This window comes from Tyto alba, unplaced genomic scaffold, assembly GCF_018691265.1.
Source record: "Tyto alba isolate M040663 unplaced genomic scaffold, T.alba_DEE_v4.0 Super-Scaffold_6, whole genome shotgun sequence".
Taxonomy (NCBI): domain Eukaryota; kingdom Metazoa; phylum Chordata; class Aves; order Strigiformes; family Tytonidae; genus Tyto; species Tyto alba.
The window spans coordinates 49,130,088-49,184,832 of NW_024881327.1; the positions used below are offsets into that span (position 1 = coordinate 49,130,088).

General features: G+C 43.1%; 1 protein-coding gene across 6 annotated transcripts; it reads right to left on the reverse strand.

The window, feature by feature from the left end:
- Positions 1 to 23,821: 23,821 nt before the first annotated feature.
- On the reverse strand, positions 23,822 to 52,054 carry ST3GAL5 (ST3 beta-galactoside alpha-2,3-sialyltransferase 5). Of its 6 annotated transcripts, none has more exons than XM_042808337.1 (8): positions 51,952 to 52,048; positions 36,841 to 36,962; positions 35,178 to 35,245; positions 34,923 to 35,037; positions 32,155 to 32,498; positions 30,552 to 30,738; positions 27,794 to 27,952; positions 23,822 to 26,533 (listed from the first exon to the last, which is right to left on the reverse strand). In XM_042808337.1, the coding sequence occupies exons 1-8, from the start codon at positions 51,986 to 51,988 to the stop codon at positions 26,270 to 26,272; spliced, it is 1,296 nt and encodes a 431-aa protein (XP_042664271.1). In that variant the 5' UTR covers positions 51,989 to 52,048; the 3' UTR covers positions 23,822 to 26,269. The 6 variants fall into 6 exon arrangements, with proteins under 6 accessions (XP_042664271.1, XP_042664270.1, XP_042664269.1 ...); XM_042808336.1 differs by having other exon boundaries at positions 34,929 to 35,037; positions 51,913 to 52,043; XM_042808335.1 differs by having other exon boundaries at positions 51,913 to 52,043.
- Between the last annotated feature and the right edge of the window lie 2,691 nt (positions 52,055 to 54,745).

Consider the following 54,745-nt stretch of genomic DNA (forward strand, 5'->3'; position numbering starts at 1 on the left):
CACCACACGATGTCATGTGGACTCGATCTCTTGGCATCATCACACTCATGGGCTGCCACCTAGGACATGCCAGCAGGGACATCGGCTGCCCAGGTTGCCCTGTGGCTCTTTGATGGGACTGCACAGCCCACTATGCCCCAACACTCCAGTGTTGCCATGGGTGTCAGCCACCATCTGGCCAACGGAGATGTGTCTACATATCTCTGCTCCCTAGGTAGTCATCTCCTAAAAAAGCTCATTTAAGGCACAGAATGAAAGCTGAGAGGAGACACGGTTGCTGTCTATAAATACATCAGGGGCAAGCACCAGAGAGGCAGTTGAGCTATTGAAGCTAACAGACAATGTTGGCACAGGAACAAAGGGGCATGAAGAGGCCAGGAATAAATTAGGCGAGAAATTAGAGAGAGAAGACAACCCTCTGAGAAGCTCTCACTTGGAACAGGCTTCCAATAAGGACTACAAGACACAAAGCACTTTTCTGTCAGATGGATCTGACTAAATTAATGACGATGTGGGGTGGGCATAGGGTGGCTGTATGCCACTTCTTCCTGAAACACAAAAGGTCACAGCATGAATCCAGGTGATCCTTCCTAGTCCCACATCCCATGTTCTTATGAATGGGTGGGTGCCACTATGCTAGACACGTAGGCAAATACAGAGATATAGCTATAAATGCTAGATTGACTTAAGCTGCCCCAATGTCCCATCAAAATGTCCATGTTTGGAAATACAGCTAAGAGTAAAAAGCCCACTATAACTTTTTCCATGAGTTTTGTCATTTTTCTTACCTGTTTTGTGCTAGTGCCCGCCAGGACTCTACTGCAAAATGTGCTGATGGGGAACCACTGTCCCTGCTCCACAGAGCTAGTGCAGGTCTTCTCCAAAGTCCAAATTGGAATCCACCCTCGCTGACAAGGAAGGGATAGGACTAGACTGCTCATCCTCTAGAAAGAAGTAAGGAAATGGCCTGATCCATCCAGAAGACCAGATGGGGAAAACCTGTAAGACTTGCATTTCCTGCTGTTAAAAGCCACTAAGTTAACACATCCTGCCATCAGTAGTTGCCATCACCTCATCATGCCCCCAGCCCTCCACAGTCAAAGGTGTCAGTGAAACAAAGCCCTAACGTGGAACATAGAGCTCCTTCCCTTTGCACTGAGAGAGGAAGGAAAGCCACAGCAAAGCCCCGACCACAAAGCAGCGCTGGACATGGCCATGGTGCTGGCAGCCTGCACCCCATCTCACCCCCAGCATGGATACTGCTAGCTGGAGGGATGCAACAACCCTGAAACATCACTTCCCACCACAGAGTCTGATTTCCCCCTCATCAGGAGCGGCATGCTGGTATCCTCAGGGCTTTCAACAGATTTACAAGGTCCAGCCTGAACAGATGGAGTCTCCCTCAATGCCGTGCCCACCGCAGGGCTCCCCAAGGAGCCTTTTCACCCCATGTGCTGCAAACCAAGGGTGGGCAAGGAAGTGGGCAGGGATAGTTGCAGTTTGTTCCCTTGTTTATGCTTACAAATTGGGGATTTATGACAGCTGAAAGGGAGAACCCAGCTTTCCCAAGGAGCTCTGAGCACTTCCCACCAGCATCAATACCAATATTAGACTGAGTAATAGCATCTACTGGAGGGAAATTGTGGGTGCTCCAAAAACCATATTAATTACAAAATATTTTCTCCTCTTTATGCCATAAAGCAAGTTCTGATTTAGAAGCTGGAGATTTGCCAAAAGCCAGCCCCCATTATAAAATCACACTTTGGAAAAGATTGCAGAAATAAGTTTGTGCTTAAATATGTATGATACATAAAAGTATATGATAGAGGGGTTCACTGACATCCCTGAAATTACCTGAGTGTAGTTTAGATAACTCAGGTACTGTAGCTCAGATTCATTCTGTAAAGGGTTCTAGGCTAGAACTAGGATCTTTCACATCTATTTTTCTCATGCTATATTAACCCAGTCATCCCAAACGAGAGCCAATAAACCCTTCCTACCAACCCCATATCATATGTTCCTTATATACTTCATACTTAACAGACAAAGTTCACTAGGGATATTTTAATCTGATTGTTTTTAAAAAATACATCTAGAAAGCCAGTTCAGTACAGATGAATAGGTGAAAGGCTTAATTACTGAACTTATAATTCATTTATAGCTCTCAATTCCTCCCCATGTTTAGGTTCAATTCTGGGAACACTGCTACTGAGCATAGCACCCATTGCATATACTTTTTCAATAAAAATCAATGGCTGTTCTCACAGGCACAGAATCAGCTTACATAAAACCCCACAAACTCTTCCTCTGGCCCACAGTCTTCAAGTATTTTTAGGATCTTTCTGATCATTGGAGACTTTGAAAACATGAGCAATCATATCAGGTTTAAGAGATGTTGGAAGATAGACTATCAGGAGAGGAAACGTTTCATATAATTCTCCTGATTCCCAGAGAACCACAAAAGGCTCCACCACATCTACAAGTGCATCTAGAGAAAAACAACTGAATTTAATTCACATTAACAATGAAGAGAAATGCACTCTTGCAGCTGTGCGATAATCAACTGTGCAATAGCCTGTGTATTACAAGTTTAACGTTTACTCCAAGAACATTTTCACCTCAGATCCACTTTATTTGCAGACTTCAGGGATATGTTGCAGCTCCTCTTAAGGGAGATGAAGACAGGGGATGTTTGAAAGTCCTCTCCATTCTGCATTGCCCAAAGACATTCTCCCCTCTCGCCACATGCCCTGAAGGAGCATAGCATGAGCCCAGGAGCTAACCCCACACTTGTGAATTGAGACCATCTTCCCATTCCAGAACATGGCTCTTGCACATTTTTTGTTTCAAAATGAAATGGTGTTAAGAAGGCCTTTGGGAAATGAAACAAAAATGGCGTTTTATTTCGTCCTTTTTTTTTTTTTTTTTTTTTTTTTCCTATCCATCACTTCTCAAGACCTCAAGTCCCAGGACATCCTGCCTGACACAATCCAGAGCTGGCCCTTTCAGGCTCTAAATGAAGTCTCAGCTTCAGGGTTTACAGGCGGAAAGTTCACTGGAAGGGCCATGGGAGGGGTTTTGTCGTTCCTAAGGAGGATGAGAAGTTGAAAGAGAAACCTGGATACTGGTTGCAAAGGTAGGAACCCAACTCTTTGAGGAACAGGACAAACCTCTGAAGAATTTTTCTTCTTTTGCCCATATTGATGGTGTTTTAATAAGGTAAATCTTAATTCAAAGATGTTCACAGCAGCTCACAATTGTGACAAGAATAAATGAGCCATGACATTTCACTCCAAGAGCAGTAGATGGAGAATTCACAGATGGGGATTTGTGAAACCTATGAATTCCCTGCAGCCCCCTCCTCCCTCTGTATTCATCTGAAAGACTCATTTTTCAGTTCCCTGTTAGAACACAGAATGGCCTCCCCTTACTCACGAGGGAGCCACGAGAACATGAGATCCTTAAATATTCTTGCATGGAAACATCCCCTATGTACATGAAGAACATCCCTCTCTCCATACCCTCCCACAGAGGATAACGAGCCCCAGCTCTGCCTAAGTAACAGCCTCAAGAAGCAGGAAAAGAGGTGATCTCTTCATGCTTTTTGTACACCATAAGTGAAGGAGCATAGCAGGGGCACATGCTGCAGCTAAATGTACTTCTATTTCTGGAGATATTTGTCCTCTTTATGATCATGCGTCACTTCACTGTCATCGTGCAGGGAACTCACTAGATGTATCTGCTGTGTCTTTAAGCATAACTCTGGGGAACTATGTGAAGACTCACAAGTCCCTAAATTTCAACCTCCATTTCCTTGTTTTGCTTATCTTTCAGATGCAGTAAGAAAAAGGTATCCACCTTGAAACACAATGACAGCCCGTTTCACCCCCACTCAGAGCAGGCAGGAACATGCAATCTGGAAATCGTCATTGCCTTGTAAATGTGGCCACTTATTCTGAGGACCCAGTAAGTCAGATTTAGCTTCATATGTGAAGCTTGGCACAGCTTTCCTCCCAACTTTCCTATATGAAGTTTTAGGCTTAACACCTTTTTTTCTACTAAATGTGCTTTTGAGCATTCAACAATTTTCCTGCTGAAGTTTGCCTCATGCTGAGATATGAAAAGCACATATTTTGGCTAAAAATTAATCACTGAGGTCAGAAAGTTTCTACAGACCTCATAAACTCCATAGCCCTACAAGATTTAAGGCCAGAACCTAGGGTTTCTTTTGGGCCAGCCTTTGACAGAACTGAGAATTTGGTCAACCACAGTTCTGTTCCCAGTGGAGACTGTCACTTTGGGAGATATTTTACAATTTGACATTGATTTCAAGATGGTGACTCCAACAGAAACATCTGTTGTGTTGCATGGACCATTAAGACAAAGGTTGTTGCAGCAACAGAGCTCTGACTGCCTTCCACACTATGAAGCAGTACAAGAAGGGAGGAGTGATCCCTCCACAGGCCCCTCTTCATGCTCTCTGGTCCTCAGCATTATAGGCTACTGGCTTCCCATGCCACACTCATATTGCTCCATTCCAAAGCATCGCAAGCTCATTTTTATAAATCTTTCATCATTTCCCTCTAAAACCCCCTCCTTGTCCCACTGAAAGGTGGCTTCTTCACCACCCACGTTGGGATGCAGAGGGGGCACCCACCCCAGCGCAGCCACCTGGGAGCCAGCAGACACGCAGGATGCCAGGGATGTGGTTTTCAGCACAACAAAAATAACATCAAGACTATCAACCTATTTCAGGACCGTTCCCTCATGCAGGGCTACCCAGCCAAACTATTCCAAGCTGCTACTGTACTTGCTGATGGACGCTGCCTGCATGTGCCCAGCATACTGTACATTCCCTTGTAAGGGCTTGCCCCATTCCCTGCTATGATCCGAGTTGTCATCTGGCTGTTTGCCCCACACCTGCTGATGGGAAGGTCCCCACAACACCCACTCTTGAAAACCCACTCCTGAGGCTCTCCTGGGAGCTCCCTGGAAGGCTACAAGGGCTTTGAATGGAAGGAGGTGCTCCCAGGGCAGAGCTGAGATGGTGTATCATGGTCCTGCAGTGCAGGGTCATGGATTTCCAGTCGTGCAGCATCCCATGCAGCAGACACATGCTTTTCATTAGAAAACTGTCCTAAAAATTACTCCTACATTTATTAGTTCTTCTGCAGTCAGCTAGAACCTGGGACTAGGGCACAGGAGGAGGGAGGTGGATGTGAGAGCTGGGTCCAACACAAGATCCCCTCCTCAGGTCTACATCAGAGATCATAGAGTTGGAGCTTCACTCAGGTTTTATCATTGCTTACGTCAGCAATTTATAACAGCAAACCCAAACTTTTACAAGGTTCACAGGGGTGCTTCAATCATCACTTAGGAATAGGATGGTAGCAGGCTGTGTTGGTGTAACACCTTGTTAAATGGGATTCTGGGCCACACCAAGGTCTGCAGGGATGAATAATATTAATGAGGCAAACATGGAAGAGAAATAGGTAAAAGTCAGTGAATATGATGCCTCCCAGAAGTCAAAATATTTCAGATCTCAACTCAGAGTGCTAAGGACTGGGGCCTGAATTCATCCTATCCCACTGTATTTTTAATAAGATGTTTCGCTGCTCTGTGTTTTCTTTACAACCTGTGAAGACAATTCAAACTCTGGGTCTAGTGCAACTCGTCTCCCTCTCTTGACCTTAGATAGAACTTGGCCCAGATGTCACTTCAGAGTTAAAGACCTGAGTTAGTGGATGAACCTAAGCTGAAAATTCCAGTTTACCACTAAAGCAAACAGCTCCTACACAAACATCCCCGTAACACATTGAACCTGATGCCTGCCAACACTGGCCTGTGGGAAACCCCTTGAGAGCAGGGAGGAGCGGGTGGCCTCTATGGCCAACTGGCTGCTGAGATGGATGGTCATACCCAAAATTACTGCCATGGAGGGGGTGACTTCTTGATTTCGAGAGCTCTCCACCAGCAGCTTGATTGAAAATGTCCAGAGACAAGCGAGTCCCTGGTGGAGGTCAGCTTGCAAGCCAACAGGTTGGCTCTGAATTTTCTTTGGGGAATGAAGCAGCCCCTTTTGAAGTTACATACTTAACCTCAGTAATACAAAAGTGGTTTTATTTTCCCATCTGCCTTTTTTCCCCATTGAAAACACAGAAAACACAGTCCTTAAATAGCATTTCATCTGTTTTCCACTTCCACACCACGTTCCCTTCAAAATCTGCCCTGTATACAAGCTCTTGAGCTTTTCAGGGGTACATATCCTCCAGCAGCCTGCATCCACCAAAGATAATGGGCACCTAAAAGACACATAACAGGGATTGCCAACTCTTAACTCAAAATTCACATCCCTAAAATTCACACATCTGCTTCTTACTCCTGCAGATGCCTGACATTGGTAGGGACAATGGTTCTCAAGGTGCCTACCTGCCTGTTTGTGGGCACTGCCTCTCTTCTGTAACATTGTTTTTTCCTTCTGTTTTAAGGCTTCTCCTTACAAGAAAATGTTTAAATAACTAATCTAAAAATGACCATGCAACACACATCAAGTTAAAGAGCAGCATGAGTATAGTGACAGCCCCAGTTCTTGCAAAAGACTCAAGACGCATTTTGGCACTGGCCATTTCTCACACCACACACAAAGACAAGCACAGCGCTGTCAAATGCTTGAGTTTTGCTCTGGAAGTGGATCCCTCCTCAGTACAAAGTACAGCGGCTGTGACAACTCATGTCACAGGAAGCACTGAACACGTGCCAAGAGCAACAGGAGCATTCAGGGCCATGCACGAAGGCAACCTTGCAGCAGGAGATGCTGCCTGCTGCTCCGGTGACTGGCAGCCATCTCACACTCCTATCTGGGGAGCTGATAATGTGACTAACTGACACTTAAGCATGAGATTTTGCATTTAAGGAGTCTCTCCCTTTCATTTGCTACAGATCCTCCTTCCCATTTGCCACCTGTGGGGGTAAGACAATCAGGATAGGTAAGCTTTCAAAAGCAACAGAAGCTCTGTGGGTTTTGGCAGCGATGTGTTCCTGCTGTCTCTGCAATAGCGCTTTCAAACATACACAATCTTCAGTTGAAAGCACTGCTCAACACTGGGCACCTTCAAAAATTCACCCAGTGATCCCAAATCAGCTCACTGCCCCCTCACTCCGTGTGCAGGCGAACTGCTTTGCAAAGTCTGCAAGACGTTCCCTTGACCCATCAGATAAGGCTGCTGCAGGAGCCAATTTCTCAGCAACACTCCTGGCCTGCAGCTGAAGCAATTGCTGCAGTAGCCCAGCCTGATAAAACTGCTGCTAGATTCCTCCCTTTTTGGCTGAAGATTTAATTTGAGATCTAGTATCCCACTGTGCACTCCCCCAGACTTCCAAAATGTTCTTCTCTAAACAGCCTTCCCGTCTCGTGCTGCCAGGCTTTGCACATCTGGAGTCCAGACTCCATTGTCACTGACCCAGGACTCGCCATAGTTCTCCTCCAGCTCAAAATTAAACACATACAGTCATCCTGATCCGAGCACAACCCTTCTGCCAGGTGGTGTCAGCGTCCCACAGCGCCAGGTCCAACAGCTCACATTCACTTTTAAAACAAAACAGCCCTGGCTCAAGGAGCCCACGCTGAATTTCTAGGAACCCCAGAAAACCTCCACTGTGTTCTTAGTAATCACAACAGCCTCTCCACCCACATCAGTCTGAGTTTTAAATCAGGGAAAACCTATTATCAGGCTTCTTATTTCTCCCTGAGGTGGAAAAAACCCAAAATATCCTGTGGAAACGGACTGCAATGGTACCCTCGCAGAAGCATTGGCAGCCACTGGTTAAGTCCCCACTATGGGAAGTCTCTGCAGGTGAACACACTAGTGGGGGTAATTTTTGTCCCCTACCACATAAGCCCATGCACCATTTGGAGTCACGGAGTGGTTAGGATGAGGCCAGGAGGGCCAGGCTCTCCCCAGCCCTGTAGGAAGTGCAAGAACCACTTTCTCATCTGCCTTATTTATTTCTGAAAAAGTTACCCAGCTCCATGCCTGCCTTCTGTGGGGTGACTCCTGCCTGCGTGTCACCCTGTCCAGAGACATCGTGTAGACCTCCTGCAGCTGTAGAACTTTATGGTGGCACAGGACCACAGGAAGCAAAAAAAGATCTGCATTATATAGCTGCTTTGCTCTAACATAAAAACCTTCCTCTTCTCCATATCCTACCGTGCAACCAGTTTTGAATTTGTCTGCAGCTTCCTGTAACTTTCAGGGTGTCACTGGAAACATTCAGGAGAATAAACTTCTGGCAAATGAAACTCTTTGCCTCACCAAGATGAATCCCTTCATTTATGGAGCTTGTCCCCATCCAGACATCCAGCTTACTGAAGCAAAGAAACTCTCCAGGTGCAGTTTCTCCTGCTCCTGATTGAGGAGAACGTCCTCATCTCCTCCATCTTCTGCTCTGAATCATCAGGTATAAATTAGCAGTAACACTGTCCACAAAGAAGAGTCTGGAGGAAACACAGACTGGACAGATGCTCTGCTTTCAGAAGATATCAAGTGATAAATTCACAGGAGCAACAAGGACTGTGAGTGGAGTGAGACTTATCCAGCAACCCTTGGAGGAAAGAGTCAGGACCGGCTACTGCCAGCTTGATGTTATCAAGCAAAAGAGAAGCAAAGGGAGATCTGAATCCCTCCTTCAAAAACTCCTTCCTCTAGCAACATCTAAAATAACCCTTGCTATATTAAAATTACAATTTTTGCTCAATACTTGAATATTAAAGTCACATCCATCATTGGACACTATGATGGGTGGCAGGGCCATGTCCTGTGCATGTGTGTCTCCTCCTCAGCAAGCACCCAGGGTATCTCAGTGCATCTGATGTTGGCAAGATGGGCTTTAACTCCGGAGAGCTTTTGGGTGCCAGAATGACAGCGCTGAAGAATGAGGTTTGCTGCTGCTGGAATGGGCGCTTGTTCAACACTGACTCAGGAGAGGAAAATGCCACTTACTGAACCTCCAAAACTTGTTTCTCAACAACGCAAAGCTCTTGGAGGTCTCCCATCTAAATTCTAACCAGGCCTGTTGCTGAGTAGCTTTTGAGACCTCACAAGAACAGGCACAGTATAAGGAGACACTGTGCTATTCGGGGCAAACTAAGAGACAATTAATTTATAGAAAGATCCTCCTGGATTTTTAATAGGCTAATATTGAAGATTTTCTTTGATCTGTGCTGCTTCAAATTTCACTGATCGGTGGGTCTGTGCCTAAAACATGCAGGTTTTGTTTGTGTGCATTGGTATCCGAGTGTGACACTGAGCCAGAGGGTCTATGACCAGCAGTGAAACAAAATGGAGGAGGAGGAGACAGCTGGTTAAAGAAAAAGATATTATTACCTTTAGGTAAGATATTATGACCTTTAGGTAATATATTTTGCACATTTTAGGGTGGTAGTTTTGTCCTGGCATCACTTCCCAAGGTCTCCATCTGCAATCTGCTCTCAGTGTACTTGTTCAGGCAAAAATCTATGGTCAGAATATGGAATTTCATCTGTGTTCCCCCCACAACCCACCCTGAAACACTCACTCAAAATAAATTATATCAAAGAGAAATCCTCCCTAAGAATTGTGCAAGAATTAGCATGCTGCAGGGACCTCTCTAACCCACCCCCATCCTACCAAAGACCCACACCGAGCTCAGGTTTTATGGGCCAGAGCCGCAGGCACTATCATCAGCTGGGGAAACAGGAGACCGAGCCTTGATCCTACCAGCTTCTGAGCAGCCTGGCCTCATCCAGCAAAGCAGTTAAGCATGCAGCTTATGCTACAGCTTAACTGGCTCGAGATCCCTGGCTAAAGGGCCCCAGAGAAGAGCAAAATAGCACTTGGTGTACGTTGTGCATCCGTCCGTCTGTCTGTCACTGCCCTCTGCCGGGGAGCGCAGCGGCTTCCAGATCCCACGTGTCCACCGTGGACACACAGGGCTGGGACACGAGGGTTTTCAGTGTCAGGCAGCGATGCTGAGGATAGAGAGGGGAGGATGCAAATCTGCACTTGTTTTCAGGCAAACTTTAGTTCCCTCCTGCACCACGCAGAGATGAAACTCAAACCTGAGCAGAGACCACTGCCACGATGCTGATGCACCCACGCCTGAGAGCCCACCTTGCCAATGCAGACACCTATGACATCCATAAATTATAAACACAGACCAGTGTAAAATTAATATTAACTTGCCTTGAACCACAGTGTAAGCTTACTAAAATAACGTAGCTAGCAAGAGCACGCAAGTGCTTTCTAACACTGATGGCACAGCCAGACACATACATAAGTCAGCACCATGCTCACCAAAGAGGCAGATAGAAATGGTGTGGATGTACCCTGGTAACAAACGTTACCAGAGGGAGGCCAAGATAAACACAAGGCGCTGCAAAAAGGCAGAGCATCCCTCAATGCACAAGGAAGGTGGCTGGCAAAACAAAGAAAAAAAAGGTGCACAGCATCAGGGGCAGAGAAACACACCACCACTACCACCCCTCCCCTTTTGAGATTGGGCAGGAACATAAAAACCATCAGGCATAAATGAGAGAAACTGAATTAAAAAGAAAACAAGCAGTTTGGTTCTAACTTGCTTTCACCTTGACCTGGAGACCAGGAGCCACTGAGACTGCAACAACCAGCAGTCGCTGCACAGCATTCAACAGTTGTGCATTTTTATAGCTAATGTATATACAGGGTTGCTGAAGACTGAGTCTTATATATACAGTGACACTGATTAACACTGTGGAAGAAGTGACCGTTGGTAAGAAGCCTGTTGCAAATTTAGCAAAGTTTAGTTCTACAGTTTAAAACTGGCCTGAGGTACCACCCTTCTAAATACTCCCATCACAGCCACCTCTAATTCTGCCACGGATGGATGAATGGATGGACAGACTGATTCATATGTAACACAGGGATCTTCTGGAGAAGGACTACACGCTCAGTAGTGTTCCACTCCATTCTTGCTTATTTAGGTACAAAACATCATCTCCCCTCTCCTCAGGGCAAAGCAACCACCCCAGGACCCGGGTAGAGGACAGCACTTGGGAGCTGCACTCTCAACCATTGTTTGTGTTGTCTGAAAACACCTCCTGTCCCCTTCGGTGGCTTTATTTGTACCAGAGACTGAGGAGCACAACCAGTGACCTAGTGACAGGGGGTCAAAATTACATGGCAGCCACTGGAGGTAGTTGTCCCTTACCTATCTTGTGGGGCAGGGAACCATGAGCCCTGCACAGGTACCTTATTCTGCTCCTTGTTCACGAGGGGTTTGGACCCGCACATATTCTTTTGAGACCTGTAATACAAGTTAGGGAGAGAGAATGAGAATTGCCTCCCAAATGACACGAGAAGATGCCCTACGTAATCCCAGCATCCAGCCTGTGCTGGCACCTCCTCCACCCTGAGAGTTGGGACAAGCACATTTGTTAGGATCTTGCTTACCGTTCTTCAGCTAGTCTATACACACTGCAAATGGATAGCCACAGCCAAAGAAACAGAGATCAGAGCCGTGCTTTCTCCAGCATACAGTGATGAGAAGGTGCAAGAAGACAGCAGGGAGGCAGATATTTGGGAATCTCTCAAACATGAGGGTCTCCTCCTAAGGTCTAAGCACTAGAGAACAGCTAAGGCCTGAAAGCACTATTCAGATCCGCTCCAAAACCTGTTAGCATAATCCCTTAGGGGTCTGGACTAGTGTTGTGATTTATACAAATATCTGACCTCCTTTTGAATTTTGCTAAGTGCCTGGATTCAGCAATACTCCACAGTAACACATTCCAGAAATTGCACTTTCCATGAGAAAACAGTGTTCAGATGCCCCTTGAATGAGGTGTGTGACATAAAAAAAAAAATACAATACAATCACATAAAACAGTGGGAGATCCTTACTTTGGAGAGTGCAACAATTGTTAGCTCTTCTCAGAAAGGAAATCCTTGATGTTGAGAGGCCAGGTCCTCAGCCTGGATTATTCCTGAGCTGTGCACATAGCCTAGGAAGCACTGTAATTGATAAAGTGAAACCCACTGCTTTTTAGCTTCTCATCCCTCCTTTTCATCTGGAAGGAGGCTATTTCAGTGCTGAGCTCCAGGATCTAAAGGTCACAGAATTGGGCAGCAATCAATGGAAAGTCTATCTGGGGGTGTAAAGGAAAAAAAACTTCATTCACACAGGGAAATCTGGCATCGGTAGAAGCGGCAAATGAGAGAGAAAAAAAGGTTTCCTCTCTCTCATGGGAAAAGCACAAGAGCTATCCTAGCAACTTTTATGGACTACAGTTTTGCAGCCAAACCTGGAATCTCCTGGCTGCTGCAAAGGACTTTATGAGATTCCCCCAATACCCACACTGAAGTAGCCTGTTTCATACTCCCCACTTGTCCCTTTTGATTTATATTTCTCAAGCTTTGTCTGCTGGAAGAAAAACAGAGCCAACAGCAAGCAAGGTACTTCAAGGAGAGTGTGACTGTCAGCAGGACTACCTTTTTGAAAGGGCTTTGGAGGAGCAGCAGCATAAATTGTATAATCACAGCAGCAAGACCACGAGAGAACATCCAATCACTTCTGCTACGGAGCAAATGCAACGTGCAAGACACCAGAAGGTAAGTGTGGTCTTTCCATTCCCTTTCAGCCCAACCTAGTGATGAGGCTGGGTTGCGTTTCCTGACCCTAGCATGATTCCCTGCTCATTGCTAGCAAGGAAGCCATTGAATCCATCAGTTCCCTCTGATGAAGATGAAACTCTTGCCTGCAAAGATTGATTCCCTGTTGTAATTTCAAGCATCATCTTTTCAAGCAAAATGAAAAACACCATGGATTATGCTTCTGCTTCCCTAAACCCGCTCTCCTAAAATTGCACCCGCAAAAGCCAAAGTTAGAAGGTCTATGAGCAGCAGGATTAAGCAAGCCTGGATTCCCACCAAGTATCACAACCAGAGCTGGCTGGCCGAAACAGGGTGGGAAATTACCTACCTTTTTCCTCCCCTATCCAGGCACAATTTTTTACATTATTTATGAACTTGTAATACCTTTAACAACTCATCCCATATGTAAAGTTTATTTAAAATCAGCCATGATTTGGGGGGTCCAACAGGAAGAGATCACACTGCATAATCATTACTTCTTCAGTAAACCTAAAGAAAAAAAAAAATACTTGTCATTCAACATACCAATGACTTGTTCAATAGCAAAGTGAAAGCCAAATGCAGGCTACAACACAGGCAACATTCTGAGTAGCAGCCACATTCCCTCTTACCTGCCCTGCCTGCCTGCCGTCGGCATGCCTGCCCAAAAGCACATCAGCAAAAAGCAAACTGCTCTCATATTGAAATTGGAATCCAACCTAAAGGGCTCATAGAGATCATGCAAAAAAAAAAAAAAAAAAAAAAAAAAAAATTCTGACCTGCTAAAAGATCCATCGGTTTAAAACTTCCCCTAGTGATCTCCAAAGGCAGCTGGAGGTATTCCATGGTTCTACATAAACCAGCTGACAGACCTGCAGATCCTCCTGGAGCAACATCTGTACACACACGCTGGCTGAGGGACCTCAATACCCAGTTGCCTCCTTGTTTCTGTTTAAGAAAACACCTGCATGTCCTCTCCAGAGAGCTGGTAACACAAGGGATAACTGCAGGCTTTGGGTGATACCACAGGCTCGGTGTTTCAGCTGCTGTTAGCAGGGGTAACCACGTGCCAAGGACAGCATGTTACACCTCCTCTGATGTTCATATTCCTTTCTCTCATGCCTTTGATGAGATGATTTCTCTCATTTGTTTGATGAGATGATGAATTGAGCCTCATTTAGTTCTGGCCTAACAGCTAGTGCAGACAGGAAGAAAAGTCAGAGCCAGAATAAAACCGCTCCAGGTGTATTTGCTTCATTTCTGCGTTTTGCAGCAGTATTCCTAGTACCACTGGTTAAGAAATTATATGGTTTTGGCTTACACTTTTCATGACAGCTTTGCACTGGGAAACATCTCTGTTAAAGGATTGAAAGCTGCACAGGAATGTATTTTATTTGGAGCTCTGCATGTTGATGATTGCCAGCTGCTAGGTTGAACATCAGGATCTCTTCATAGGTACATCAGGAAGCTGTTGTACTACCAGGTGTGATCATTATATGGCAACTCTGTCTTTTGTGGACTGCAGAGAGAAATGACAGCAAAGCTCTGATCTGGGAAGCACTGTTTGGAAGGAGAGCGGCGGGATTCTCCCTGTCTGGCTCACATATGCTCAGAAATCAGCTTAGGGGTAAAAAGGGTGAGACCTCCAAGCAATGTCAGCTGGTGCAAGGGCACAAAAGATATCATCGCATTGCCATATCACCACAGTCATCACCAGCAGCAAGCAAACCAGTCCAGAATGGGGGAGGAGACTTAACTGTAACGTGCTGGATCAGGGACAGGCTGCATCCCCTAGTAAGAGTCACACCAGGCTCATGAGACTAGCTAAGGGGAAGCACATACACCAAGAACAAATAAGAGGTTATGCTTGCAAATGTATCCCGGAACAAGAACAGAAGTGGTATGCATGAAATCCCTTTAGAGTCAAGGATTCGGCTGAGGGTCAGAGATAAGCGGAGCTTGGGAAAAAATGCTTGAGTTTTCCAGGCCAGTGGTTTAACCAGTTATGTTTTAATTCTCTTTCTTCACCGATACAGTGATCAGAAAACTTGGGAGTAGAGAAAAATCAGAGGTCCTTCAAACACAAGGAAGAGATTCTCCAAGGATATTAGACATGGCTAAAGTAGCTGCAGTTGGTATGGGCAGGTGAGCTCACACCCTGTTGTGGCATCAATCAGTGCAGCTCCCAGATATGCGAGTTTGTACCCGCAAAGAACCCACACGTTGCCTTGCTTCAGTGGCTTCATGTGCAATGGTGTATACATTGTATATGGACCAAAACACTTCGCCCCAGTGTCATCCCACCTCATCTGTGCTGCAGGTCTCACACTGTAGCTCCTCCAGTTGCCACCACTGCTGCAGGTGCGAGGAGCAGCTGAAGAAAATGCCAGCTGAGAATGCAATGAGCCACGGAGCAAATCCTCCCCCTGGACAGGCTGCGGGCAGGATTTAGCAGGGAAGTGTTTTACAGTGTCAGGGTCCATTGCAACCCTCAGCTCCAGCTGGCTTCTCCAGGTTTCACACATTATTTTCACAGGAGGAGATAGAAACTAAAGGAAAGTGTAGAGAGCAATTTTCCTGCTGTTTTTGAGCCTCCCTTTTATGTCTGCACAGTGTGGAACCTCTTTTGTCCCCAGATATCCTCTCTTAAGATGACATTCGCAATCCTCACTCAAGAAGAGAGGTAAGTTCAAGCCCCAGTGCTCAAACATACCTGAAGACATATCTCCAACTAAATAACAACCTCTGTCAGCTGGTAAGGTGCATTTTCCAGGATTGCAAATTTTGAGTCAGTCCAAGAGATAGTCTAATTTTAGCCATGGTTGGGTTCAACACTCGGCTCCTTCTGAATCAAGGACTCACAATTCCCTCCCCTCTACCCCCAGCATCAAATTTAGCTACAGAAGAGAGTCTGTCCCCAGTTTTATGGCTGGGCTTTGCTTTTTTACAACATGTCCTATAAGGAGAGCTAAAAATGCTTCAGGAGGAAGGGTGAGTAACCACAACCCCAGCATCAGTGTCTAATATCATGCATTGAGCCGAAAGAGCAGAAAGAGAGAGGCTGGAAAGAATACTCCCTTCCTCCCTCTGGGGCAGCTAAATCCATCCCCTGCCCACGGTGGGATCAGCTGCAGCTGAAACAGTCCTGGCTGGAGCTCATCCAATGCAGTCTTCAAACTTTCCAGTGCTGGAAGACCTCCCAGCACAATCCATGCCAATGCTTCTCTAATCTCATGTTAGAAAAATCTTCTTGCTGAACCTAAACCTCCCAGGATGCTATTTGTGTCCGTTACATCTTGTCCTTTACCCGGGATGACGCAGAGGGAAGAAGGGAATCACTCTGTCACTGACTCTTTGCATCGTCTTCTCTGGACTAGTTGGTCTCTGTTTATGTATCCTGGCCAGCCATGTTTTTTGGAGGTCTCAGGATTTCTCTTGCCCTCCAAGTCTCTCTGGTGACACAGAGGACTGACCCAGGCTGGACAGACCTCCATGCATTAGTCTAACTCCCTGGGAAGTGGAGCAAACCACAGTGTATGTATCAAAGCTCCCTCTAGAGCCGGAGACTGTTCACTTCCACCAGACTCTATACAAGATTTCTATAGTATACACACATATAGTTCAGGCTGGCAGAAGTTCTCTTTTCCTCCAACACACGGTTTTCCTTAAATTTGTGCTCCACATTTCAGAATGTGAAGATCTAGGACTGAAAACAATAGGAAGGTTTTCTCAACCAGAGAACAGGAAGGTCCTGCCTGTACCTTCACATGCCTGAAAAGACCATCTTGGAGTCTCCCTGTCCTACCAAATACAGGAGGGTTGGGTGAATTCAGCAGGCAAGCACCCAGTACCTTCCCCTTGGTGCTAATGAATCCCTAACAAGTGAGAAGGCACACCACCACCCTCCCAAGAAGCCAAGTAGCTGTTTGGTTTCTGCATGGCACTTTCCCTCCTACAGCACTACGCCTGTGTGGAGCTACCATGTGTTGGAGTATTTTACTGCTCCGTAAAGTTGGCTCCTCACAGTCTTGGTCCAAAACACATCGAAGTCAATGAGCCTCTGCATTTTAGTGAACCTCAGATGAGGTCCTAAGTGACCCCTGTGGCAAGTTCACGGCAGAGAACTAGGAAACACTATGGATTTCAAGTCTTTTCTTGAACAGCACTCACTGTGAATACCCAACACAGGAGACACATCCATGACAGGTTGAGGCTGACTCATCACTACAAACTCATGGACTCAGACTGTTCCCAGGGCTCAGTCCTGATCTCCTCCTCATTTGCCTGTAGCATCAGCAATCTGCTGAATCCAACTCACACAGAGATGCATCAGCACTGAGATAAACTGCAACATTAGCCACCATCAAACAAGCTCTGGCTCATTAATTGCAGGCTCGAAAGTGAGGAACAAACTTGAGCTCAGTTCCTGGTGTCCTGGGTTGAAGTCAGGGCTGCCAAGGATTTTGCATGCATCACTGTTGTCCTGTCCATTATGGCTGCCCAGACTTTTCCATGCAGATAAATCTCAGCCTTTCTCAGATCCAGAAGATTCCTGCTGCCTACAAAACTCTGGGAATCATGAGCAACAGCCTGTATGCTCATGAAGTCTGGGGCAGGAGGCACAGTAATTCTGCACATGTACTCCCACATCCAGAGATGTGAAGATGCATCATAAAACCTCTGTCTCAGGTGCTTTCTTCCACTTTCTCATGCTGGAAGGGAATAAAATACAGGAGAAATTCCTTCAAATGATACCAAACCCCAGTGCTCTATGAATCCTAGGAAGACAAATCTGAGCAGCCCATGGCTCTGCATCCAGCTGTAGCCAGGACTTCAGGTTGGCAAAGGGCTGAGACCCCTTTTGAGGTCATTTCTGCAGGGCTTATGGGTGCAAGTACTCATCCAAGAGCCAATTATGCTGTGTACAAAGAAGAACTCAGTCCTGAGCCCACAGAAGGGGAAGGGCCTCATACTGGGCTGCACCTGGGGCATCTGCCTCCCAGAAAGGCCCTGCAAGGTGGCACGGAGGCTGCTCGGGGCAGCAGCATTTCTGCTGCTCTGTGACTTGGTGCCTTTTGCCACAGTTCCCAGAGTAGGGGAGAGGCACGAGCTTACAGCAGGAAGCAAGGAGACTCCTCCACGTGTGGGAAAGGACCGCCAGATCTGGCTGATCCAGACCATGGGGTGGGTCTTCAGAAGCTGCACAAAGCAGGAGGTGGCAGAGACCTTGACTGTCACCTCCAGAATACGGTGTTGGATCCTCAGATATTCAGGGTTTCTAGTAAAGACATGGGTATTTTTGGGACTGTTCTCAAGAGGTCTGGTGAGTTCCTGCCTTGGCAGGCAAGCTCCACGCTTCTGTGTTCACCAGCCCCAAACATGAAGTGAGTTTTTCCTTCTGCACTGCTGGTGCACAGAGCAGCACTGTCACAGCTGAACAGTGACTTTCCCTGTCTGTGCAACCTGCAAACACATCCCAATCTGCCTCTTCCAGGCCCTAGGATCCTGGACTGGGCTGAGGAAGTAGGAGAAATTCCCTTTGCCCAAATGCTCTTAAACACCAGAGCAGGGGGAGAATAAAAAACACAAACATCCCAAATCACGAAGTGGTCTCTCCCGCTCATTTTCCATGCAACCACCAGAGGAAGAAAAATAAAGGACAAACCTAAATACCTCTAAGCAGAGTGTGAGGACTCAATTATTTATCTCCAGGTGCAGGCAGTAGATCCAAGACTGGTGCTGTATGCTGTTGACCTGAGTGCCACCAGCACTAAAGGCGAGTGTGATGCTCTGCTCAGAGGACACACACTTGTGTCTGTGGGGGCACAGAGTGGGGACACGGTGAGTAGGAATGGGGGCATCAGCTCTTCCCCCCTCCAGTCCATATACCATGTCCCACCTCTTCAGATAGCTTTGCTGCAGCCGTGCCTTCAGTCCACACCTCGCTTGCTCCGAGAACATGCTCCACACCAACAGCCACCACCCACAGAAACATTTCTGTAGAGAAACAGGCTCGTCGCTGGATGAGCGACCAAACATCACACACAAACCCACTACAAGGCAGGAAAAAAGCCCTGGTTATGCCGTCCCTTGGTTGTCACTTTACACCTCTCCTATCTAAAAGCTCTGTGACTCATCTTGCACCTACCCTGCTCTCCCAGCTCTTCTTTGGATGCCTGAGATAGGCCAGCTTGTCCCAGGCAAGGGACACACAGGTGCAGTCAGATGCCCAGGTCATTTAGCAACTCTCAGATACCCCTGCCTTGGTCCAGCTCTCAGACCATCGATGGAGACTTTGACTCTGAGGAAAGGGTATTTAGAAATATTATTAGATACAGGTTTTTCTACATTCAGTGCCTATACAGATGAAAGAAACTGAGTTTACAATCCAAGAACACATTATCTGTAAAAAAACCCCACCTGGCTCCCCCTTGCAGAGTGCCAGACTTGGGTGTAGGCTGATATTTGCCATCTTGGGCTGCATCCTTTGCCATACTGTGGTTGGGCCAACAGCTGACTGCAATACTCAGCCATGTGATAAAAGTCCTTATCTTGAGCTCCACTTGCGTGTTGAGCAAGGAAAACAGTTCATTCCCATGGCCTTCACTTCAGGCCTACCTTCCAGCATCCAGCCCACACGTGTTGCAATAGTGGTTAAGGTTTGTTTGGTCTTTTTTTCCTGCTTGAATTCTTCAAGACAGTGCATTGCAGCTGGAGGAGAACCTCGGCTGCAGCCTGTGCACATCCTGGCTTAGCAGCACAATTCACACCAAAGCACTAGATGGGGCTACATGCCTGCTTCTAATTTCCAGTCCTTCTGCAAATAGGAACTGCCTCCCTGAGGCTCAGCTGGAAGAAAAGCCCAAGCTGCATTCACTGACCACAGGGAGCCCTCCTTGGTGCTGCTTTTATGGACCACTTGACTGCATTTGCTTTTATACCACAGTAAAATTCAGCATCTCTTATCTGTGAGCCCCCAGGTTGGCTGTCAGGCATGGGGGCATCTTTTTAGGTACCCAGGTATTTAAAATCTTGAAATTTCTGATTCAGCCGAAGTGTGAGCCGTTATAAGCAATGGCTGGGACTGTCCCTTTGCAGCAAGAAGTTCCAGACCAAGACACCCCCAAGTGTCTCCCTAGGCTGCAGAGCTACAAACTGACTTTCATCCATCTACTTCTGAGTAGTGGCCAGACCCAGGGACAAGCCAGCACAAGTTGCTAGCTGGTGACATGAGGAACAGCCCATTTGCAGGGAAAAGCAGGCTTAGAAATCAAGCCTGATAAACCAGACAGGAGCAGCAATGACAGGGTTCAGACCCTCATGACCATGCAGAGGAAAACCCCTTGGGGTTTTGAGCTAAGCTGTGACCTGTCCTGATTAACTGCCTCTATAAACAGGAAAGGACGTGCTTAAAAATAACCCCAGACCTTTCCACTCAGCCATAAAACTGAAAATGCTCACAGTAATCTTGATACTCTACTGCTAAAACAAACCAACCCTTCTTTCCTTTTGCATAAAGATTTTGCATTAAAAAAAAAAAAAAAGATACAACCAACTACAAACTACTACAAACTTCCGTAACCAACTTGCAAACTTCTTCCCCCAATAGAGCAGCACAGAGATGTCATAAAAGTGCCCCAGACTCACATCCTGATCTTTTCCTGCAGTTACAGCAACACTGGGCCCTGAAAATCTACCCCAGCTGACTTCTCATGAGCATCAGCTCTCCTCAGCAGAAGGGAGAAGTTGGCCAAAAATTTTTGCTGAGACATTTCACTGTCATTTGTAAATATAGAGGGCTGATCCTAGCAGCTGCTGTGCTGCTGCAGTCATTCCTACAGCTGCACTTGGACGTTCAAAGGAGATGTGTGTATATTCCTGCCTTCTCCAGCTCACCACCAAGCTCCTGGCTTCATTCCCCTCCAGGCCTGATTGTCCCAAACCTCCTCCCCACTCTATCCCTTGTTTCCCCAAATCCTTTTCTCAGGTTTCTCTGTTGCATCCACTTAACTCCACAGCAAATACTTTCACATCCCTTGGGCACAAATCATTTCCACCCGAACTTCTCCAGCTGACCAGTCTCAAGAGGACAGAGACACAGCACAGCTCAGTGTGGCACACAGGAGTATGCAAGGTGGCAGAAAAAGGAGTAAAACTGCATAAAAATATGCAAAACAGATTGATGGCCCAAAGTGAAGGAGGCAGAACCAAAAGGGATGCAAGGATACAAATTATAAGCAACAACCCAGTACATGAAGAGGTAAAACTCCTTCACAGCTTCTCTATCAGCTCCACCTGGTCGTCACATCCCCTCACCCTTAAATCAGCCTGAAGTGATGGAGAAATAACTCCATCTTGTATGATATGTGTTTTTCCACTAATGAGGTAGAAAGAGGCTGGGGAAAAGGAAAATTTGCAAGGAGCCTTATTTCTGCTTCCCTCTGAGGACTGGCTTACATATTAAAGGCCCAAGCTGGGGCTCAAGACTACCTTAAGCTACAGAATAATTATTTTAGCTACAGCAGGAAAGCAAAGACTGCTGAGAAGGAAGCATACAATGCTTAGCACTGCAGTGACTGCTTGTATTTCTAGCTTCCTTTTGTCAGAAAGATGGAAAAAAAAAAAAAAAAAGCAGCTTGTTTTTCTGTGATTTGCCCATCATGTTCCTCTTGACCCTTGGCAGCCCCTTCCAATGAACAGCTCCAGCACCCAACCACTGCCAAAGCTGTCCCAGGCAACTGGAAGCATCTCCTTCCAAAGGCCAGGGCTCCTTGCTGCCCATGAGGAGGGAGCAGGAGTGGCTGCACTGAACAAGGCAGCTTTGTTCTCCTCCAAGGCATGTGTAGGAGCTTGGAAACAAGTTGGTTTTGGCCTAAGCACAAGAGATGCAGGCTGAGAAAATTAATGACTAGGCAGATGACCCCAAAGGGAGGTAAGCCACCTACGTTCAGCTCTGCTCAACCCTCCTAATTCCAGCTCACAGTCTAGAGAATGCAAGTGTTAACAGGTATGAGAATTTCAATCAAGATTCAATCACAGGTGGGTTTTTTTGGTTAAGCTACAAAGAGGTGATGCACAAGTGCTTGGGCAAGAAGTGTAAATCACCTGGAACAGGCAGGTAGCTGAAAGGACTAACAAAAAAAAAAAAAAAAATCTATGGGCTCTACCACCTGAAAAGCCAATCCTGGTAATTCCTGAACTTGTGTATCAATATAAACCACACTAGCTGTTGTAGCACAGTTGATTTAATGTCAGCTTCCTACCTTGACCATCAGAGTTGCCACTGATGGTGCCACAACCTTGCCAGTCAGTCACATGTTTGAACTCCAGCTTTTCAGGAACACATACCAGGTCCCCACCAAAAGATCTCTTGTTATGCTTCAAGGCAGGCATCTTACTGTATTTGTTTTAATTTTAAAAAAGAGTCTTGTTGCTTTTAGTGCACAGGTACAATGAGCTTTATACAGAGAAGAGCAAGGAATAAAGGTAGAGATTGAGCAGAAGGATTCTTTCACAGCAATGTACAGGTCCATCACCAGCAATACACAGACCAGCACAGAGATATGAGACACTGCGGCTCCTTCCCAGAGAGGGGGGGAGGATTATACATATATAAAACATGTCAAGTTTTGGTCAAACAGTAAGAGCACTCACCCTACAGCAGACACTCCCTTCCCATGCAACAGAAATTTCAGAGGGCAAGATCCCAGTGCTGGTAAAATCAAGTATTTGTATAAAACCTTGCTGCTGGAAGGCTGGAGGAAGCCATAGGATCACATCTGTGCTAGTCTTAACAGAGGTGGACAAGTTTTTCCTTCATCTGCCCCTGGCAACAGGCAAAGAGAGATCACACTCACACTATGCAGCTGCTGCCTCTGATCCCCTCCTATCTCCTGCTGGAGCTCCAGCTGCAGCACGAGAGCTGAAGCCATCAGCACACATCTATCCGCTGAAGAGGCTGAACTGCCCTTCAGTCCCTTATCAGCACCTCCACAGACAATCCTGCAAGGCCAACAGCCAGTTCTGATGTCAACTGGTCACAGGCTGCAACCACCCTTTTCAGCACCTTCCCGCTGCAGTCAAGCAGCTCGGCCTGTCTCAGGCCGCTGTGGCACGTGGTGGTATGACAAACAAATCGTAACCTTACCTGTGGTACTTTTCCAAGGCAACATCAGTTTGCCTCCAGCTGAAGATAAACTAGCTGGGTGCAGGACTCCTATAAACACTTGAAGAACAACACCATAAATTCCCACTTGGCAATTCAAAGTGCCCATTTGTTTGAAGAAATCAGATCTAGCCAAAATAAGTATGCTGTTCATCCCTTTTGCTATTCCCTATCTGGCCATACAAATCTGAACATATTGAAAGAAAAAAAGAAAAAAGCGCGCTTCACAAGTTCTCTAAATCTTCAAAACCATTTCAGAATTGTTTTGTCCTAACACAGAATTTCTACTTATCTCACCCAAAAGACTAAAACATGGCAGATAATGCAAGTACTTAACCACCGCTCTAAATTCGAGAGAGGACAAAGTTGAAGCTATGCTCCCTGCACAGGAACCATGAAAAAAATTCAGCATCAGCACAGGTCAGACACGTAACTGTGATAACTCCCACACAGAGAGGAGAGGTGCAAAGAGAAATTCCGATGTGGAACACAATGGCTTTATCACAGCTCCCAAATTCTTTGTTGACTTTTTAAACAAAGATCATTAAGGCTTATCTACAAGGGATTATGCAGATTCTTTGCAAAGTGTAAAATCTGGGACACAGCAACACAGACACACGCACACACAGCTGTTGTTCTTCTCTCACCTCCAGCGAGACTGAAGCACAGGCCAGAAGCTGCTGTCTGTCTCCACCACTGAAGGACACACACACTTGAATTTAAGGCCTGTGCTATAGCCCAGTCTGAAATATTCTCATCCACGTTAACTTCAAAATTCTGGAAGCCTACAATATGGTCAGTGTTGAGATGGATTCTCTCTTCCAGGCACCAGAGAGATATAACTCCACCAACAGGTATTAAAAAAGGTATAAATGAAAGAGAAAGAGTTATCAGCCACTAACTCTCCTCTCCTTGAGCTCCTTGGATTGTAACATGACTTTCAATTAGACCAGTAAGACATGTAAAATCCTTAATAAAGGAGGCAGAACAAATTGCAAACTGCAAGACAAATACATAAGTAGAAAGTGGTTTCATCAGTTTATTGCTTTTTGCAACCTGAACTTTGCTGCCATTTCACGGATGGTCGAATCTGTGCAGGCGTATTCAATGCAGTATACACTACCACAGAGAACAATGTGTTATCACAAGCCATAAAACTGGTGGGAAAACAATCTAATCCTACACATCAACATAATTTGAGAATTTGACAGTAAATACAGCATCACCAAAAAGCTGTTGGCATTTACATTAATCAACTGATTATTTTAAAGTTACTGAATAAAGAAAACTGGTGAGGGACCAAGTGCTCTGAAACACGTATTTTTGGTGTATTCAGGACACCTTCCCAATGCACATATTCTGAAGTTTTCCAAAATTTCTCTAATACCAAATGAAATTAAGGTACTTTGCTTCCAGTTTAAATACCAGGAGAAAATAATTAGTGCATTTTAATATATTAACGAAAAGACTATCTGTATAAAACTCTTTACACATGAAATATTTTTAAATTAAACAATATAATTATTATACTTACAAGAAAAACATAGACTAGAAATTTATTGCTAGTACAAAAATTAATGTGTTTCACATAGGAGAAGTTAGATTAATATTATTGCTATAAACACAAACAGTGTCAGAGACAAGAACCTGATTTTCAAATTTGCTCACTATACTCAACTGGCTTTCAAGGACATGTAAGTACATCGGACTTATGAAAGATGAGGTTCATAACTTTCCTCAGAGTTATGCTTTACGATCTGATGTCATTTTACTGCCTTTTAGTTTAATGGTAAGAATCAGTCTGCTGCTCCTGCTTTCTAACATTATCATTTATTAGATCTTCTCTCCATGGGAAAAAAAAATAATAAAAAAAAAATAAAAAACCCAACCAGCCTAATCTTGCTTTCCCACATTAGCATTTTGAAAATTTAAGACTACAACTACATGTATATCATTGCCCATAACAAAAAAAAAAAAAAGTGGGAACGTTCACCATGTGGAGAGTCCATGACTACAAACGATTCTAGGCCAAGCTTTGAGCAATTTGCTAACAAGCTTTCATTCCCAAAGAAAGCATTTTTCACATACTGTAGATTGAGTAACAGCAGTACCCAGTGCAAACACCTACCACGCCACTAGTAACGAAATGAAAACGAACATCAAAACCTGCTTACAGATCTGCACAGTCCAGTTTCTTTGCAATGCACTGATTTCCAGTCACAAGAACATATATCTATAGCTCTTATTTTTTTAAGTATGCTGTTTTCAGTAGTTACCTAGCTTGCTACTAGATCATACTACTTTCTCAAAGTGATTTTCTTCCTAACTTACACACACTCACCTAATTTCTGACTTAAAAGCTGATCCGGGAAAAAATCAACAACTTTACCTCTCCCTTCAATTAAATAGTCAACACTAGAGTTCATAAGGGTTATCATAATTGTAAACTATTAAAGTTTATGATATCTGTAATTAATTACTTAAGGATCATAAAGTAAACCAATGGAAAATTTAACCTAGTCATAGATCCTATTATTGCTAAATGGAAAATTCATACAAACCAGTGTTTTACAGAACCAGCAGTTCTCAAGTCACTCAAAAAAAAAAAAAAAAAAAAGAGGGGGGGCAGATTTTGTATTAATGCCACTTCTTTAACTGGGGTGGCTGAACTCTGCTGCGAAACAACTAGTTAGAAACATTTATCTGGGTTTAAGGAATGGAAATGACTAATGATCTGGTTCAGGTGAAAGCCTCCTACTGTCTAAATCCTCTTATAGTGTGCCCTGGGTCCAAACATGCCTTATGGCAAAGCAGGATTCTAACCCAACACATTAATGTATCAATGATTCTAATATCAAATCACGAACACCAAAGTACTTACTCTTCAGATGTTGCCACAACAGTTCCTTTTCTTTCACCTCCACTTTCTCCTCCATTCCCAAAAAAAATATTAGCACAAAACCAAAAGAATATAAATATTTGAGGGGGAAACACAACGCTCAAGCTGCAAGAAATTAAAGATTTGAGAAGCATATGCCTTTCTTTTCATGGCATGCATGAAAAGGAGTCATACACCAAAAACTGGATCAACAAAGACAGCAGTTCAGTGGAAAAATAACTGTATATGCTGTTAGACAACTCAGGCTAGCGTTGTGCGTACCATATACGTCTGAAAACAAAAATCCTGCTTTTCTTCAGACAACTTAAAACATTAAATATTTCAAATGGATCTCTTTCAACTCCAAGCTGTATTTACATAGTTATTCATAAAAATGTGCAAAGTAGAATCTGACATCAAAATAAATTTAAAAGTCCAACAAATTGAACTTGACATTAAAAAAGGCAGCAGAGATTCCATGTCCATTTTATACACACTTGAAAGAACTACTTAAGACGGTGAAAAGGTTGTTCCAGCTGAACCTCTGGAAATTTAACAAATCCAAACCATGCTGCACTTCAATCACTAGCTGTCTTTGCCACAGAATTCACAATGTATCCCACCAGTGAGGTCTCTGACAACTTTTTCTTTGATCAGTTTTTGCAGGAATTTTGTTTCGCTTGTCACATTGTGCATAGTTTGTCCGTTCATGGCAGCCATGCAGAGGTTGTTGTAATAGTGCAAAGGTGTGCTGGGCTGATCGAGGTCATATCCAAATCCTGCTAAGCTCACTTCATCACACAGATGTGTGGCCAGAACAACTGCTGTGACACCAATTGTAGGTACATTCTAAAAAGAGGGGAAAATGAAGCCTGATGAATTCAAACATTCTCCTTTGCCAGTTTTTATAAACACTTCACAAAATGTGATGAATTTGTCTATTCCCTCTCCTCACTTAAAACCGAAATCAATTAAACAATTAAAACTAAAATCACAACTAAAACTAAAGATCAATTAAACGATCAAGTAAAACTAAAGACTTCAGAGCCAAATAGTAATACAAGTTGAGTATTTGCCCTTAACAAGACTTTTGGCTGTCAATGTTGAATTATTATTCTGTGAAGGCAAGATGCCCTATTACTATGTAGTTAAACTACAAGTGAATTCTTGCTCCAAACACTCAAACAACTCCTGACATGCAGTTAAACCTGACACTTCTTGATGTACACTTACTTCAGTCTTGAGCAACAGGCTCTCTAACAGTATTCTTCACAATATGACTTTTCACTGAACAAGCTGTGAAGAAGGCAAATATACTACAATACAACCAAAAGTTACATAGATTGGTATGTTATGTTATTTTAATAGATAAATGTGGGAAGATCCTTCAAACACTTGTGCAGTAACACTGCCATTAAACACTTTCACACAAAATGACAATGGTTATTCAGTAGTTTTCATAGTTCAAAAGAACTAGTGACATTTAATTTCTCAAATAATTAAAATAACAGAAATGCAGTGTATAATTAAAATGCACAATTCATCACTCCATACTATTGCTGGAGCAAAGGACATAAAGGGAGGGTATACCCTTAAGTTGCTATTGAGCACACTGGCATACATAGCAATTCCAACAGCTGGAAGGTTGCTTTACACTGTCCTGGTTTCCACACTCTGTTTTCCCTGCAGCTGGAGACACATTTGTCTATAGCTGATTACTGGTTTGACTGAACAGGGTTGATCTTAGCATACTTAACATACAACAAATGTGTGTTTTGAATATTTAACACCAGTCACGATGATATGTGAGTGAACACACTGTACTAGAATGAATTTGTGTCTCACTGCATCTGAACACTTTGTAAACAGGCCATTTCATGTCGGCATGCACAGGCATAATATCTAAAAAGGCGAGCTAAAATCCTACTTTGATTTTACACAAGAAAATACCAGAGTATTTTGAGAGCATGTTAATTTCCCTATTACTTGAGACCAGCTCTCAAACTGCACAGAGAAGAAATATTCAAAGAAGAGCCCAAAAAACTGTTTTCAGTTTCTTATTTTACTTTGTATTTTATAGAACCCTTCTCCTAAAAGGAAGCTTCTTACCTTATCCCAACCCCAGAATTTTGATCGAGGTTCAGGGAACTGTAAAATGTCCAAAGCTGTCTCTTTGATGATGACTGGATTCAAAATCCGAAACTGCTTTGATGTAAAAGGAATTTTCTCAGCAACTTCCTTCCAAAAGAAGAGTCGCACCCACAGAGGCTAAGAGAAACAAAAAAATAGTTCAGCAAAGGGAAACTCTGATACTGCAAAGTATATGACACACACAGTACAGAAATTATAGAATTCATCGGTGATTCTGAGAAATTCAGGAAACAGTTTATAGCTCAGATGGTTCATGAGTACCAGTGTGCAGCTCAAGTGACTGACCCAAAAGAGGAAAAACCTTCGAAGTATTTGGAACTGGAGAGAAAACAGCAAAGGGAAAAGTTGTTTATTCTGAATATTTTACAGCACACTGTGTTTCATCAGTCAGTGTATCCACCAGCACCTCCACGTTCTTTGGACTCTCCCCAGCACAACCAAGCAGGCAGCAATATTTAAAGAAATGGAAAAGGGAACCACAGTTTTTCACTAATATTAACCAGGCATTCTGAAGCAAGCACTGGATTTAAAACAATTTTGCTCAGGCTTTGAAGTGAGTAGCTGTTGTTTGACAGCATCCACCTAGTGACAAATGTAATACTTCACAAAAGAATTTACACAAGACTCAGCAAGATAGATTCTGATCTCATGACACTTGCAGTCAATTAGATGCATAACAGAAAAAACAATACTACATCAGGCTCATTTTACAAGCCTCTCCCAGAAAATGGGTAGTACTAAGCAAATGATAAAACTGATATAGATGCAACATAATCCTATATTTTTTAAACAGGCTTTAAGGTACAACTCTACAGCAGCTTAAACTGGTCAAACCTAGGTTGCTATAGTCCCATCTTCCCACCCGTGCTCTGAATCAGTTATTGGAAGTGACAACGCCTGCACAGAGAGCTGATCCAACTGAAAGCCTAGTATTGGAAAGAAGCATGCCTTCAGTTCACAGAACCACAGAGGGGTTGAAGCTAGAAGTGACTTCTGCAGGTCAAGTGGCCCAACAACCCTGCTCAGGCAGGGACACCTAGAACTGGTTGGCCAGGACTGCACCCAGACAGCTTTTGAGTATCTCCAAGGTTGGAGACTCCACAACCTCCCTGGGCAACCTGTGCCAGTGCTCCGTCACCCCACAGTAAAAAAATGTTTCCTGATGTTCAGAGGGAACCTCCTGTGTTTCAGTTTATGCCTGTTGTCGGGCACCACTGAAAAGAACCCAGCTCCATCCTCTGCATACCCTCAAGTATTTATGTACATTAATAAGATTTCCCTCCGAGACTTCTCTAGGCTAAACAGTGACATCTCTCAGCCTTTCCTCACAGGAGAGATGCTCCCGTCTCTTAACCGTCTTCAGTGGACATTCCAGTATGGCCATCCCCAGATCAGTTCCCAAAACTGGCTCTCTGCAGCAGCAAAAACACCAGATCAAGGAAGGAGGAGGGAATGATCAGATCTCCTCTTAAACCATGCAAAACAAGTAAAGGTAGTCTTTTCATAAAGCACGTACTTCAGTCTTGTAACTCATTACAGAGGATGTTGCAGATGCCGAAAAGCAATCACTCTTTCGATCCCCCCCCAAACAAATTTAAATACCGAAAGCTATCCTTGTACTAGTCATGCATCAAAACCAAACCTTAAAACATGAAATAGCCAAATAGCTTGTAAAACAAGTAAGGGATTCAACTTGAGTTAGAAAGCTGTTCATCATAATTACCACACTGCTGCAGGGAAGGTCATTGACCAACACTGTCTTGTCCCAGGTTAAAAAAAAATAATCAGGGAGAAGTTCTTAAATTTGCACAAATTCACACATTCAGGAAAATCTCCCCTCTACAAAACATACTCAAATTATTCAAAACAAGGCAACATCCCTCTACACACTCTCTGGACTAAAGTGGTAGATGATGACAGTAATGGTCAATATTAAGCAGATCTTCCATATGCTATCATGTTGTGAAAATCATAGAATTATGAAGGGAACTTGGAGTACCTAAACTTGTGTCTAATAGGCTGTTAAAAAACTTGACAAGCTTTCTTCTAAATCTCTCTCAATAATTTAGAGCACTTGTTTTCAATATGTGGTCAGAGAAACCTAGCTACTTGTTTTCAACTTGCAGAAATTATCTACCTGCAAATTGAAAGAGGTAAAAACCACCGATTTAAAGAGAGTTTGGAAACATGGAACCCTTCTATCAGTTCCTTGGAAATCTCTGTATTTCTTTGAATATTTAGTGAGAAATAAACGACCCCTTAAATTTTAAAACCACAAACAAATGAACTAACCACCATGATGCTTCAATTACATATTAACTACATATATGCCTACTGTAGCAGCACAGACTTTTGGCTGCTTAAAAAAAAAAAAAATATGGACTGGCATCCAGAGATCTCATTTCTATTGCAGGCTCTGCAGGCTTGAACAAGTCACTTAAACCTAATGTGAAATTAATTCCACTTTAGTAAGCACTCGATATGTTATGTAGCTTAGTGCAAACCACCAATATCTGCAGATAAAAAAGTGTCACATGGGGCTTCAACATGAGTGCTGGTAACTAGGAGACAGAGATAAAAAAACCCCACAAAGTTACATAAAAGATCCTCAGTATAATTAAACACAAGTAACAGATCAGTTAGCTCCTTAAGCATTAGAAAAGAAAAAAAAAAACAAAGAAAAATCACAGGTACATAACACTGCCACATTACATACCAAGGTTTCGTTTTTTATCATTGCTTGAAGCCAATTGAAATCAACACTTTTAAACAAAACAGCCACAAACAGACTAGCAGGAGGATACTCGTGTTCAGAAAGGGGGGCTCCTTCCGGGTAAGTCATCCGTATAGTAGTTTTGTTACCAACGTGATCTGTGTATCCTTGAACCGGTGCATCATTTAACCTAACAAAAAGAAACCACCACAAACGAGAGAAATTGTATTTAATAAGCAGGGGTTATGGGGTACAATCTCATTAGAACATCAGACACTAAGCAAAGAACTTGTATTTGGCCCACGGATTCTTAACAGAGCCAAGTACAGCATTTTCTCAGTATCTCCGTGTTCCTTGCCTCACACATTCATCCATCCCTTATCTTTGAGACGAAGCCAATTCTATTCTTAGATTAAGTGGTACAGGTGCAAAACTTCAAAAACAAAATCTTGAATAGAAAAGTAACTTAAAACAGCAAAGTAGAATTTCATATTCATTTCCTTGTGCCAACTCAGAGAGGCTTAAGAGGAAGGGAAAGAAAACACACTGGAAGTTAACCGTGTTATCTTTTTTTATCTATGTATATGTATACACACACACACAAACATTACACAGAGAAAAGCATTCAAATTATCCCTTCAATGCAATGTACTGCATCCTCTGGGTTTACATTAATCCAGCTCACCAAAAATGTCAGATGCTAGCACAATGTTGACAAGAGCAGCATCATCCAACTCTATCAATTCTGCAGAACAGGACAAGTCCCATAAACTCTTCCGTATCAACTGAAAAGTCACGTTCAAGCTGACAGCCCTAATTCCAGAGAACACTTAATGCAATCTCTGCCCCTCCACGTGCCAACAGGTTTGTTTACCTTTACATAAGAGCCATTGACTCATTGTATCAAGTCTTCCTTTTTTAAGAGAAGCAAACCTTAGTTTATAAAGTGACTTGGGAAAATGTTTGTAATAAATTTGTGACTTTATATGCTTCAAAATACAGGGAAGTACAGTTCAAACAGGAGTGTTCAGAAGGCACAAATACAGAGTGTGTATTCATTTAATGCAGACATTAGAAAAAATGGGTAATCATAGAAAGCATACACTGATGTTGTAAAGATAAGGAAAGATAAGCATGCTATACAGTGTGTTAGCAAACTGTATACTGAAACACCAATTAACTTTTATTGTGTTTGAAATAGCTGTTAAAAAAAAAAATAATCCTTCAAACAAGCATCCCAATTAACCAACGGGAAAAAGGCAGAGGTGAGTCCTAAAGCATACCTCTGAAAGCTTAAACATATGAATGGATAAAAACAGGACTGTCTACTTGTCTATGATTTCACTGGTTTCTATCTCATTTCTGCCCATGTTTTTTGTACCCGAAATCCACAAATAATTACACTGAATTCCTGTCTTGTGAACATGACAATTTATTTTGCTTCTAAAACTTAAAATTTCATCAAATCACAAGTAAATTTCTTAAAAGCACTTTCAGAAATAGTGTTATAAGTTGTATAAACGTTGGTGATACCTTCTCCTTAAAAAGCAAAGTTGGCTCAAAGAAGAGTTGAAGTAGTTGGAATCCGTAAATGGTAAATACATACCTTATAACAATATCAAACTGATTCAATAAGTGACCCAGCTCTGATCCATGAAGAATTCCACCACTGCCAACAACAACACAACGCTTACAGTGTTTTGACTTCAAATCTTCTGGTAAATCATGCTCAGGTAAGAGTTCAAGGAGATTTTTAAGCTTATCAAAGAACTTGTGAAATCCAAAAGGAGGTTCATATTTAAATAAAGCTTCATCTTCATTTATATTTTTTCTTACAAAGGGAGATATGTCCATGCTATATTTCTCTGCAAATAACTTCTCCATTTCTTTCTTCACATAAGAAGGTCGACACTGTTCCTCCAATGCAGCGCTAGCGTACTGTTGTGCTCTCTAAAACAAAACATGTGATTTCAGTTAGCACAGCCAGCTTCAGGAACATACAAAGCCCTCCTGATGCAACCCACCAGCTGATCACTGGCAATTTAGCAAACACAAGGGTTTATAAAGAAAGATTAAACGTGGAAATACAAGACATTTTAAAGCATTAATCCAAACGCAGATACTAGCCACTGCATGGTGAAAACCTGCAAAGGAACGCCTCTCCACCCACCCCTTAAATCTGAATAGGAGGTTTGCTAAAGAATCATAGAATCCCAGTTTGAAAGGGACCTCCTCAAGGATCATCTGGTCCAATCTCTCTTGGCAAAAGAACGGTCTAGACAAGGTGGCCCAGTCGCCTGTCCAGCTGAATCTTAAGTGCTCAATGCTGAGGAATCTAACACTTCCCCAGGGAGATTATTCCAGTAGCTGATTGTTCTCATTGTGAATAAATTAGGCTAGTAAAAGTGATATGTGAAAATGCGCCATTTGAGAACATTTGTACTGTTATTTACAAAAACAGATTAAAAAAATCTAAATGTACCTCTACCCACCTAATTCAGCAGCAAGTGAAATTCTACTCGGCTGCCCAGTTGCATGACCATAGTTCTGCCTGCAGTAGGATTTTACCAGAGACACATCCACTGGCTAAAACTTCTGTGAAATGCCAGGCTGGACTTGCTTACTAAGCAAAATGAAGCAAAACTTCTTTCATAAGTATTGCTAAAGTGGTATTGCTAATGACTAAAACACAACTTTATAAGGAATAAAAGGTGGGGGTGTTGCAGGTCTAGTCAACAAAATAAAAGACTACAGTTACATATTGCATAAAAAGATTAAGCTGTCAGATAAAACTACACGTTGATGCAGCTCATTAAACAAAACAAACAACCTAAACCTATTCGTGTATGTTTTTTAGAAATTTGTAGTGGCAAGCCAGTATCTGATGTAGGGAAGAAGAGAAATAGCAAAAGTATTATTTTTATCAGTTAAAATAAGATCTTTATGCATGTTCTCTTCTCCAATACAACTTTGTTGATCTTTACTAGACTGTCATTAAAAAAAAAAAAAAAGAGCAAACACAGTGGCCAATATAGTCACAATTCAAATCTAGTGCTAACTCAGTTCTCCTCCTGTACTGTTAAGGAAAGGGAAGCATGTATCTGGGTGCACAAGGAGGGAAGTTGTGCTGCCTTTTTTTTTTTTTTTTTTTTTTTTTATTTGAACAAGGTAATTCTACAGAACTGTCACTGTTACAAAGATCTCTGCAAGTTTGAGCATAAGCACCACACTTCTTCCTGAGCAAAGCATGACTGAGCAATTTCATGCTGTACTTTGCCAGCCAGAGTCAGGACATCTTTGGAAAAGCCTCATTTTTAAGGCTGACAGTTGTGCATCCTAACAGTAAAAATTCACGCCAATCACTTGACAACTGCCTCAAACAGTTTGTAACCAGCTACTACCTAACTAGACCAAGAGTAACGCTATTTCACATCTTGCATCTAACACCAAAAAAAATTAATCATGAGACAGCAGTAAACACAGTCCATGCAGTTTTTAGGTTTGCTTGGCTTTAGCTGTCTGTTGTTCAGAAGCAAGAATACACTACTGAGAAAAGAAATAAGTCAAATGAGAAGAAAAGGGGAAGGAAAGAGACTCAGAAGGGAAAAAATATGCACTGAAGAAGGTGGGAGGTGGGGGAGAATGCACATGAAGTGATGCTAAGACAAGACTACCTTAAATCAGGGCTTCTGCTCTAAATTATGTCTTAGCGTTGAGATGTTCAAAGACAGAAATGTAACAACTCTAAGCCAAGATAAGTACTATTATAAAGAGCAAACAGGTTAAGTAGCAAAAGGCAGTGAACTGTCATCAAGAATTAAGAGAAAGCTTTGTTGGCATCTTAAAAGCCACATGCAAAACTGTACTTGAAGTAAGTAGCTGCTACCCTAAATACATAAGTGAACCATAAATGAATTCCCGCACATCTGCCCTATGATTCCAAAAACATCTGAGCAACTACAAGGCAAAGCAGACTGGGAAATTTGCTCAGGTAAAAATAAACCTTTGGTTTAATGTGTTGGGTTTGGGTTTTTTCCTAATATGTTACTTTTCATTTGCATCAATTTTCTGATCACCAGTGTCATCTGCACTGACACAACAATATGAGGATACGTCCTTTTCAAATGTTATTCTTAACAGTCAGTTATCTCATTTTACCCCAAAACCCCAGTTTCTCTATGCACTTCTGTTGTCACTCCTCAAGACCAAAAAACAGAAGTTCTACGGCATGAAATGAAGCAAAATGTATTTTCCCCCACAGGATAATTTCAGTATTCTAGTTCTTTGTTACAGATACTTATAACTCTTAAGACTGTCAAATAATAACTTTTTTTTTTTTAAGCCAAGTAAAAAAAAAGCCAAAAAAATACCAACCCTTACACGATCGAGGTCCACATACGGCATTTTGGTTCTGTCACATTCTTCAGGGCCAAAATGTAATTTGAGGATATAAAGGAAGCACCCTCCAACCACAAACAGTACAAAAAGTCTAAAAACAAAACAGGATGGTATAGGGGTAGGAGAGAGGAAAAAAAAATAAAAATCTTTTTTTCCAGCAATCCAGCAACTGTTAAATGAGTATTTTAAAACAAATTTAAGACAGTTTAAAAACTTCAGATGGATACTTGCATTTGATTCAAACCAAGAAAAACTATTGCTTTGTTCACTGCAAGTCTTTCACAACTCTTCAGAGCTATCTGCAGGAAAGTACAAACATATATAGATGCTTTGATAAGGAAAATGTTTCATATTGACACTGATTTATGCAGTTCTATGCTTGCATCATATACTTTCAATGCATCTCTGATGGGTCAAACAGCTCTCCTCACATAAAGAATCGCAAAGTGACTTCTATTTTCCTACTTCAAAGGACAGCTCTATTTTGAAATATGTATTTTCATGCAAACTATAAAAAGGAGGGAACTTCAAATTGCAAGATTTTGGGCCAATGGCCACCACTCACAAACACAAATTTCAACTCACAGGCAGACCAGAACACATAATTTTCAGGCGTATATTGAGATGCCTAATTTAGCTACTTACACCCCCAAAACATGCAGGAGAAAGAAACAAACAAACAAAAAAACCCAACTTTAAAATTGAGTAATATAGACTATCTGTATTTTTGATCTACTCATTTCTCATTCCTAAAGAATCTCACCGTTGATCTCTAAATATTTACTGGGCTCATTTCGTGTCTAGACCAATCTGCAAAAACAGCATCATTATTTGGTTAGAGTTGTGGTTGTTGCTCAAGTATGCAGTTGAGCTTTATTACTGACTCATTTCCTATGGTTTCCTAAAGACTGGATATTTGTTTAAATGTCTTTAAAAAAACGATACAACCTACTAAGAGTTCAGTGTTTCTTAAAACTCTTTCAGATTAAGTTAATACAGGTTTCCAAGATTTTTTTTCTAAAAAAAACAGCTTGTACCATATGGACTGATAGATTCAATCCTGCCACTCAGCTTGCAATATATGCTGCAAGCAAAGTGACCCCTGGAAAAGCAGCACTGTTCTCTCGTCTGTTTTAACTAAAACGAATTTGGCACCGATAGATCTAAAACCTTCGTTAGCATGTTAGGCTGTAACCCCTGGAAATCGGCTGACTGCCAGAAAATAGAGGATTCACAGCAGATGAATGAGGCTGGGTTTCCTCCACAGATATTTATCAAGTAGCATTAGATTCAGCTGGGGCTGCACCATTCAGGTGCGCAAAACACTAGTGGATATAACAGTTTGGCTTTAGGTTTTTTAAGCTTTAAGACCTAAAAATTCATGTGGTAAAGAAGGCCCACAGTAGTTAATTTTTTTGGTTTAAAATATGGTTCTGGATGTACACTAGAGAATACTCATAAATTTTTATTTGATGTCAAACTATGAACAGTGGATTAACAATTTGTGATGCAGCATTCCAGAAGTCTTCATAAACAAATTAAGTATGAGGAGATACCTCCCCAAAATGCCCACTAACCATCCATTGCCCTTCAATTTCTTTAATTATCAGACTGTACAAAAGCCCTGACATCGTTACTTATCTGGATACAAAAAAAATTCTAAATGCTTTTTAGCAAAGTACTGGGATCTCACATTGGCTTGGGAAAACAGGTACTACCACCAGAGAGCCTAGCGTCCTCAAAGCATTTTAGGCTCCCCAGAGAAAGCTGTGTGCCTAACCCTCCACTCTGTTCCTGTGGCAATCTCATCCCTTGATTTTTCAATCCTTTTTGTAACTGCCCAGGCTAGGGGGAGAGCAACTGACCTCTGTGTTGCTGTGACAATGACACTTACTTGCGAGTACCTTTTAAAAACCTGCTTGGTCTTCTCATCTTCATGTGCAGCAACCTTATACCATTGCACAGGAGGTGAACAATCACTTTTCAGCTTCACAGAGTTATTGTCACTCAGCATTGCTGTAAAAAAGAAAGAAGAAAAATTATCATAACTTTTGCTGAATTAAAAAAAAAGTTTATAGGACATCTAATGACTGTTAACTTACTCGATTTCCCAGAGAAGATTCTTAATTCTTGGTTACTGTGTCAGGAATACTGAATTGCTCCTGACCTCCTTGTGATCAAGAACATACTCATTTCAGATGCACCACCAGAGCATGATTCTAAAAATGTACATGTTGCCAGGTATAGGTCTTGCCATTTTTCATAAGCCTGAAGTCTAATAATTGAAATTACATCAATTACTGTCAAACACTATTGTTTGATCTTGGTCAAACATCATTTTGTTTGAGCAATTATTAGACTCCAGAGAGGGAAAATAAATAAATAAATTAAAATCTACATAGTATGCTCAAGATATTTAGGTTCCCTGGATCAAAATGTCCAGGCACTATGCTACCCTACAGGCTTCAAGCATGCTCCCAGCATGCAGAACCTGTACAAACTCATCCTCAAAACTGGAGCCCAAATTTCAAATCAACTCCCTGATTTCCCCAAGGTTAAACAAACCTGTCTCATCATCAGTCTGAATCTACTGCTGACCTCTTCAGAAGCTGCAACAACATGGTCAGCAACTTCATCAGCAAGCATAAAAGAGGGTGTGCAGAGAATTTTGCCAGGCACACATGGCAGGACCAGGAGGCTGACAGAACAAGGGAAGTTTCTGTGCACAGCAGCTGCTCCCCTCCAACAAACACTGTGAACTGGGCAGGAGTACACAGTGCTCCCTCACAGATGAGCAAGTCACTGATCATTATCTTACAAGAAGTAATCTCACTGTTTACTGTTTGTAAGCTTCCACAAGTTTCTATCAGCATGGTTCAATTCTGATTTTGGAAACAAAAATGCAGGTTGGCACATCAACTTCTCACAGGCTGCTGCCATTAACCAAAGATGTGAGCAAAGAAGGAAACACCATGCAAAGCCTACCCATATGAGCCTGCTGGTTTTGCCCCGAAAGGAGAAGGGATATGGGCAAGGATTTTTCCTGTCTTACCAACCTCCCAAAGCAGCACCCCCTTTAACCAGCCAACCACGGAAGGATGCAGCCCGACCCTCCACAGTGAAGGATTTCAGTGCTACACATTTCCTTTGATCTCAGTACTTAACCCCTTCTGCTCTCCACTGCAAAGATGTTCACACTCTTCAGTTCTCTTGCCAACAGCTGTCACAAGAACTTTTAAAAAAAGCAGGGCTAAGGGACATCTTTTATCTAGGGATGGTCTTCCACACTCTCTTTTCCTCTCTGTCTCCTTTCATTTTATACAGTGATATGACCCATTTTAAATTAGTCTGTATTGCCACTTCAAAACACTGCTTGTTTGGACACAACTGATGTTCCTAAACACCAGGATGAAGGAGCTAATGAGACAGAAGTGTTCCCCCTCCTGCAGACCTCAAATCCAGCCCACAGAAATTTTAAGGGTATCTAATTTATCTAATTCAGAAGATGACTCAAAGGCAGTCTGTCTTTGCACAGTCATGCATAATTTCTCATTAATAAACTTGATATACATGGTAGAAGGTCAAAAGCCACAAGCCATTTTGAGACAGAGTGAAACAAGGAGAGAAAAGATCAACACCAGCATCTTAAGTCATTTCAAGAGCAGACAACAGTTAAACAATGCTTTCCAGAATCACTTGCAAGTGATTATAACCCACAAAACAGAGCAAGGCAAAAAAAAAAAAAAAAACACCACTAATGGTTTTTGCCAGCAGAAATCTTCACCGCTTACCTCCAACATAGGTAATGGTTATTATGAACTACTAAGAACCTCAAATTACCCACCTAGCTGTATTTATTAATTGCACAGGCTCTCTGAGCTGTCACACCTGTTTGTGGGACTTTGTCACAAAGTAGTAGTACCTTAAACACCTTTCAGCAGATCAGAAAGCACTGCACAAACCGAGGTCGGTACCGTTATGCTTGCCTTGGAAAGGAGTAAACCAAAAACATGAGGGTGACACCCCAAGGTTCCCCAGAATGCTAACAGTTAAGATGGAAACCAAACCCAGCTCCAGTCTCCCACACAACCTGTCAGGACACAAGACAGAAGATCACAGGGAATCTATCAAGCCTTACAGGCTCATCATTTTCTCAGAACACCACCTCATCTTTACTGGCTGCATCTATACCACCCAATAAAAAGAGCAGTGAGGAGAAAAACGGTGTTGACACCATCACCCCAGTCATCTGCATTACAAGGCTGTTTTGCTCTCAGCTAAAATTTGCAGCAACTCAGTCAAGCCCACATGGGTAAAGGCCTAGCGTGCATCACCAAATCTGTTACAAGGACCATACCCTAGTGCCAGTTATGGGCCACCAATGTGAGCTGCTCTACCATGAGATATTCAGTGACAATCCAGCAGAACTTGCAGAATGGAAAATAAGGAGGTGATTGGTGACACCCAACATGGCTTCACTAAGGGTAAATCGTGCCTGACAAATTTGGTGGCTACCTATGATGGTGTTACAGTGTTGTTAGATAAAGGAATAACAAGTGACATCACCTACCTGGACTTGGGCAAAACTTTTGTCACTGTTCTGCACAACATCCTTGTCTCTAAATTGGAGACACATGGACTTGATGAATGGGCAACTCAGTGGATAAGGAACTGGCTGGATGGTCATGCTCAAAAGGGTTGCAGTCAATGGCTCAATCTCCGAATAGAGAGCAGTGACCAGTGGTGTCCCTCACAGGTCAGTGTTGGGACCAGCACTGTTTAACATCTTTGCCAATGACACAGACAGTGGGACTGGGTGCACCCTCAGCAAGTTTGCTGATGACACTGAGCTGTGTGGTGCAGTGACACGCTGGAGGGAAGGGATGCCATCCAGAGGGACCTGGACAGGCTGGAGACGTGGGTCTGTACAAACCTTATGAAGTTCAACAAGGCCAAGTGCAAGACCCTGCACATGGGTTGGGGCAATCCCAAGCACAAGTACAAGCTGGGCCATGAGTGGATGGAGAGCAGCCCTGCAGAGAAGGACTTGGGATGTTGCTTGACAAGTGGTTTAACATGACCCAGCAATGTGCACTCTCAACCCAGAATGACAACTCTCTTGGGCGGCATCAAGAGAAGTGTGGCCAGCAGGTCAAGGGAGCTGATTCCCCCCCTCTACTACACTCTCGTGAGACACCCCACCTGCAGTACTGCATCCAGTTCTGGGGCCCCCAACATAATGACATGGACCTGCTTGAGCAGGTCCAGAGGAGGCCACAAAGACAATCAGGGGGCTGGGGCACCGCTGTGATGAGGACAGGCCAAGAGAGTTGGGGTTGTTCAGCCTGGAGAAGAGAAGGCTCTGGGGGGACCTTCTGGAGGCCTTCTAGTACTTAAAGGGGGCTACAGGAAAGCAGGGGAGGGACTCTGTATCAGGGGGCGTAGGGATAGGACAAGGTATAAGTTTTAAACAGAAAGATGGTAAATTTAGATTAGATGTAAGGAATAAATTCTTCCTTGTGCGGGTGATGAGGCGCTTGCACAGGGTACCCAGTGAAGCTGTGTCTGCCCCCTCCCTGGAAGGGTTCAAGGCCAGGTTGGACGGGGCTTTGATCAACCTGGTCTAGTGGAAGATGTCCCTGACCATGGCAGGGGAGTGGGAATGAGATGATCTTTAATGTCCCTTCCATCCCAAACCATTCTACAACTATAATTCTATGAATCACCTTATATTCAATGTATGACACGTGTCCTTCATGCCACACTAGGCAGACAACTAAGCACCCGTCATTACCTGGGACCAATACATCCTGGAGATGACAGGTACCAACAGAGATCATGTTGCCAGCACACACAGGGAGCAGCCCCAGTTCATGGATCCTGCCAGCACAGTCACACGTGGCACACGAAACGGGGGAGAAGATGCTGCAAGATCTGCAGAGAGTATGAATAAGGCTTTCAGACCACGTGGAAGCTCTAGGATTGCTCCACATACTACAGACAGTACACACAGCCAGATCACCTCAGACAAGAGTAGCTCAGTCTAGCACAAACAAGGGGCACTCAGCACTGTTTAGCAAAAGAGAAGAAGATTGCTCACTGATGTGGATGGCTTACTGCATGGACAGGATCCCTGAATGCTGCATGTGCCTAAACTACAACATACAACAAAATAATAACATCTGTCAGTTCCACAGCTCTCTACATACACAGCTGTGGAAAAGTACAAAAATGGAACTTTTCTTTTAAAAAACAAAACACTGAATAAAAAGCAGTAAACAAGCTTCAGCCATTTTCACTAGAGAACAATGTAGGTAATAATTCTCCCTCAGGTAAACAGCATAAAGAGGTAACTTGATCACAGTCTATGGGAACCTAGATTAGAATAGATTCTGAACAAAAAAAAAAAAAAAAAAAAAATCAGTCAGACTAGGTATCAGACAATCCTGCTATCAGGAAATCATTGCAACAACATACCAAGTGACACCTTGAAATCTGGCCATGGTACTGGTAACATTTATAAGGGAACATACTCCAGATTAAGCACATATTTTCCAGAAGTTTGAATCAAATCCATAAAGTTTTACAGCCTGAATTACAAGGGTAAGGTTACAGCCTCGCTACCTTGCTTTGTTCAAAGCAGGGTTTTATTTCTTTGCAAATTGGTCTTTCCTATTCTAAGACCCAGGTTCTTTTGTAATTTGAAAGAAAGACTTGCTTGTTAAAGACTGCTCAATGTATATAAAACTTTTTATTGCCTAATGACACTAACACACTCCTGGAATCACCCTGCAGCACAGAACAACACAGCCAAACTCTTCTGCTGTAGAAATTGTCAAAAAGAGTGTCCTGCACACAGAACGCTTTTAATTTCCAAGGGTGAGAATTTGCTACTACAGAATTTCATGCAGAGATCCTACAATAGATGCACTTCTCATGAAGCCTTTCAAAACACAAGGAGGGCTTCAAGAGATCTGAAAGATGGAGAAGGAACTGAAGAGGTAGAGAATGATGAAGACAGAAAGGGATTAAGGAGCAATGCAAGACTGCAATAAACAACTGCTATCAGAAAGTCTTCCCTGCCTCTGAGCAAAATAAATTCTTGTCATCCCCAAATGGTTGCTTCACTCATCCTGGATGTGCAAAAAGGAACAAGGAAACACAGAGAATTTAATTAATCACCTCAGCACATCCTTTCCAAGTCCAACTCTTAGTATTTTCAATATTTTTGTTTAATTTGTTTATATAACTTAAATAACGTCAGTTTTCATTTCATTTGCAACAGTTTACTTCAGGTTGACTTTTGTCAGTTCTGTTTACTCCGGATGACTCCTTTCTTGATCAAGTCTATATATACAGCCAGCCAGCCAGATAGATACATAAAGTCAAAATACATCTGTCCAGCACAGCATGTTTTAAAAATTATTCCAGGTTTGATCCTGCACTCTTATTTAAGTCAATAAACACCTTTCACTGGCTGGAATGGCGTAAGAATGGTCAAAAGAGCAGGGTCAGCAGTAACAAGCACCTGAGAGCACATCTTTCCCAGTCTTCCTGAGCTTCAAAAAAAAAAACGAACCCTAAAAAATATCTATGAGTTTACAGAGAGAACCACAGCAGTTAAGAAATGAAGCACCAAAGACAAGCTGTGCCTACAGCACCCAGATTTTGTTGTTTGCATACAAACATCACTGCCAAACACCACTACACCCTTTCAGAAAGGGGCAGTGCTATAGTTGTTCTGGAAGACATAAATGCAAATGTCTCAATTTGCATACAAAATATGTCTCAGTGGTAATGCTGTACTACAAACACATTTTGCATTGACATTTCCATAGCTACTCATTGTGGTGTAATTAGTGAAGACTCCAGAGACTTAAATTTGCTTTTCATCTGAACTTAAGTGCTCTGTGTAAAGCTGCTTTGAAAGCTAAATTGTCCATCAGTAGGAACACACTCCAAAGTTTTTTGTGGCATTATTCTTTTCACTATAATTTACTTTTGTCTCATTGTTAATCTTAAATAGACCAAATTTCCACACTTGGAATATTTCAGAAGTAATTAATTTAAGTCTTCAGGATACCTTTTTATGTGGGAATGCTAAAAACTAAAAAGCAGCATGTGTCAAGTTGAACATGTCCACTGACACACCTTGAAAAATTGCATTTGGTTATGTACAGTACCTGGATTTACCCAAAGACAAGGACTCTCAACCCCCATTGTTTGCATGCCAACAGTGTTACCATGCATGGAGAAAGGACTAGACCAGCCTGCATTCAAGTACAGAATGAGGCATATACCTACATCGCCCACCACCCTCCCATTAAGCCCCCAGAACTGTAACCCCACACAGGGGATGTTTCCACTTACCTCTTTCACTCTACCAATTCAACCATGTTCCCACCTCCCCATACACCAAGGGTCCAGTTAACAGCCTCCACAGCTGAGCTCAGCATTTTATGTGGGCAGGTATTTTTACAAAGTAACTGTCTGTACAGGCAGGGACCAGAGCCACAGAGCAAGCACTGGCACGAGCAGTTACTGTCAGTCAATAATTCTTCAGGCAGAGGCTTATCCCCCAGATCTACACAAGTCCCTACACATGGGCTGTTATTCACCACTTGCTCCTATCCAAACCCATGGGGAAGCTACTCTAGGCAAGCCACTGCTGAAAACCCAGCAGGACAAGAGGCATCTTCTGATCTACAGTTGCATAGCATCTAGCACATGATCTTGGACAACACCTGAAGCTCCTAGAAGTTGAAAATACAAGTTAACTTCCCCTCTCACAGTACTACCAGGAGGAGTAGAAATAGCCAGATTTACAAGTCATCCACAAGACAGTCCATCTCAAGATCTTGCTGGACAACGCAGTCTTTGAAGTTCATGTAACAAGATCAAGCAGCTTGCAGTGTAAAGCCCACAGTAACTGAAACCTGCAAGTCATACCTATATAAAGGAATTACTATTCAAGAACAATAGGAAAAAGCAGGCAGTGAAACATAAGGTAAAACTAATGCAAATACATGCAAAAACACCCCAAAATACCTGCTCACTTCACTTAAAAAACATACTTCCAAAACCAGTAAATGATAAAATGAAAGTTACTTTGGTTTGAGCAACGTATGCTTCAAAAAATAAAAGCAAAGTTAAAAGGCAGAAAAGGCGTTTTCACATGGAATAAATTTGAGCAAGATACTCTTTATTGAGATGTTGTGCACATTACCAGAAACGAATTCTCCATGAACTTCCTGCTCTGAGACTTTTTAAAGCAAGAAAAAACCCACAGACATACTGTAAAACTTTATGCATAGAGTTAGAAGAGTACATTTAAGAAAACTTAAACCAATTACAGATTGTTTCCTGGGACACATCTGGGGAAAACAGACGACAACAATGAAGTGACAACTACACCACTAATGTCTGATTTAATGAGCACAACTCTCACAATTAAAGATTACACATTTTAATCTGTACTCATTATCAGCCAAATGATATATTAATTTCCACTAAGGCTTTCAAGACTGGTATAATATCTGAATAAAATGTTATTCATTTATGTAACAACATGAAAAATAGTTTGGTAAAATTAATAGTTAGAATTAATTTTGTCTGCACCTGAAGCACTGAAATCCATAAAGAACAAATGTAAAGGCTAAGACATAAAAAAAAAAAAAAATAGTTAATTAGGTGGTAGTGCATGTTTGGGTTTGGTTTTTTTTAACATATATAAAAGATATTTAAGAGCCATATATTAAGCAGAGCCTCTCAGTTAAAGAAACCTAAGCATATGAAAAATTTAACTTCTCTGTTCTTTAAGAAATTAAAAAACTTGATTCAGAAATCAGTATAAAACTCTCCCAGATCCCTCACACATCTTTAAAACCTGTTCAACTCTCTTTAATGGGCAAAACAGTCTTGATTCAGGGAATTTTTAAGTAATAATTTATTGCAAATTAATACAACTTCTAATCACCACTTCAAACACTAAGAAAAGAAAACAAACAATTTAACCCATGAGTAAACATATTTCCTTCCCCTTCTACATGCTAAACCTAAGCCAAACACTTTTCCTCCTCCCCTCGTTGTCTCAATTTCCCTTATTTTTGCAACAGGTTACAGAGAGCCCATCCCAACTCCTTTGGGGAGGCAACAGGCAGTGCAGGAGCTTGGGGTCATCTGCATAATGGTTTCTGTCTGCAGCTCCTCTGTGGTTCTCACTGGATTTCTTCTGGTCCTCTGTGCTTTTTACCAGCTTAACTGGTCTGGCATAGCTGGCCCACAAGTGTCCCATGGGTGTCCCTCCTCTGCGACTCTACCTACCAAGTCTCCTGATCAATCCATGATACCTTCAGATCCTTCTTACGTTTTCAAACTTCATCATCTCTTCATTGTAAACAGTAAAACATAATGAAATAAATATTGCAAATCACCTCTGTCCATTTAAAAAAAAAAATCACGACAACAATTTTTTTTGTTTTAAATCAACAGTGAATCAAGCCCTGTCCCAATAATAATCAGGGAGAAAAAATGATGCAAAGAATAAAAAAAACTGAAGCTAAGGACTGTTATTTGTGCAACCCACTATACACAGAGGAGTCCTCAGTTGCAAGTGTTGTAAAGCAGCAGTTTGACTGTACAACTGCAATGGATTAGAGATATTCCTATCCATCCAAAACACAGATTATTTCTTATATACAAAACCAATTTGGAAACATTCTCCCATGACTTAAATAATTTGTTATTAAAAAAAACATCAGCGTAGAACAACATAGAATCATCCTCTAGCATGAGGAACTCCAGAAACTGCAACACGGTGAAAGACTGCCTCACTTTCCAATGACTTCTGCAGAAATGAAACAAAATTTTTAAGCCAAATTTTAAACACAGGTCTAACAGACGGGAAAAGCTAAATGAAAAGCTGCCCAGATGCTGAGACTGGATTTAAAACCTACACAAGGAAAGTAAAAAGCCTTTTATTTGAATGGGCCCATTTGCCCATAGTGACAAAATACTCAGCAAAAAGTGGAGAAAGAAGAATATACAAGTTATCCCAAAGGAACTGTTTATGATTGGGAAATCTCTTTCTATAACACAGTAAACATTGAAATACCTTAAGACTCTTGTTTAATGGTACATGACAAAAATCCCTTAAAATCACAAGCATGAGGAAAAAATCCAGAGATATTAAAGATTTGAGGCAGACTTATCAGGGACAAGCTGATGCATGAGAGACTCTTGCATTATAATCTGTAGTAATGTATTAACTGTTGAATATCTATCTTCAGATAATCCTCTGAACGTCATCCTACTACTTCCTAGCAGAAACAGTCACAAGGCAAAGAGATGGCAGCCAGGGAGCTGTTGCAGACAGCTGCTCACTGGAGGAAAAACTGGATCTAGAGTTAAAAATTAAGAGTCGTCTGTCGATTATTTCTTCAGTTGGAACTATATAAACCCCACAGTAAAGTTGGTATTTTAACATATTTAGATATTCGATAAACTTTCCCTGAATATTATCTGCATTACTATTGAATGAAAAAAGCATTTGACAGGCATGCCAAAGAGTCCATTGTTTTGATTAATTTAATAAAGTCAATAGAAAGAATACACCCTTGATGGTAGAAAGAAGTTTTGCCTATAATATGGTTATAAGCATCTACACAGGACATTGATTACATTAGTGCATAATACGTCTTACAAAATGAACTTTGACTGGTAAGGCTTTTTAATCAGGCAATACAAAGTAAAAACCAATGTTGTCTGTACAGTCTGCAATTCATTTGGTCAAGATCTGCCTCCTCAGAAAATGAGAACGTAATACTGAACCCTATACATATGGATGCAATTGGCAAAAAGTGAAAAGAGGAGTAAATGAAAATTTCAGAGCAGTTGACAGACACTCTGAAAGGCACCAAGGTGAAAATTATTTGTCAGGAGACATGAACACCAGGAAGAAGCAATAGTACCTTGGAGGGCATCATCATTTTTCTCTCCTTGCCTTTCGGATGTTAATAGTGTCTGCTAAAATAATGTTACAGCAAAAGAACTCTTAGTGAGTTCTAAAATCACAGTTCAATGTTCAAAATAGGGATCACCGTCTTGATTTCACTTCTGCCTTGGCACCTTTTCCTCTAGCCAAGCTTTTCTATATAACTTCTTTCAGGTACTCTAAAGTGAGGAACAGCAAAAATCCATAATGTATGAACACAAGAAATATCAACAAGATGTGCTTCAACACTTAAGAAGGCAGATAACGCTTTGCAACAGATGAAAACGGTGTCTGAATTTGGAATTCTTCTGACTCCCAAATGAGCTGCAGAAAGTCAGTGTTCCAGCCAAGCATGAAGAAACAGGTGAGCTAGAGCACTGCTGTTGTGAACAGTGTGGTATTAAAAAGATAAGTTTATTTCTTGCAGAGGAAGCTTTTGAGCGCCCCCCCCCCCTTTTTTTTTTTTTTGAGCAAATCCCACTTCCCCCTTTCATATTACTTGCGTTAAAAAACTGTGGCCTGCCTACTCCGGGCATTCAGAACCTGAGGTCAGCCACTCCTCTCAGCATCTGCTGAAGCCAGCATATACACAGGAAGAACGAATTAGAGCGTAACAGCAGGCAGCTGCTACTCAGAAACACCTCGGATGCACATCTTGCATGCTTCTTTCCCCAGCACATCCTCCCCCCCAGGCCCCCAGACCCTGCACTTGTGGAAGCACTGCTCTGCTCCAGTCCTTTGAGGAAGAGAGCACAGTGTATCAGCACATCACCCACCACCAGCTGGGTGGGTTCACTCAGCACAAATGGAAGGTATTTCTGAGCCCCTGCAAGGAAGCAAAAACAAATTACGTCTTTCCTCTTACACAGGAAGTTTGAGGAAGAAATCTTCCCTAGAAGAATTAGTCGGAAAAGACAGGGCATAGCATTAATCTTTACTGGGCTAAGAAAACATGCCAGCAGACTTACACAGCCAAGATGTTTCATATTACATCTGAATTATGCATCAGAATAGCACTGAACAACTGGTAATTATGGAACAATGTTAATAGTACAGCATCATTTTTACCACACTATCATCTAACACTCTAAGAGATCATGGTAAAAAAATCACACTTGAGCCTACAGAAGTGAAGGAGGAGATGCCAAAAGCCTCCCATGAAGAAAAAACTTAAAAGGAAATTGCAATATAGCAAAGAACATTGCTGAAACCAATTTTAGTGCTTAACTTCTGAAATCTTTTTTGCCTCAGTCTTCACTGGCAAGGGCTGCACCCACACTGCCCAAGATGCAGAAGGCAAAGATAGGGACCAGGAGAATAAAGAACCGCCCAGTGTAGGAGAAAACAGGTTTGAGACCATTTAAAGAACCTGAAGGTGCACAGGTCCAGGAGACCTGGTGAGATGCATCCACAGGTCCTAAGGTAACTGGCAGATGAAGTGGCTAAGCCGAAGTCATGGCAGTTCAGTGAAGCTTCTGCTGAATGGAAAAGAGGAAACATAGCCCCCATTTTTGAAAAGGGAAAAAAGAAAGACACAGGGAACTACAGGCCAGTCAGTCTCACCTCTGTGCCCAGCAAGATTATGGAGTGGATCCTCCAGGAAACTATGCTAGGGCACATGGGGAAAAAAAAGAGGTGATTGGTGAAAGTCAACATGGCTTCACTACGGGTAAATCATGCCTGAAAAATTTGGTGGCCACCTACAATGGGGTTACAGTGCTGGTGGATAAGTGAAGAGCAACAGACATCATCTATCTGGACTTGTACAAAGCATTTGACACTATCCCACATGACATCCTTGTCTCTAAATTGGAGACACATGGATTTGATGGATGGACCACTCAGCAGGTAAGGAATTGGCTGGATGGTCGCACTCAGAGTTGTAGTCAATGGCTCAATGTCCCAATAGAGAGCAGTGACCAGTGGTGTCCCTCACAGGTCAGTGTTGGGACCAGCACTGTTTAACATCTTTGCCAATGACACAGACAGTGGGACTGGGTGCACCCTCAGCAAGTCTGCTGATGACACTGAGCTGTGTGGTGCAGTGACACGCTGGAGGGAAGGGATGCCATCCAGAGGGACCTGGACAGGCTGGAGAGGTGGGTCTGTACAAACCTTATGAAGTTCAACAAGGCCAAGTGCAAGACCCTGCACATGGGTTGGGGCAATCCCAAGCACAAATACAGGCTGGGCCATGAGTAGATGGAGAGCAGCCCTGTGGAGAAGGACCTAGGGTATTAGTCGATAGAAAACGGATTGTGAGCCAGCAATGTGCACTCGCAGCCAAGAAAGCCAACCCTGTCCTGGGCTGCATCAAGAGAAGTATGACCAGCAGGTCAAGGGAGGGGATTCTCACCCTCTATTCTGCTCTGGTGAGACCTCCCCCTGCAGTGCTGTGTCCAGCCCTGGGGCCCCCAATATAAGAAGGACACAGACCTGTTGGAGTAGGACCATGAAGACAATCAGGGGGCTGGGACACTTCTGTGATGAGGCCAGGCTGAGAGAGTTGGGGTTGTTCAGCCTGGAGAAGAAAAGGCTCTGGGGAGATCTTATATCCACCTTCCAGTGCTTAAAGGGGCTACAGGAAAGGTGGGGAGGGACTTTACAATGGCATGTAGTGATAGAATAAGGGTAATGGCTTTAAACTAAAAGAAGTTAGATTTAGATTAGGTGTAAGGAAGTTCTCTCCTGTGAAGCTGGTGAGGCACTAGCATAGATTGCCCAGAGAAGCTGTGGCTGCCCCCTCCCTGGAAGGGTTTAAGGCCAGGTTGGACAGGGCTTTGAGCAACCTGGTCTAGTGGAAGGTGTCCCTGCCCATGGCAGGTGGGTTGAAACTAAATGATCTTTAAGATCCCTTCCATCCAGAACCATTCTTTGATTCTATGAATTCAAGACTTCAGGACCTAAGAAGTTGCAGAGACAAATGATGGTAAGGGTAAAGGAAGATCTGCTCCCAAGAACAGAGACCTTGGCTTGTCCAGCTTCACAAAACAGGATGAGAGTTTGACCTTGGATATAACAAACATGTAGACACCAATGCCAAAAGCAAACAATTCAAACAAAAGGACAGTGCTAGAACACAGGAAAAAGTAGTCATAAATAAATAAGGTTTACAACCACAAGATTCCTGAGCAGCAAAGGAATAGCCTTCTTAGAGTATTGGAAAAATAACAGACTACACAAGTTTTAAGAAAGTCCTTAATAATTTATGAATGACCTTATGTGAAAGAGTTGCCTGCAACAGGGGAGACTCCCCTGTAGTTCAGAAGTTCTATGTCCAAATTGCTTTCATTCAAACTCATTTGCAATTTGAAAATTACTCAATGACAAGTTTGAAGCATTGGCTGGGTCTCGTTCAATAACCTAGCCTTTATCAAAACTCAAGACCTACTTAAGTTTTCCAGGCTCTCTTACCTAAACAAAGTAACTCACCCTCCAAACACCCCAAATCTGCAGCAATCTTGGCACATGCCACATTCATCACCTAAACAGATGTATGTAAAGCAAACAAAATTAAACATTTTTATTCTCTTTTCCTCAGTGAAAGGAAGTTTCTGCTATTGCACTTTTGTCTTCCTACATCCTGTCTGTAACTGCCTGTGAAACATTTGTCCAATTTAATCAAACTCTACGGAAGGGAGAATGCTAAATCCCAAGAAGTTCCAGGAAACCAGAGGCAGGGTAAGCCTGTTCCTCATCAGCCCCAAGGAAACAACCAACGCACAAAAGCACTTGTGCACACTAACTCTCCAGCTGCATTTTGACCTTTCAGTGAAATTCCCTGTGTTTGCTACCTCTTGTCCGGCTAGTAGAGGGCTTGGGGAACAGCTCAAGGTTTCCTGCTGCGTGACCTAAAAGGGCGATAGTAGCCTCACTGCAGCAAAACAGATAGAATAACAGTCTGCAGGAAAAACCGCACACGGCTTATCATAAGCTGCATTTAAAAACATGTATCCACTTTAGACACATGAAGAACATTTTATCTCAACAAGTTTTCTTTAGAAAAGGAAGAACTATGCATCTTTATTTACCCTGTTTCTCAGAATGAGACAAAACCAGCCATATACCACAGGAAAGCAGTTTTCCTCCAGTAATTTTATGGAAGTTTCCCATTCATTTCCATAAAGAGAGCAGCAAAATAAACAGCTCTCCTCCATCATCCTTATATTTTGATCTTATTTACTGAAATAGGAAAAAAAAAAAAAAAAAAAAAAAAAAAACCACACAAATAAACTAAAACCAAACCACAGCTCAGCACAAAAAACTGTTTTTCCTGAGTAGCACTGAAGAAAATAAAAAGGTTTTGGCAGCAATGACAGCACTCATTCCTGTTTTGCATTCACATCGCTCCTGAGCAGGAAAGGACAAAAATCACACACAAGCAGGCTATCACGACTTGCAAACAAGTGGAAGCCTATAAATTTTATTTTAGAACAACTCAAGACAGCCCCAGCGACATTCCTCCCCCTTCCAGGAGAGGCCCAAGACAGACCTGACTTCCATTGCCCATCTGCTTAAGAACTCCCAGCCACCACCTCACCGCTCAGAGACCTCCTCGGCCCGGCGTTTCCTTGCCTTCCCCTGGAGAGACCTCGAAGCACAGGCGCTGGTGAGGCACATCCTAAACATTTCAGCCCATCGTAGCAAGGGTGGACGTCGCGGCCTGGCCCGGGGAGACCCCAGAGGCCTCCGAGCGCCCCCGGCCCGCTGAGGGAGCAGCGGCCCCTTGGCACATCAGTACCTCAGGGACCCATCACCCCCACAAAAAACACCCCCAAACATCGGTGCCTTCACGCTTCAGCGGCACCTCAGACCTTTTCCAGCAGCGACAGAGGTCCCCGCACTGCTTCTGTGGGCAAATGCCCCTCAGCAGGCCCCGCACCACCGCACCGGCCTCCCTCCCCACCCCCGGTAAAAAAAACCCACCCTTTCCCTCCCCCATCCTCCCAATTAACCCAAACCGTCGCCTCGCACCCGCAAGCAGAGGGTCTCTGCCAAACCACCGCCGCTCACCTGCGCCGGACTCGGTCCGGGGGCCTCGCCTCTGCATCTGGGCAGGGAAGGGCAGCACGGCCCCGCCGCAGGTAACGGCTCCGCGGGAGCCGGCGGAGGGAGGGCGGGGGGCGGTGGGGGGGGCGGGGCCTGGGCGGCACGTGGCGGAGCACAGCCAATGGGGGCGGAGCGCGGCTCCGCAGCGGGGTGGGGGGAGCGGGGCCTGCGGCGGTCGGGGGCTGAGGGGAGGCAGAGGCCGGGGGGCGGGCTGTGGGGAGGTGCCGCAGCCTTACCACAAGCCGGCCGTGTGTGGTGTTCTGTTTTTTTTTTTCCCGAAATTGACATTTCCCAGACTTTTCTCTCCTCAAGAAATCGTGGGTTGTGGTGGGGGGGGTTTCCCCCCTCCACAGCCAAGGGACCAGCGCCCTCACCACCTCTTCCCCCGCCCCGGCGCGCGTCCCCTCAGCTCGGCTGCTCGCTGCCTCTGCAGCGCCTTCAACCCTTCCCCCCCCTCTCGAAAAAATCACCGCATTTTAGCTGCTTTTATTGTGCCTCACGCTCCCAGGAGCTTGGGTGCGTGAGGGTTTTCAGGCCTCTCCATAGCCGTCTCGGGAAACTTCTTTTGCTGACAAGACACCCAATGCAGTAAGCGTAAAAAATGTCTGATTTAGTGGTAGACCCATGTAAATGGCTGCTTGACTTGGAAGAGAGGAGAAACAACCTCGTAGACCCACCTGACCGTGGGCATAGAAGTCACAAGTTGAACCACCAAAAGAAAAGAATCAGAGAGCCACTGGAGCAGAGCTATAAAGCCTGGGTGCCAGCTGCAGGAGAAGGCTGATTAAGCAAGAAAACACATTAAGTCATTACAGATTGTGCTAGGCAGGAAATTTCTATTATTTTTTAAAATATCTGGCATATTGTTACGGTATCTAAAGATTGCTCCCTAACCTAGATGATTGCTACAAAACAGAAGCAGCAATTCCCGACATTGGCAGCTGCTAATATATGGGTGCTGGTATTACAGTGCATAACACGCTACAGTGGCCATGTCAGAAGAGCTGGGCAGATACAATTGCTCTTAGACAAGGTGGGATGAAGCTGGCCCTGCGATGCTATTCACAATTAAAATGGCGTGGTGTGGTAGAGGTCCACATTGCTTTCCTGTAAGAACTGCCACACAAGGAGATCTGAAAACAATCATGATTTTCTGACAGGTATATATGTTCCCTTACTGTAAGGGATGGACAAGCACATGTCCTGGACCAGGATGCTTTCAAATTTTATACAAGATCAATGCAGATGTGCTTTTTATCCATATATTGGTAATTTCTTCACATCTCTTGCTAAACTATGTCTCTTGATCTTTACAACAGATGATATATCGCTTTTATGTTCTGTTGGCTGTTTGGTGGTTTGATTTGTAGCCCGAGCAGAAACAAAATATTTCCTTCGCCATTCTTTCAGCCGTTGGTGTAACCGAGGACAGAAGATTTACTCAGGTTTAGCTCTTAACGCTAGTCCTCCATAGTTGCAACCATTCATTAGTTTGGACTTTCAGATGAAGCCAGAAGATGTAAATAAAGACCCCAGTTGTACAGCCAGGCATGCACAAGGGTGTCACAGGGCCCATCACATTGGGCTTTGGCTGGGAAACAGCCAGTTTTTGCACGCAGCCTTGAAGAACAGATGAAACAAAGATGCATTATATTAATTTATTTTTAAACATGAAGGAGCGATCTCTCGATCAGAAATAAAACCTTAATAAATCTCAGAAGGAAAAAAAAAAAAAACATAAAAGAAAAAAATAACATCTATGGGGAAAAAAAGAAACAACACAAAACAAACAAAAAAAAAAGAGAAATAGCAGAAAGCATTTCAGAACATGTTCACTTCCACTGGAATGAAAAAGCGCTAGAAATAGATTCAAATCAGTTCTCAACTGCTCTATTTGCTGCTGAAACTATGTCACTACAGCAGCTTTGACAATGACAGTGTAATGCATCATGGCAGTAAATATATTTGGATTTGGGAGCTGGCAGAGGGCTGGACTGTGCTGCCACCAGCTCCTGCTGAGTGATGTGGGCTCTGAAACACCACCTACTCTCACGAGGGGAGGTGGTGGATCAACCGTCTGTGGTTCGGACACGAGAGGTACGTACAGCAGTGCATACATAGCTCACACCGCTGGGCAATGCTGGAAAGGTAGATGGGCAAAGAGGCAGCATCTCATCGAACTTTATACAAGGACAGTTCCCATGATCTCTGAGATTTGTGGTTATGAACTTAGTGATTCTGAGAGACATTTAGATGCTTAAACATACAGTTTAGGCATGGAAAGGGGGTTTTAAGTACATCTGGGTGCTTCTTCACTGAATCAATGGCAGTTAGGCACCAATACGCTTCTGAAAGCCTCACAGTGTTTATCCTCAATATCTTTACTTAAGCAAGCCTGAGAACACCATCCCCTTGGCATATGCACCAGCTGCTTAAAGAAAATTATTTATTTGGGTCTGGTTATAGATTTCTGTGCATCTGTTACTTTCTAAGCTGTTTTCTTGGAACTGCCTTCTGTCGTGGTTTGAGCCCAGAGGGCAACTGAGCACTATGCAGCCGTTCACTTCCCCCTCGGGAATGGGAAGGGGAAAATAAAGTAAAAAGGCTCGGGAATCAAGATAAGGACAGGGAGGGTTGACTCACCCATTACAGTCACAGGCAAAAGACAGACTTCTTAGGGGAAGAAAAAGAACATCACTTTAATTCAAACACTAACAACAACAACACTCAACAGACAGAGTGGGACAGTGAGAAGTGT

Bases quoted from the DNA above. Each gene is read 5' to 3' on its own strand.
- ST3GAL5 (XM_042808335.1), bottom strand. From the start codon at position 51,988: ATGCAGAGGCGAGGCCCCCGGACCGAGTCCGGCGCAGGTGAGCGGCGG. The intron at 36,963-51,912 runs GTGCGAGGCGAC...TCTTTTTTACAG, and splicing joins CAGAGACCCTCTGCTTGCGG to CAATGCTGAGTGACAATAAC. The intron at 35,038-35,177 runs GCAAGTATCCAT...TTTTGTTTTTAG, and splicing joins TTTCTTGGTTTGAATCAAAT to ACTTTTTGTACTGTTTGTGG.